The sequence below is a fragment of the Lepisosteus platostomus genome, chromosome 10 (assembly GCF_059453375.1).
Source record: "Lepisosteus platostomus isolate fLepPlt1 chromosome 10, fLepPlt1.hap1, whole genome shotgun sequence".
Lineage (NCBI taxonomy): Eukaryota > Metazoa > Chordata > Actinopteri > Semionotiformes > Lepisosteidae > Lepisosteus > Lepisosteus platostomus.
This window is the reverse complement of record NC_142620.1, coordinates 415008-487096: the sequence shown is the minus strand read 5'-3', so window position 1 is coordinate 487096 and position 72089 is coordinate 415008. Positions and strand designations below refer to the sequence as shown.

The window sequence follows — 72089 nt, the reverse complement described above, 5'->3', positions numbered from 1 at the left end:
ATGCAATATACAGTGAAATAATTATGTAACACAAGTATTTCTCCCTTATTTTAGACAAAAAATCACACTTCTTAGTGTTCTGGTTTCCAAAAGGCTTTATTCTGCAGTTTCACTTTGACAATGTAACTTGTTACTAAAGCATTCCACGATAATGCAAATTTTGAAACTCTAGACAAAAGTACTATATAAATGTTTATTGTTTGAAGTGCTTTGAGGTTATGATACACTGTCTTAAGTAAAATAAATTTGTATGGATAAGCTGTCTGAGTGTTGGGTTTTGAATCCATAGCTGCGGTCATGTAAATGTAAAGTTAAAAGTCACAACACTGGTACTGTGATCCCTGGTCAACATCAAATTTTCAATTAATGCAGTCAGACTTGGTCAAATTGAGTTTTCTTGGATAAAATACCCAGAGCATGACTGGCTTTCCAATATCATCATCCAAATAAGCGGTTACGGATTGTTTCTTAGCTTCATTTTGAAAAAGGATATATTTTTTTAAACCTTTCCATTTCAAATTTTAATTCACAAATATTAAAACATAAATATTCATAACAAATATGAAAACATTTTGTGGATACATCAGCAAAACAGCTTTTTTAACATTATTATTTACAGATAACAATTGCTTATTCAATAATATTTTAATAAAATCACATTTTACCTATATTGCTTATATTTTATTCAGCAATAAAATAAAACAGCCACAAAAACTGTTACTTCACGATTTTGTTATTGAGTATTGGAATGCATGTTTGTATCATATAGTAATCAGACAAAATCATATTGAACCATTTTTAAACAGTATTACCAGAAGAGAGATATTAATATTCATGAACTGTCCATCAGACTAGAATCAGCCTCTGGTCACATTAATGACATTAACAGGTTCAAAAGTCCAACTAAAACTAGTTATAAATCAGAGAACCCTGAAATTATCTTCTCATATTTCAGTATGGTTAACATATTTCTTCCAATCAAATGGGAAGAAATGAATTGCTTTTACTAAACGGTTACAGTAACTAATAATTTAAATATACGTTCACAAATAGTGTGGAACATTCCTTTCCAAAGTTTTTTTTTTTTCAAGGTTGTTGTCATTCTTGAATGCCTCAAGATGCAAGTCATTTAGCTTCAGTGAGCTGCTGACACTTAGACTTGGAAACCGAATTTTGACACAATAATTAGGGGGGAGGCAGGGGCTCAAAAGTATCCTTTTGCATTGCAGAATAAAACACTCATTAAATTAAAATTCTTGCATGAAATCATGAAAATAAACAGTGCGCCTGGGCTGGCATCAACAACTCACAAGGAGGCTTCTGCATTTTCTCAGAGCTGGGCTCCCAACAGAGCCTCAGTAAAGCCCTTCTCTCACACTGCCAGGTGTGAGAGGGTCACCTTTGCTGGAACGCTCCCTTGTGCTTATTTTTGAAATGAGTCCTTTTAATAGCCTTTACAGCTCACACAGTTTGGAGCTATTACACGGTAAGGGATGGGAAACACTCACATACAGAGCCTTATTATACAGTTCAGAGTGTGAGGTTAATAAAACACCTCTTTCTTCTGCATATCTAAGTCAAAGAGGGATTCTGACAACAGCTAGGTTGACTTCCTTTAATGGCAATAATAAGAAATATGTTTGCTTTTCTCATGCACTAGCAATTTAAGCTCTATTCTTGTTACTCATGGAGAAATAGCAGATTTCAGATCATAAGCTTATTAAATCGTGAAATTACTTTTTAATGTATTGCGCAGCACTTTGCTGTTAATGGTACCAAACAAATTTTAAAGGTTATTATACTGACAAATGGCCTTTCACAAACTAATGGAGACTTCAAAAAAGATAAGGAGACAAGTAACAAAGTGACAAAAGTAAATATTGCTATACAATACTTCTATGGGGGACTGTACAACTGATCTGAAAATACTTTTTTCCACAATTTTTAAACTGATCATTTTTTTCAGCCCAATACTCAACACATCTTTTCTAAATGATGAGCTCATAAGTCACAATACAAGCAAAGCTGAAATGTTCCTGTTGCACACTGTTGTGGTCCCTCTAGACTGACCCAGAGAACTGGCATTCTCACTCTGTTTATAGGTATACATTACATACCAAGTGTAAATTAGGTTATTCAGTAATATATACAGAGCAGTGGCTCTGGGGTTTTATCAGGAGTATGAAGTATGCATAACAAAACAGTTACTAAGCTTAATGCATAGTGGTCACTATCAAGAGCGGCCTTGGGTTTTGCAGCCTTGAAATAAATATACCAGGTCTTCATGGAGCATGGAGAAGACTTTAACATTTAGTAAATCGGAGAAAAATAAGCCCTTTGTCAACAGGGTTGCTCTGTATTTGTTGAAGTTGATCACGGTTTGAACATAAGTCATTGTCTGGAAAAACCACAGCCCAAATCACTTAATTAGGTATCTGAAACTCCCGTGAGCCCTGTACACTGTGGCTTAGAAGAGCTGAAATTGTGAGCGAGTTCAGTCTGTTGAGACAGAATAGAAGTGCTTGTGAGTTCTATCATTCTATCATCAGCTGCTGTGGTTTCTGCTTACAATACTGCCTGAGAGCACTGGTGCCCCTAATTAACTTTGATGTATTTTATAAGTATTCTAAAAACAACCAATTATGAGTTAGGCGGGATTACCGTGTCTAGAGCACTTCTTTTGAAAAAAAAAATATCACTGCTACCAATAAAGGCAGCTATTTAAAAATGAGTTTGCTGCCATAAACTAATTTTCTACCCTTCAAATCTGTAATTCAGATTTTGAAAACAAATTAAAATGTGTTTTTGTTGGTATTTTTTATATATATTTCCCGTTAGCTCAAAATAAAACTTTTATTTTCTCTAAAGTGAATAATATACTGTCAGGATAATAGAATGATCTGACCTTTTTAGAATAGCATAGTGTGCCCGTATATAACACTAGGTTTTTATTCCATTCTGTAAACACCAAGCACTACTTTGATTCTTCCAATGTCAGGCACTTTATATGACTAAAAGTAGACTTTTTATAAGTTCCTTTAACCTGAACTCCAACATAAGTGGACCCTTTCAGTAACTAATGCAGCGCCAGTCAGTCCAAAAATTGACTTGTAGTGCATAGTTATGAAACCTTTTTAAATATGTTTAAAAACAAATTCTAATAGGAATACGCATTTACACAACGGATTATTTTTCTTTCAAATGCAATGTATGTGTTCTATAAAATTCGCTTTTAAAATGGTTATGGGGGATATCTGATTGTACAGTATATCCATGTCTGGACTGAAAACAGACACTCAAAATCCAACCCAGGTTTTTCAAATTGCAGCATTTCAATTTACAAATTCAATTAAAAATAAAAAAATAGGAAAGACTTAAAGATCAGATCATCAAGTAGCACAAGATCCCCCACATTCTATAAAAGATTGGGGTATTAAATCTCTGCTTCAAAGAAGCTAATTATGCTAAATCCTGATTTCATGGTTACAGCTGTGATGTATTACCAATCACAGCATCTATACATAGACAGCTGTGGTTCTTTTAAGGACAGGGAGTGTATTCTGTGGCTTATCTTTAAAATATTGATGTCACTGACGCCATACATAAACGCACTGTGCTGAGCACTCCAGGAAAAAAAGAAAAAGCTCTCCAAGACTGACAGATTACAATTTCCAGTCAAGCTGCAGGATAAAAACAAGTTTGCTTCTCCAGTCATTTGTCTTAAATTTCATTACAGCTTCCTGTTGTCTGAGGAGGAATACTGTCACTAATGGCTAGGTATAAAAAAACAAATACATATTCAAGAAAAATGAATGTTGCACCCAATAATCAGCTATTCAGATTATTTAGATGGGCTTTTTCTGGATGTGATTCACAATTCCCTCAGACGGCATGAGTCCTAACCCTTGTGTGGCCGAACTCAGTCATGTGGTTATCCACAACTGGTGGCATGAACCTGATACCCTGCAACACAATGTGAAGTTATCAATTTCTAATTGAAGCAGACACCACAATTACTGCAGTCTAATATTCGAAGCGTTCAACGTATGATTATTTATTTTTTTAATCATGTGCAACATCTGAACGGACTGTATTTAAGAAGGGTAAGAGTAATAGAGTCAATTTTCATTTTATGATTCATAGTTTAAAAACCAACAACAACTGAAATCAATAAGAGCTGATCGTGCTGCAGCAGCTAAGGAATGATAAGCATTACAATATGAGAAAAGGGTTTGTCTTTGTTTTTTCAAGTTTTCAAGTACTTAAAGAGGCTTGTTTTCTCTATCATTTTTTGCTTCAAGTGCTGGATGGCTAAATGAACAAGGCATTTTCCATTTCATCCAGACCTTTCCAAAAGCACAAGCCGGAAGTGTCCTTCCCATCCAGCTTTGGAACTCTGAGTGAATGCACATGCATTTTAGCTGGGGAAAAAAATAGAAATAAAACTAAAAAATCTTTGATAATTCCGTTACAATGCCACTGAAAAGCAGATTGAAAAATGAAAACATGGGTAAATTGATTTATATTCCACTGACCACCTTTTCAAAACATAACTGTAGCCAAGACTCCACTCAGGCCTTTTTGAAATAAGCGCTTGCCACAGGTCGCCATTTAGAGGCTATGAAAACCCCCACTTATACCAGCACCTGACTGCTTCACAGAGAAAACAAACCACAATGCAGCATACAGGCCTGGTATGTAATCATCCATTGGTGTGGTGAATCTCCTTATGAACAGCTCTTGATAATGTCCACTACTCTTGGTTTTAAAGGAGTCAAGTACAAAAAAAGGATAAATTCCCATTTATTTTAAATTTCATATCTCTAAAGACATGCTATGTACTTTTTTTTCCTTTTGAAGGATTAGCTATTTGCCTCTTTCAATGCATTTTCTAAAGTGCTGGGGTATGCAGATTCCTTTATGGTACTGTTAGGCTGTGCAGGACTGCAGCAAATCAGTCAGCGAGCGGACATGCTCTTGGGCAGGAAGGATCATGAAGTCTTGTTTAAACACAAACAAATCCGTTATTCTCGTTTCTTCCCTCTCTGCCACATCTGGACTGAATGAACACAAGATCAACACTTTCTACAGAGCTGACAGCTGTATGGACCAACATGATGTACCTCCACATTACTATTTTTAAATCAAACATGAAAGGAGAAATAAAGCTGGGCTTCTCTTAACCATAAGGCTCTCTTTGGTTTGAGAGACTATAGCATAACTGTACCTTTTATTTTTAATTACCTAGAATACCAAACAAAATGACAGGTTTTGAACAGGATGAACTGAGAATTATTTATTAACAATCTAACCCAGGAGCTTTCAGGCCTTTTCAGGACTTCTTGTTCTGAAGACAAACATCTAACACTGCTGACTCCCCACACCTCCTGTGCTTACAGACCAGTATGGCACACTCCGCCAGGTCTGCTGGTTTGTGTCACTCCTGCAGATGCTGGACACTTTCAGCCTTGAATTACAGCACTTTTACGTTTCACATAATCACATAATTGCAGACTGACATGGCAAAAACAATGAAAACAGCGAAAGGGGGGAAAAGAATCAAAGCTGACGGTGTGAAACTGGTTAAGTGTGATCGGAGTGGGTGGACCTGTCCATCCAGGACTTCAGAGGCAGTCCTGCCAGACTGTGGCGTTCATGTGGGCCACAGCTACAGGCACAGCTGTTTTGCATCATTGGTCAAAAACCCCTCATTGCTTGTGTTTCGATAAGGAAAAACCAAACTGATAATTAATCAAGCTTAAATGGAAATGTCTTTTTTATATAGATACCTGGTATAACAAAAAAGATAAACACATTGACAGCTTTTTACAGCACTAAAGATGATTATCAGAGAAAGGTAGGATACCTTTACTGGATTTACTGACTCAATAGCAAATGTTCTGAGAACACATTCTAATTATTAGAGCACATTTCTCAGACAATCTCATCAGACTTTTCAGGTCACAGATAATTCATTGTACTGCAGAACGTCAACGCCACATATCATATCTTGTCTCATAAAAAGCACTTCCTAGTTTGGAAGAGGCTTCACAATCAAGAATATTTATCTGACACATTTGAAATAAGAAAAATAGCAATCAGTGTAAACATGATCCTTTTCAATATAAAATAATATATTGACAATATTATCCAACATGTCATTATTTTTACATCCTTTTAAAACATACTGCACTAATCCGTAACAGTATTGCTCAGGTTTTTACTTCTTCCTATTAATGAATTACTTAAGTGCAATGCTCCTGTCCCCAGTTGCACAGTAAGGTCCTCCAGGACAATTCCAAAAGTCTGGAGGCTCCTGATTTAAATCTATACCATTTTCCAACAGCATCTGTGCTCTTCTGGTGTCATCTGATTGGCAGATTTCTGCTGTGAGTAAGCAGGTCGTACTTGACGAAGGGACTACATCAATAGATCCTGTCTTTGGCAGAAGTAAACGTTATTCTTAAGAGCTGCAACCTCCCTCACTGCGCATGACCACAGGTGGCACGAGGCACTGGACTGTGGACAGCCCTGGGCTTGGAGGAAGCACCCAGCTCACAAGCATGGGGTGGCTATGGTATTTAGTAGGCAATAGGTGGGTTTCTGTATTGTTTCTGTAAGTTCACAAACTTTAGAATCATAGAACATATTTTTTAAAATTATACAGCATAATTCTCTAAAAATAAAAAAACTAATAATTCATATGGGATTACATTAGCATTTAAGCATCTTTGTTATGTTATTGAGAATTATGCTATAGAGAGGCTTCTTCCTTTTAATAGCATACTAAACATTGTGGTAAAAAACACCAGTCTTTTAATCTTAGGGTTAACATTCATTTAATGAACCACTAAAGCTATGTGAAACACAAGGACTTGAAATTCAAGTGTTTAGCACTTACAACTATTTTCATGTTTCAAAGCACAAAACAGTCACCCACGTATGGACCTTTAACTCCATAAAGATCATCTTTGATTCACCAATCTTCAAAAACTTGATTGCAACAGCTCAAACTATACATGAGAAGCCATTACAAACTATTGTGGTGTCTAATCCATCACATATAGGCATCAAGTCAGACTGATAGAATGTTAGGTAATCCTACCATCATTTGTTTCTACACATGTATTATGCTAAAAGTTTACTTTGAGTCCTACAAAATATAAACATACTTATGAGCACCTTTCAAGACACTCAGAGCTCTGATGTCACAGATATTTGTACAGCAGTTTACCTGTTTGACTTCCACTGAATATCCCATTATTCAAGTCTGGAGCAAAACAAGGTGAAAAGGGCAGCATTTAACTGCTTGCTGATGATTCTTTGACTCCCATTTCTAACACTATGCATTTTAGTCCTTTATTACATTGATTCAACACATATGTATATACTGTTTTTTGGTCCAGCTGAATTCACTCTCAAGTGTAAACTGAAGATTTTAATTGAGTTGCTATTTGAAGGGCACTTTTTCCAATGCTATTAGCACACAGAACATTAAGCAGCATCTACTCAACTTGCTCAACATTATCTCTTACTACTCACCTCCTAAAAGGTGATCAGTTTTTGATGAATAAACTCAAGAGAAGGAATGACAAAATATCAGAGACTTCCACAGTGCACACTTGTTTTGCTTCTTGCATACACCTGAATGCAGACAGTTGTGAAATTCAATATCAATCACAAATCACTACTGACCTTTAAGAGCTGAAAGCGCATTTAAAAATATGCCCCACATAGAAAACTGAACTCAATCAGTTTGTGATTATGTTCTGGGCCGGAGCAAAAACCAGAAAAGGCAGAGTTTCCCCAGGACCATGGCTGGGAATCACTGCTTAACACAAAGCAAGGGCTTCAGAGAAGTCTTGGCCTCCAGGACTTGCCCTGTGAATGCTGCAGGAAAGCACTGAAGAAGGCGATAGAAATTAAAAAAATATAACTAAATGAAATATTAATTGCTTAATTAACCCAGGATTCTCAGATCACTTCAATAATTAAGGATTAGCTGGAGCAAAGACTTAAATTGCATTGGAGCCAGCTATCCTCCCATAATGCTGCCAATGCAAGGAAATAGAAAAATAACATTTCTATGAAACATTAATTTGCACAGATTGCAGTCTATTCCTTATTTATTTCCCCATTTAATTTATTATTAAGAAATATATTGGCAAAGTCTGGATGTCCAGGACGTCTTGATCCTAATTATTTCTTTTTACAGCAGATGCTCTTATAAACATTACAAAATCTGAGGTTCCACACAGTTCACTAATAGAAAAGCTGTTCTTTTCTGAAAATAGGTACAATTTACCATGCCTTCCTGTTTACCTAACTGCTGTGTTTGTGTATATATTTGAACAAACATATATGAAAGCAAAGAATCTGCTGACAAAACAACTAATCATGCAGATGTTAGAACTACTGTGATGAAAAGGTTTGTGCTGCGCTAGGCTTGAAACCAAATTCCCCAGAATCAATCTCAGAGATGCTGTGGTAGAGAGATTTGACACTGCATGAATCCTAATGAAGGCTGAAGTCGGACCATGTGGTTTTAAACTGTGTTTGTGATACACCAGAACCGTCTGTTTCTATCAGAAGAGCAGAGAAGGGCCAGAATGGCCTTGCAGCGTTCCACCTGGTGGGGGGCTCCTAGTTCCCTCCCTGTGGCCAAGCTGTCGTTCTCAGCTCTCTCTAAGTGAGTTCATGTCTTATCTGTGTCTCAAGTTGCTCACTTACTAAAATGCTTATTTCCAGGGTTAGTCCAAAGCTACTGAAAACCACAGAGATGAACATTCATTCCTGTACTGTTGCTGCAACAGTTTAACATGTTTTATGGTGAAAAAGTTTTCCCTGGCTTAGAAGAAGTCCTTATCATGTTTGCTTTTTTCATTGACTTTTTAAAATCAAAATAGTGAGATGAGCAGGAAAAGAGATTTGTTCAATTTCTTGTTTTTACAACATTTTGTTTGCTCCCACTACTACTAGAAATAAAGTACGTGTGAATTTGCACTACTCTGGAACAGCAATGCCCTCAGTTAGATTGCGCCAGGAAAAACCTGCATTGTTTCATTGCCTGCTATCATATTTCAGCCATTTAATGCACAGCACATGATTAAGAATATTATGCTACTGATTTACAGTATTTCTTGGCTTAGGGGTCTCATTTAATCAACTTCTTCACTTGGAAAAAAGTAGTCAACACACAATCTGGGCAACATGCCTAACTGCACAATGTGTCAAGTTGTGCCTCACCACGTTCTGTAATGAGACATTCTGCTGGCTTAAAAATGTTACTCCTGAAACAAAAATATAAAGAATACAAAAACATTTGTATAAAACGAATATTCTCAACTTCCTCTCCAGCCAAAAATTCTAAGATTGTCCAGTGAAGTCCAAACCAAATCTGGCATGAATGATTTGTACCAAATAACAGTGGACTGTGTACATAACCACATCAATAAATAATTTTTTACTAGGGCAGAATCCTGCCCACTAAATGGAACATGTTATAAAGTAAAAACAATCACGAAGTAGTGTTTCCAGGTCTGCACAGCCTCAAGAAGTTTTCAGAACAGAATGACTTTAATGCTTTCAGGTTTGCGTGAAAAAGGTAACAAAAGAACGGAAGGAAAACGAATGGCGCTCTTGTATTCCTTGAGCTGCATCAGTTTCCAAACAAGCAACAAGTAGAGTTTAATAAAGAAGAGCCCTCTTCCCACACTCACCTGAAGAAGGCTCCACAGCTGAAACGTTTTTCTTCTTTTTACTTCTTAGTGTGATTATTTTCTTGTTAATAGATGTACAAATATATGTTAATATACAGTATGTACAGATAATTGACACACCATCACAGGACACAGTTTATACATAGAGATACCAAATTACTTTATGCCATTTGTTAATAGTGAGAACAGCAAGAAGAGCACTACCCAGTTAAGAGTTACTTCCCATAAGTTCACACTTCGCAGGATAACATATAGCTATATAATTTAATGCAACATCAACGCTAAGTATTCAGTGTAAATCTTTTATGTGCTGAGACAGTTAAACTTTTCACACTCCTTGATAAATACACTGAATTAATGATGATATCTGCTAAAGTATGGATAAGTATTTACTTAACTACACAAGTACAGTGTGGTGCAACAGCACTGACAAGGCAGTATGTTGTCACAACAGAGTACAAATATTGTACTATCAGTAATTTTTTAATCTCTGCTTTCCATCTATTGAGGAAAAAAAAATACTTCTCCTGCCTAGACCAGCAGCCAGTATTAAAACCACCTGTACTCTCCTGTTGACTGAATTATTTGATGTCAATCGACATGGGTATCTTAAGCCAATACAAGTCATTAAGTAAAAAGGGCATTATTGCTTTAAACTAAGGTATCTGATAGATGATATGATCAATTAAAATCTTCCCTTTTGATAGAGTGAATTTCCATATTCTGCTCCGTAAGTTATCTAAATAGGCCAAGAGAACTGGATCTAATTACAAGTGAGAAACAGCAGGCCTTACCCTGTGTTGAAAGGCCATCAGTAAGCTGAACCATTAATAACCTGTCTGTGTGCTGTACATTGTAATTGTCAGGCTGCAATTTACTGTAATCCTTGAATGAAAAAAAAAATAAGAACTGAAAAATAGCTCCAGCCGATTTAAAATTCTTACAACTAGTTGAAAGAGAGAAAAACAAGATGCACAGGTCAGGAGGGCAAGTTGTGTAAGCGCAAGTGCTGAGTGACAGACATTTTAGTACTAGCAAGGGACCCAGGCTTGAAAGGTCAGTGAAAAGTTTTGGCAAAGACCGACTGAGAAACAATGAACCTTCTGCATATTTATTCGTCATCTCTTTGTTTTTACAGCAAGGAGAATAAATGACTTAAATGACGTTGGGGCGAGCCTGCACATTGTCAACACAGGTTATAAGTCATTATTAAACCCCCCCTCCCAGCCCCCAACAAATCAGACTAACCTGGTCTAGGCAAGGAGACTAGAAGTTATTTGCATTCCTCTTGTCAAAAGAAATCATATCCCCTTTCCTATGACTTTCCTTCTCTTTTATTAAGTTTAGTCGCAAAGGTATTTTATTGCAGGTTCTCCACTGGCACTGTTAAGTGCAATGGAGCTGCTAGAAACCAATTCCACTAAAATGTCCCAGGTGATTCTCCCTGGGCACTTAATCAGGGAGGAATATTACTTTTAAATAAGATTAGTCTTCAGCTCTCACTGTTTAACTTTAAGCTTTCCCCCTCCCTGCTGATGCCACCCAGTAAATACATCACATTGTTTTAGTGCGAGTTTCCTGCGACTGCCATACATATTGGAACACGCTCTCCTCTCCATACCCAGGGCTCTTGTCCCAGCAATATGTGTGGTGCCACTGATAAGCTCCAGAATATGTAAATTACTCCCTTTTACTTTATGAATAAACATCATTCTATTAAACACTGTCAGAAACCAAAGGTTGCCTGTAAATAGTGACCTGTTGGTTGCAGTACATAAGGAGAAACTTTTAAATCTTGAGGAGTGACATTTCAAAACTTTAATCATTTGCTCCAAATGTTCACCAAGTCTACTAGCATAAAATAGATCTGTGTTTGCTTCTTTATACTAGAAACATGCTGACAATAAATTCAGTTAATGAAATTAGGAACATATCTAAATCATTTAAAAAAGAAAAAAAAGAGATGCACTGTTCCTAAAGGTAAAGTCCCATTTAATTTGACATAAAATATTGTATAAGCATAATTTATTAAATAAGAAAGAGGGCAAAAAAGGGAATCAAAGTTCTAGAACAGTAGAATGCAATACTACTGTCAGACCTGCAGTCATCTGGTGTCCTTATTAGCTTGATTATCACTTGAACAATTTCCAGAGGTCTTCAGCTTTGAGAACTGACAAATCTGTGCTAAATTTTAAGGCTTAACAAAAAATTTTAGACTTAAGAAAAGTAACATTTTTACATTTCTTGTAACGAGACCTGAAAAGGTTTGGCTTCACTAACTCAATCATGGAAGTGTTGTACTTACAAAAAAAATTGAAAAATAAAAGGATTACAAGGCAACAGGTTTCAGTAAATGCTTCAGTCTGAAAAGTGATTTTTTTTTCTTATTACATTGTTACAAAGCTACATATTTAGTAAGAATGTCTAAGAAAAAACATTTCACTACCATCACAAAGGAACTCGTTTCCTAAGAATTCTAATCTGCAGTTTACCTTTATGCTTACGCACAAAACATTGATTAGTTTTAGACTTTTAACATGGAAAATAAGAAAGCTATTAGTCATGTGTAAGTGTAATGTAGGTAAAACACTGGGCATGTTCACTCCCTGGACAGCAGCTCAAGATATTAAGTTAGTACTGACATCATAAACAACAGCCTGATCTTTGATACAGCAGGACAAAAAGAATTTCATTCCTGCTAAACTGTAATTTGATCCTAATCTTATATTTCATGGCATACATGTTTCCAAACCATTAAAACAAGACTTAAAGTGCAGTTAAGGTTTTTAAAATGCATACAAAAACTCAAGTTAAAAATGAAAATACAAAAACACCAATGAACAACCAGACCATTACTTTATTGTAGATATACTCAGCTACAATTACAAAAAATAATAAAAGTATTTGTGATCCATAAGGTGCAGACCGCAAACCTCTGCAGCATGATTACAGTATGAATGAAATATTTAATGTCCCTTACAGACTGCTGCAGAATGTGATGGCCCATTATTCCCCATTTAATTCACTGTACAATGCATTGCATTCTTCAGCTCGCCTCTGAAATCAATTGATTTACAGTACAGTACTCCTGTAGTACTCACAGACTCACATGTGTAAATCTCATATTACTATTTAGTTTGTGACAAAACAGCTTGCTGCTGATATGAGTGCATTTGTTTTCAGGTAACATCTGATATATGGGTTTGATCTTTTAAATTTGTGAGGGTTTGTTTTTTAAAAAAAACCAACAGGATTTCTGTTACATAACTGAAACTTCTGGTAGCTCATGAATCACTTCTGTGCATCTTTTTTATTTAAGTGGAAGAAGTTAAACTGGATTGTTTTTAATTTAGTGGGCGATCTGGAAAGAAACTGCCTTACGAAGCATGATGTAAGTTACACCAGTAATAGTCTGACCATCAAAACAATATAACTGAACACTACTGGGCAAAAAAGTCCCGCACCATCAACATGCATGTGCAGGTTATTTGCAAATGTAAAGTTCTTGAAGAGAAAGGTGCAGGAAAGGTTTCAAGCCATGCATGTTGCCAACTTGAGTTTTAGGGGAATGTTACAGTTTGAAAAGTGAAATACTGTATTAAGGCAGGACATTACTTGATATACAATACAAATGTTTCACCCCAGATTGTACAGATCCCCTAGGTCTGTTCTACAGTGTATTTAACAGATACTATCCTGCAGGCACATTATGTCTTAAAGATTACCCTTAAAAATAAACAAAATAAAATCAGCAATTTAAACAGCAGCAAGGCCAAAACCACATGTTCCTCCTCTAAATATATCGGCAGATTTTTCTTTTTCTTGAAATGAGGTAAAGCGTGGTGCCCAAGTGCAATGCTTATTTGTGCTACATGTACAAAAACAAAACAATTATCTGCCTGTAAGAAAAAGATTTCAAAAGAAGTCTGCAGCATATAAAGGAGGACTACCTTACATCAAACATTTAAAAAGGTAAATAGACTTTTTTAAAAGCGTAAGAGGTTCATGCCAACAAAATTCAGCCTGGTTAATCGTGTTAATTCACTTAAATACAGTCCTTTTATTCAATGAAAAGAATTCACTAAGTGTGGCACCAAAAAGTGATTTCACATTCTTCAAAGTAATCCTCCAAAATATTTTTAAATTAATGTTTATGCCCAGCTTTCTAAGTTTGGGGGGGGGGGGGGGGGGAAGGGTTAAAGTGAAAAAATGCATACAGTGTGAAGTCTAGGATCTTAATGAACCCTTGGTGTTGTGATGCACACTGCAATGAGGTCACGTTAGAGAACATTACACAGCCGTTACAAGCGGCGATAGTGAAATTAAACATGTACACAATAACAGATACTCATTTTAAATACACCAGATTTCATGTAACAATGTATAGGGTCACTTAATTCATCTGCATAAGATAACCAGATTGCACCACATACAGGATAAAAACAAAATTAAACATTGATAATGGCTAAAAGAAATAATAAAACCAATGTTTTGGTATCATTGGCCTTACGATTTGACAACCTGAGGTTAATAGCACAGTTTACTAAGGTTTGTATGAAGAAACAGACTATACTCTCACCAGTACATCAGGGAATGGAAGGAGAAAAAGTGTAAGATCTTTCACGTGTGCACACAGCTGGATTTCCAAACGACAATACAAGATTGCGAACTTACAGTATTGTGTAGTAATTTTTGTTAAGCCAGTTAACCCAATAAAAACTATAAACCCACATGGCACATGGATATTGCAACTTTTTTTATTTAAGATCTATCAAGCTCTTGCAACACATTAGGAAATCAGAATTGCAAGATGTGTAACCGGGAGCTTTATACGTAAGACAAAAAAGGCACTGTTTTCATATCTTCTAGTTTAAAAATATATCAAATTGGTGCAGTTCATGGGAATGTTCATCTAGTGCAAAGTATAAATATGACAAGTTGCAGATTATCACAGTAAACACTGTATTGCATTATAACCATTAATATTTTTCAGGTTAAAGTCTTACTGAGGAATTAAGTATGCACATTTTAAAAGATATATTTGAATAAGACAGTTACTGTCATTGAAAAAAACAGCGCAAAGACGCTTTTGAGGTAGCAGCACGCTAACTTGAACTACTGATGTATCTGCAAAGAATGTACTGGTAGCTCAGTTTTTACATAGCAGATATTTAAGATGATATACTGACAAGTACAAAAATATTCCTTGTTAAGTTTTGATCTTACCCTTCTTGTTCATTGCAATATTACTCACATGCAAATTTAATTATCTAGCTCTGAATGAAAAAAACATGAAGACATTCTTAAAACACAGCTCAGATTAACCCCCATATTAAGATCCTCTAAGAAGGAAAAAAAGAAAAGTGAAAATCACAATGACTTCACACTTGCAAAATACTACATGGCCAGTTTTCTGGAAGCAAACGAGCTGAAATAATGCTGAAAACAAAAAAAAACAGTTCTCATATTGAAATTTAAATTTGCTTAACATAAAATTCAAAAAGCAATATTGCAGATACGGAATGCAATCTGTTTACTTTGACAAAACATTAAGTGACCCTTTTAAATTAGTTACAAAGATCATTTTCAAATTTTATCGCAAGAGAAAAAGCAATACAAACGAGCATCTACCTCAGGTTTATGTGCAGAGAATATACTCTCTCTCAGCCTCCCCTCAAAACTTCAAGCATAAATCAAAAGGGAAATATTAAACAAAATGCAGCTAACCTCTACTGATTTACTGCTGGCAGTAAGGATAACCAATCCAACAGATTTAAAGGTCAATTAAAGAGGTATTATAGTTACAGTGCAAAAAAAAGGAAAATAATTCAAGCTTAATACATAAAACATAGCACCAAAAAAAACAGAAAACAATGCATGCAAATAACTGAGGTATTCAAGTGAAGAGTGCCTAATGCTAGATAACTAAAACAAACATTTGGGCTGTAAGCCAAGAATCATAATCACAAATGATCTTAAACTAAGCAAAGACTGGTTTTCATCCCCTTGATCACAGAGTTATGAAAGTATACCTCACAAATGCAATTCTGTGGCATTGTGACAGTGGTAACTTTGGTAAGTGAAGTACAAATGCAATCTAGGAGAACTACAGTAAGAATCTTGTGTATGCAAAGAATGTAAAGGTGCTCCATTTCTTACAGAAGTGACCAATTTCTTATAAAATCTGCAGCATATTTCCCAGGTGATATGTCTTTTCTATTATTGTTAAATTTATCAAAACTAAACATCAGTCAATGGAGACATCTGATGCTCTCTTTCAGGACCATTCATTTAGAATGTAATTGTTCTTGGTATAAAAAACATTAAATGAAACCTAAGCATACATTTAATTCATCACATTGATATATTTTTCTATGTATATACTGGTAGCTGTATATGCAAATAGAATCCTGCAGGTAGTCTTATAATAAATGGCTACAAAAACAGGCATTCTGGAGTGTGATAAAAACAATTTATATTTCTGTGAACGGGAATGTAAAAATCCTATTTTTTTTATAGCAGAGAAACACACAAAGGTGAATCATTTTCAGGCTGGAGAAGACAAAAAGGTTCCAATCAGTCTTGGGTGTGTGTCTACTCCATATGCACTTCAATTGTCCAGCTGAACCTCAATGAAGTGGACTCTAGCAGTAAGTGCAATCGGGATTAAGAAAGCCATCTCAAGACTGAGATAACAGGGAATGAAGGACTATACTGGCACCCGCTCAAGCTTCTCCCCACCAGCTTGTCCACCACTATATCTTTAACCGCTTTAGAACTGGCACTAGTGCACAGACTGAGGAATTCAGAGTTTCTTTCCTTTCTTGTATATTGTTTTAAACTATATACAGACTAATAATTAAATGTTAAGCACAAGCTTCCTAACCCACTTACACGAAGCAGAGCTTTTTTTAAAAGAAAGTAAAACAGAACAAGACAGACCTGACCTTTTTTCTTTTTCTTAACACTTGCTAACATTATAAAGCACTCTTGTGATTAAACATAGCAGAAAAAAAGAAAAGATTGTGTTTGCGCAAAAAAACCATAATAGTTCCTTTTTTTCTTTACAAATGCTTACAGCTTTTTTTTTTACTTACTCGACTAAGTTATATTTCTACCTCTCAATAAAACCCATCGCCTTTTGCTCGCTTCTATTTTGTTGTTTCAGGAAGTGGGGAACGTTCCTGCTCAGCTGGTCTGAACCTGAGGTTGATTTGCCTTGAGACTCCGCAGGGCTCTCCTGGCAGCTGCTGATTTGGCGATCCTGTAGCTTCGGCCAACTCCTTTAAATTTTCCCTTTCCAACCACTTCCACAGTGACCCGGACTTTCCCATCATATGTCCTCTCAGCAGGGCTACAGAGGAAGCAACAGCAAAGCAAATGGAACACATTTCAAGATTTGTGAAGCAGAAAGAAATCCTTATCAAATTAAACTGGGGATGGGGAATAGAGGATCTGGCAGGTTCGCTTGCATTGATTCACGTCAGGAATAACACACTCAAGCCAAACAACACAATTCGTTATCCAGTAAAATTGTTAATATGAACAATATCACAAACTATCCTAAACTTTTTTTTTAAAAAAGGACAAGTGTTGTAAGAGTTTCCTCAAGAACACCGACATCTGCAGAAGAGATTTAAATGATTTTTTGGAAACACATTTTTGAACTGGAGCCTAGAGCTTGAAGATACTAAGACTGAGATGTATACACGCCCCACAGTATGAAAGTATTTAAATGGACAGCACAGGATTGAGAGTGGTACACTTGCATTATACCTCGGAAAGAAAATGTCCTTTCAAATGGCAGAAACACATTTAAGAACATCAAGGTTGCAAAAGAGAGGAGGCCACACGGCCCAACCTGCCCACCAGATAACAATTAGCTTATTGAACCCTGTATCTCATCCAGCCATTTCCTGAAGGAAGCCAAGCTCTATGTGTACACTTCAACCACATGGCGGGGCAGCTTGTTACACACTCCCCCTATGCATAGGGATATTTACTGGTAAGAAAATAAAGCTCTTCTTGACAGATCACAGCAACTATATCTATGTACCTTCTGTTGTTTTGAAGAAGAAAGCATTATCAGACAGAACAGAAAATATGTAAAATGTTAAAATAATTTTACGTTATGCTTAAAAAAAATAGATCAATATGATCTCTTGGGAACACATAACCAAAGATCTTGAGGCCCTACTTGGCTGATTATAAGCCAATTGTGATTGCTATCTCAAGGTGGTTGTAAGTTAAAAAGTGCCTTTTCTGTTTGCAGAGATGGAATAAGTACTGATTAAAATCTATGGATCACAATTTTATGGATCTATGGATCACACATTTTAGATTTATTTATATTCTGATTTATTACTCTGTTTGCTTTTGTTTATAAAACACTGCAGCTATTGAGTGCCAAAATTTTGCTGATTACTTAAACCCAACAGAAAACCTACCATACAGGATCATTAGCACTAACGAGAAGTACAATTTCAGAAACACCTGTGAATATCTCAGAATATTTCCTACATCTTTACTGCATCATTCTTCCAGATGGCCTGATTTAACTATGTTTTAAACTTGTGCCTTTTGTATCAGAATATCCACATAAATGAATGACCGTGGCACGAGAACTTAAGATAAACCACACATTTATTTGCCCTTAAAGTTATATGAGATAATCCTATTTATGAAATAATCAAATGTTCAAATTATAAGCACATTCTGTTTACATCAAGGGCCATAAAGTGCACTCTTATTTGATCTAGAGCACCCACCTGAATTTGGCAGTCTCCGGCTCCATTTCTAACAACTCACGCACAGGAGAACGAGGAACATTTGCTGAGAATTTTTCTAAAGACAAAAACATTTCACTTTAAAAAAAATGGGTTACTGAGGTACAAAAACACAATATTCAGAATATGATGTTTGATGTTTTATTACAGGTACACAGTTACTCAATATGACATTTTCTATTAATGGTGAATTGTAGCTTTCTGAAGACTGCTTGTCTAATGAACAGTGCGATTTCGTTCTTAACATCATCAAGTTTAATTGGGTTTAGTTTCTTACCTATCAGGGGCCTCATCATTGGATAGTACACTTGCCAAACTGTCTCCAAAGACATCCCACTATCCATGTAAATGGCACCAGCAAGTGACTCAAAGATATCACCCATTGCTTTTGGAACTTCAATGTCCTCTTCTTTTTCCTCATCTTCTTCAGATCGTCTGAGCTAAAGTTTGGAAAATGCAAAATGTAAACATCACATTTTGAAAAACTGCCTCCAACACGTCTACAGGGACATCAAGAAAAAACACTATTTACAGATTTTTACCATTTATTTTTAGTAGTCTCAAATGGTGTCCCTTAGGCATAACAAAAATTTGCTAGTAAAAAAAAAGAAGGTTCATTGCCAAGATAACAATTTCAAACAAATTAAATCCAACTGTATTTTACAACACTTGAAATCACAAAAATACAAAACAGATTTTATAATAACTGAATATCCTGCATTGAAGACACAGCTGTATGTTAATAAGAAGAAAAATCCATGAACACACTGTTTAATGAGATACATACACACAACTGAATTACCTATACCTGGAAGCCACTAAAAGACAAGCCCAAGATATTAAAATGCAAAAGTCTTGTTTCTAAGTTCTAAACTACAGTCACATGTTTGACGAAGCTGCCTATGCAGGACAAACCACTAACCTCAGAATCCATCCCTTGCATTTCATTTTTTTCAAGTTGAAACTGCACAAAGTCATCAATCACGTGGAACAGCTCTGGCGAGACGGCTTTGAAGTACTTATGGTAGTCGTACTTGACCGCCAGGGAAGCGAAGATGGTGTTGTTGACAAGGGCAGATCGCAGGTCAGTCAGCACTCCAGGAGAGTGCTGCCGCGGATCTTCATAAAGGTGCTTTGTAATGAGGTAGTCCAAAATTGCATCCCCAAGGAACTCCAGCCGCTGGTAACAATCTTTCAGACCAAGGACAAAATGGTAACTATCATTCAATGGCCTGAGAACAGTAGCAGTCACATAAAGAAATGTACTGGGTTTCTACATAGGACATTGCAGTCCTTCTATGAGAGCAACAGTTAAATTCCATCTTAAGCTTTCCCCCCCAATATTTAATACTTTTCTACCACTAGATGTCAGCACAGTCCAAAACAAAGACACCAGTTGCAAATAGTAAATCCTAACAATTAAAGGTAATAAGGAACAAGTAAAGGTTTATTCCATGCTGGAAAGAGAATAAACACAAGGTTGTGTTTCTTTTCTTCTCTTTTCAGCATGGAATAAACCTTTACTTGTTCCTTTGCAGCCTAACCATGCTGAGGCAGCTACCTAATTGAACTAATTAAAGGTGATGCCCATTTTAAAGAAATACGGCTTACACAGCACAACCTACAATGAAGTGGATGATGCCAACAGAGTAGAACAGAAGCAGCAGCCGTGTTTACCTGTGATGGTGTTGTAGTGGTAAGAAGCATGAGTGAAGGCTTGTAGAAGGTAGGCCTTGTTGTGAAAGGTGTAGTTGATCTTCTCTTCAAAGTTTTCAAAACCTGAAATCAGGTGGTTGAGGGTTCGTTCAGCATCTGGATGGTCAAACATGCATCTGGGTGGGATTTTCAGCCAACCATACTCCACGTCTTTAGTGTGATCCTTGCCAAGCTCAGCCTGAAGGCTGGTGTTGCTGATGTCTCTGCAAGCCTTCTTCTCCACAGGCAGTACTTTTAAACCTAGGGAGCACAGGAACAGCTGGGCGGCTCTCTCACCACAGCTGGTGAGATAGCAGCCCAGCAGGGCCTCCACACAGTCAGCGATGCTCTTGTCCGCGATGCACTGCTCAGTGTGCAGGTCGTAGGAGATGGATTGCTTGCCGGTGTCCACCCCACAGTTCTCTTCAGATGGATTCCAAAATCCCACCACAAAGTCATCCTCATCGCCGGCCTTGCTGGGGTCGAGGTAGCACATGGCATCCCATGAGCTGTAATCAAACTCATCTATATCGGAAGAGAACTGCACGTTTGCCAGAGAAGTCTTTTTGGGTGCTTTCCATTCATAGTTGGGCTCTGCAGGTGGGAAAGATGCAAGAGATATCTTCTTTCCAAAGGCTCCGGAACCAATCAGCATGTTATCAATGAATTTTATGTGCTCCTGGTAATATTCCAGATCATCCTCAACATTGACCTCATCTTTTGGCTCCTTCCACATCAGGTCATCATCATCTTCATCAACATCGTCAACACCCTCCTCCTCATCATCATAGTCTTCCTCAGACCTTCCGTTGGCTAATGGATTCTCTTTGTTCTAAAAAATAATTTTCGCAAGTTAAATCTGTAAAAATCTTTAACGCACATAAACAGAAGAGATTAAACTAGATTAATTATAAAGAGCGTGAACTGGACACATCCATGCTGCAATGATTTGGTTTAGCTTTCTAACACAATAAATAGGAGAGCTACATAACAGCTGTTCATAAAACTGCATAAATTACTACCACTGAAATAGGAATACAAAGCCCTTCCAAAGGAATTTATTCCAAAGGAATTTATTCCAAAGGAATAAAGCAATGCCCTCTTGTGGTAAAGGTTTGAAAATGCAAAATAAGGCAGTATTAACTTTTATAAAACACTTATGATGAAAACAAAATCTAGAAACTGCAATACAAGACTGAAGTCTGGAAATAATCGGTCATGGTATAAAATACTACTAAAAAAGGCTCTTAATTTTGTAATGTCACAGTTGTAAAATTCACTGTGGTTTAACACAAGTTTGCACTTCTATACACAGTTATATACTGTAAGTGCTTTCCTCTAATATAGACAAGCAATGCATCTGCTGTGTTATGAGTGTATATTCATTCTTCATCACAGACACTAACAGATATAAATTAATGGAAACACTCTAGTCTAATTGTAACATAACGGACTTAGTGTTTAGCTTTATTGTGAGCTTTAGCTCTGCCTACCTCTTCTGAATCCCACTTGTCTGTACTGCTTTTGTCTTGATTCACCACATATCCAGGAGGAAGCCAGTTCACAGGTGGATCAAAAATTGAAACCACCATTCGACTAGGGAGGCCCTTCTTCTTCCCAAGGCGGTACAGATTGCAATTACTAACCTGAAAAAACACACAAAAAAGTTGTGTATATAAGTTGTAATTTACACTCACAGGTATTTTAAACAACTATGCTCATCTTTCCAACACCTATTCTAGCTTATTCCACATCAAAAGAGGAATCAAAGCCAACAAACAAGTGTGAGATACTAAAAATTTCACCAGTTGTTGGCAACGCACCTCTGCTGCTTATAAATGTAAAGAACCCACACGATCGAATTACAGCACCTTACTTCTTAACTGAACTGTACTTCTCTTTCAGTGCAAAAAACTTTAGTGACCCAGAAACAGCATCAGGTTCTTTAACAGATAGACAGCAATGTATTTTTCAGTGGTTTTCCTGAACAGCATTAACCTGGAACATTTACTTAAAGCACTTGGCCAAAGATATCCAGCATTCCCAAATCTATTTAAACCCCTGGTTTATAAGATATGATATATATGAGGTGCCTCAGGAGAAGGACTGCTCTTAATGGCAGTCACCAACCCTGGAAGTAAGCTTGCAGACAGAAGCTGAATCACCACTCTACCATCAGTAAAGGAGTTTAATACAGATAGAGTACACAAGGGACAACTACTATTGATCTGGAAATCCAATATCCAAATTGATTTTCAGCACAATTAAATCAAAAGCGGTACATTTATTTAGATTTGACCGGCAGACCTTATCCTGCAAAACCTTGACAAGTTCAGAATGAGAAGTCGTTGAATTTGGCTCTTAATTCTGTTTCAGTTAAGCTCAGCCACAACTTGACTTTTTTAAAATGACAACCTGAATATCTGCCACAGCACTACAAAACAGTTAAAAGTCTTCCTGTCAAGGAAGAAGACAACAGTCTGAAATTTCCCTGTCATGACACAATTCTGTTGCACATAATTTATATGCTAACATGTTTAATAAGTATTTAATTACCAGTGAAACCTGCTGCCTGTCTTTTGAGAGATACTGTTCCGCTTTTGTTTCTAAGGCAGAGAGGTTCAGCACTGTACCTCACCTTTTTGCTTCTCATGTAGGAAAGACGGCCTTCATGAGCGTCAGGATAGGTACAAAACAAGTAGGTGGTAATTGCATGCTTAAGGAAGGAGTCTCCTAGCATCTCCAGCCGCTCCAGATTGAACCCATCGCTGGCGTTCGAAAGGGTCAAGGCCTGTAAAATGAGACCAGGGTTTGGGCCAAGGGTTTTGGGGGAGTCGCTGCAGACAGGGCTGGTAGCAAGTTTTGAAACGTGTGAAGCATCTGATAAAGGTGCTGCTGAGGAACTGGCTGTTGCAGTCACTGCCACTGCCAGGCAACCGTCTGAGGTAGATTTTATAGCATGTCCATCAAATTTATTACTCCCTGGAGTACATTCAACGCTGGGCATGGGCTGGTTCTCAATGCTCCGTGAGTTCGGCATGGGAACTGAGGTAGTTGATTGCAAAGGTATGTCACTCTTGCAGGAGTTCAGTGGATGACATTGGCAATTGCTGCCTCCACTAAGGTCATTAGCAGTGCCATTCATGAGGTTCTCAGCACAAAGACAGTTCCTGCTAGCTCTGCTCCTTTGTGAGGGGTTGGGTGCATGTAGCTTATCAGGTGACTTCTCAACAGGTGTGGTGCAGTTCACAGACGGCTGAGTCCCCCTCGGTGGTGAGGAGTCTTCTAGTTTAGCACCTTGATGTGCAGCATTTTCAGGGGCTACAGTTCTGCTGTGCTTACAGTAATTTTCACTTTCTTCTATGCAAGAGCTGGGACTTGAGATGAAAGCCTTGCTGTCTATAGATTTCTTCCATCCAAAATCCAAGTTAGGGTACCTGAGACAAATTAAACACAAACACGTTACTGCTATTCAGAGACTGAAGTTAAGGACAAGCTGATTTTGCTTTAGCAGTTTAGATAACACAGCATGGCTGGAAAACCAAAGGAAGCTGCAGACCTAAACTCTGGAGGCAGAGCTTTGACCCCAACACCTGCATCACTGGCTGTCTGGGCTCGGAGCTCCTCTGCAGTTAGAAGGCAGTGTAGACGATAGAGGATGCTGGGCAGACAGACTGCTTTTCTCCACAAGGAAGCTGGAATGGGGTGAATGGCGCAAAGCTCAGGAACTAAAATCTGAAAAATGTGCAAAAGAATATGTCCATTTCACGTTTTATCTGAAGTTAAAAAACATACATATAAGGATCTACATGCAATTCTCGGCAGCAAATTTAATAACTGTGATGATCAGTTGAATGAAACGTCCCAATGGCAGACTACCCACCTGTTTATTTTGCAGGCTTTCCCATTTTGCTTTTCTCTTCTCAGCACTGCTCAAAGGAAGGGCTTTACCTTTTTGATTAAGGTGTCGTGGGGTTAAAAGGTTCAATCTAAAGAGAAAGGATAGCAAAAGATATCGTGCATTTAAATTTCTGTTCTATTTAAATAAACAAGAAAATCCAAAAGCCTTCATGCAACCATTTCTACATCAAAGTTTTCCTTTTCTTTAACTGCATACCTTGAGGATGTATGATCTACATCCAGAAGAGGCTGGTTTAAGTTGGACAGATCAAGGTTGTACTTGGTTTTGTAGTACTCGGCAAAAGTTTCATACTCCGGAGATGGAAATTTACTCAAGGGTGTAAGATCAGTGTAGACATCTGCTACATAGAAACGATGAGGCTGGTCAAAATTGCGATACCTGATAGCAGGAAAAGAGAGAAAACATGCATATGATTCTTTTATTAAATTTAGACACCCAATGGCACTTGGTTTTAAAACAAGACCAATTTGCTTCATTACTCTACTCTCCTCCCTGCTTTACTAAAAATTTCACCAGTGCCATTGACACCCAATGGCACTTGGTTTTAAAACAAGATCAATTTGCTTCATTACTCTACTCTCCTGCTGCTTATAAATGTAAAGAACCCACAAGATATGCTGATATGTGGTGAGTGTTCTGGTGCACTATGGCTGCTGTCGTATCATCCAGGTGGATGCTGCATATTGGTGGTGGTGGAGGGGAGTCCCCATTACCTGTAAAGCACTTTGAGTGGAGTGTCCAGAAAAGCACTATATACTGTAAGTGAAAGCAATTATTATTATTTGTTTAAGTTAAATACAATACAGAGAAAGAAGGTTCAAACAGGCCCTTTGACATGGGAAGTAATTCCCCACAATGATGGTATTTATTTTGAGTCACCAAATGTGTCTAGGTTGAATGGCTACGAACACCACAACCATGCATGGGGAACAAGGATGAGTCTGCCTTCACTTCCATAGACTAGCCCACCTTCAAGCCACTTGTCTTCTGACACGTAAGAGGAAACACAGCCCCATGCAGTAAATTCAGCTCAGGTGCATCCCTCACCACCCTAATCCCACGCTGCCCCGCTGGGAATCCTGGTCCCAGGCTGCAAGCAAGGCAACCCTCGAAGCCTGGATCACAGAGCTCAGCCTCCAGTTGGCAAAGCAAATTTACCAGCTGAGCCACTCCCACTGACCTCAGGGGCCTTGTATTCTCCCGTGAAGGGAGGCTAGCTTTTGATGTAGAGCAACTCGCAGCTGTCTGAGGAAGCTCTGTATGGCTCAGCTGGAAAGTGCCAGCCTGATCCCAGCAGGGCATAGGCAGTTTGCCTTCTCAAACAGAGGAGAACTTCGCTATACCTAAAAACCAGAGAAATCAAGGCCATCGGGGTTCCTGGGCAATTGCAACACTAAACGTCATTTTCATGGACTGAATAAGCCAAACTGGAAAAAACAGATTTTCTATACATTCGGCCTACCTTGGAATGATAACTGCGTCTTGGTAGTCCTCCAGTCTGAAAGTGAAAGGGTTCTGCTTTGTGTACTGTGTGCTAGGAATGCCAATACGTGCTTCAGAGTTTTCAATATCTTCCATGAACTTGAAGTCCAAGTCCAAAGTGTTAGAGTCATCAACTGATGGAAAAAACACAAAATTCAAAACTTACTAAAAATGTGCATCAGGTAACCAGCTAATATATACCATTCTCTCAACAGTCTGTTATTCAGATCTAGAAAAAAAAAGAAAAAGCTGTTTCACAAGTATCTGTTATGCTCGAACATTATTTTCCGTCTCCTAAAAAGCATTCTATAATGTCAAAATGCAAGACGGATATCTGACTGAACCTCGGAGCTTATTCAGACACTCACAGGGACATAGGGAAACAGACCCGTTATCTCCAAGGAAGAGGATAGGCTCCACTTTATTTTATTCCAAGCACTTACCAACATTAAGAGGTAGAACACAATAGGCTGAATCAGCTTCTGTAGGTTTAAACTCTAGTGCAGGTTTCTCAAGACGAAGAATGTGGGAGAAAATGTACTGGTGGAGCCTGGTAATGAGCTGCAGCTGCTGGGCACTGAGGGTGAAGCCAGACTTCTGCAGCTCAATGGATATGGTGACTTCTCCTGAACGAGTGTAGACTGGGAAGTGAGGGATCTGAACAGGACAACAACAACACACTTTGAGGATTCTCCTACGAACAACAATCTCAAGTAAAGACGTAGGCTTAAGTGATCCTTTTACCACAGTAATGTCTCCACTTAAAAAAAACAATACAAGGGTAATTTGAAGCCATCTGTGAATCAAGTGGAGAAAACATAGAAGGTATTCATCATCCTATAACTTTAAAAACTGTTGTCTATATTGTTTAAGTAACCTCTGCAACTTTGAAAGATTCTCACATTCAGAAATCTAAAGTTAGAATGGACTGAAAAGCTGCCATGTTTCCTATAATGATACGACCCTTCATATGTTTATCTGTTTCTTTGGGTCATGTTACACAATATTGTATTTAGACAGTTATGCAGCCTGTCATTTATGTTTAATTTTGTGCATTGTTCCACTCTGCTGTATTCTTGGTCATTGACAACAGATTAAAGTACGGCAGAAATGCGTCATTTAGATACACATTACACTTCTTGGAAAATTCAATTTCCGATACATGGAAGGGAGAAGTTTCCTTTTTGGAAGGAATAAAAATCAGAACTTGTGAAGGCCCACATCAGCTGAGTAGGAATGTTATGCTGAAACATTAGAAGGTACTGACAGATGCTGACTGTAGAACTGCAGCTAAACCAGGCAAGCCTGTCCCTGGAAAATAGGTTTTCAGAAGTGGTGCGTGAAGGATTTAAAATGTGCTAAACTAATCCAACGTCAGCTCCAGAAGAAGAAAAACATTTCATTCAATAGCAACTGCTAACCTATTTAAATCACTACACACACAAAACACTAATGAGCCTTAAAGTTTTTTCAGTACTTAAACAGAAGCTAAAAATGCTGAAGACTGAACCACCTAATCAGTGCTTGTTAAACTACTCCACTGGAGTACTACGAGTCCTGGAGTGGCAGGTTCGTACCAGTGTTAGAGACAAGTTTCAATTAGCAGCTGACTAACACAGAACACTGGTGCTCACTTCGTATTCACTTTAGTAGTTTAATTACGTTATTAACATATAAGGTGTCTACTGAAAACCAGAAACAAATATGTCTCCTTTGCACCAGACTTGGACTGTCTTGGACTAACATTTAAAAGTATAACTGAATTCTGTGATTTAAGCTACAAGGTATAATGTAATAGTAATAATAAAATGAAATGTTATAGTTACCCGAGGTATTGGTTTGGCTGTTAATATTCCGAAACACCTGGTGGTGTCTTCTGGAGGATAGAGCTTCCTCCTACGGAAGTTGAGCTCATCAGGAAGAGGAGTGGTGAGAACCATCCCTATCACATACAGGTAGCAGGGCTGCTCAGGAACTGGATAACTGGCTCTCAGACACTCTGGAATCTGTTTGGACGGTAGGGGAGAAAAGGTTACAAGCAATATTTCTTAAGACGCTGAAAAATAAATTGGATACACAAACAAGCCAATCAGTTTCTAGCCATTTCGTTAATTTAAAGTTTTAACAACAACAAATTCCTGCCAAAGCTTGAAGCCCCAGGTAGTATGAAGTAATCATGAGAAGCTTGAAAATGTGCAGAAATCCAGCTAACTATACTAACAGCTTTCGGATAACACTGCCTCCTCTTGGTGGATCCTGGCCTCCCTGGAACACTTGTCTCCTCCTCATCGTGTAAATCCAGCTCTTCCTCGTACTTCACAGTCTCCTTCCCCACCGGCATCAGATGGTCATCCAGCTCACCTTGTGCAAAAGAGAGGCACATGGATATACTCAGTGACTCCGCCAAACAAGAGTTACTCATGGCAGTGCAGTCACAGGGAATGGTTATTCTTGCATTACCCCAAAGGAGTCCGATGGAGTTTTGCACTTTTAAAGCTGAGATCACACAGTGCAAGACTCAAACCCAATGCTACTGTTTGAACAATGGAATACTATACATTTATAAAACAGCTATTGAAAAGTTCTTTCTTGCTACCTGATAAAAGCACATAGCCCAGGATTAACCGTGCTAAACAGGTCTGAAGGCTCACAAACTGTTCCTGGTCATCTCAGAAGACAACTGCAATACATTACTCTTCTGTTAGGGATATTAGCAAAGCGAAATTAGGAGAGGAACTCTAAAAGCCTTTTTATGCTTGTACTGTCTTCATTCACAACAGATATAAAGCCACTGTTTATTTCAGTATATGTTGATGGAAATGTAATATCAAAATAGGCACCATTCGCTACTTTGCTAAATAGGTACTGCACATTTCTTAAATAGGTAATAAAGTTTTTAGTGAATATAAGTCTGTATCTGGACAATACTAAGGAACATCACTCATTTACTTTTAATCAAATCTGGTCTTTCGCAGATTCATATAATTGACATTTTTGCATAATCATTTATACAAGTTAAAAATATATGAATCATCATTACCAACAATTAATACTCCCAGATGTCTGTTTACCTATTTTGTGTAATTTTTCACAGCAGACAAGGGCAACTGCTTTCTCAGCTAGTCTTGCACAATTCATTTTGGGCCCCTAGGAAGAAAATATCAGCAGTTGAAACACAGGTATTCCTCTACTGCATACAGAATTACACCAACGAAAAGATATTTAAAGATATAAGTTTATATAAACTATCAACAAAGATACTGACAGTTTAAGTTTCAAGAGTCAGACTTAGATATTAAGTGGGAAGTTCAAACACTTGGAAAACCTTTTAAAAAGGTAAAAGTATAATGTTTAAGTAATGAACTAGAAAGCTACTGAGATTTTTTAAAAGAATTTGCACAACCTCAGTTAATGCATCAGTGAATGGCAGCCTGCAGCTCAGTTCCCTCACCAGGCATCGGGCAATAGTCATTGTTAATTTCATACCTGATAGTTTAAAGGCTATGGAAATAGATTTAAAACAAATCCTACTAAAGTATTGTATTCCACTTCTAAAAACTGTTAAGGCAGGGACAGGTTGCATACAGTAATTTGTGAAGTTTGGCACTCACAGCAACTGGAACTCTGAGAGGAGAGTTGATGGGAAGGTAAAGAGTAGACTGATACATCCCATCCTGTAGCTCCACTGTTTTACACTTTGGTGCCAGGTGAGTGAATGGATCACTAGGTAACCTGGCACAGTACCTATTAAAGAAAAGAACAGAAGCACATCAGTTCAGTTACTGTTGATAATCACATGCACAAACTCCTTACACAATTTAACTGTAAAGGGCAAACAGCAGAATCACTACACAGTCTATTTCAATATGATGGAACTACTCAGTATGTGAGTTTGAGCAAAATGTTTGCTTGTTTGAGCAAGGCAGAGCTGCCCCCAGAGTTGTCTGGCAGTTACATACACTTTAATCACAGCTTTTAAAACACATGTCCACATTAATTATTTTAAGTAGTGAACTGTTTAGATTGAGGAAAACAAATGGGAAAAAGATTGAAAGACTGAAAAAGATCAAGACTGAAGGTCCACTTATAACATATTTACAGAGAAATTCTAAAGCCATTTAAAATAGATGGGCAGAGGGTAGAAACTTGAGTAAATGTGCATGAGAGATACATCAGGAGTAGAGTCAAAAAGAGAACCCCAGGGAAAACAAAGTATCAAAGAACCTGATATTAAGTGCTTATATCTAAAACCAATAAGTATTTAGGAAACAATCAAGCTAATCAAGCAATTAAAAGCTACTACTTTAACAGGAGATTACAATGTAATTGGAAACATAAAAACCTGACAAAAAGAGAGAAAGGATATCGAATACATTTTTTTTTCTTCTCGCACTGCTTGTCTGATTTGTATTTTTTAAGTTCTATATTGTTTTGGAGTTTCCTTAATGTCTGTTTCGGAGCATACATGCAAATAAGCATTTCACTGCACTTGTGCACATGACAAATACACTGAAGAACACACAAGGGCACAAAGCATTGATTTTGCAGTTTCAAACAACTAACAGAGTGAGGAAAGAACGGACGAAATTTTACAGGTAGAGTCAAAAGAAAAGTTTACAATTTCAGGAATGCAGACCATGAATAAGTGTGGAACAGAGGCTTAGTCAAAGGAAAGACAAAAACAATGTTTGGCTGGAAGCTTCCTCGCACCTGAAGAGGCTTTACAGCCAAAATGTTTTCTTGAGCAAAGACAAAGGTCAATGTTAAATTATATTAGCATTGAAGAGGCAGAAGTGTTACACAGAATAGAAGCACTTCAGATAAACAAATCTCCAACACTCTTAGGTGTTTATCTTGACATCTTCATCTTTAAACATCTTTAAAAACTATACAAAACAGTAAATGGAAGAGTATGTTATATAGTTAAAAGCAAAAAACTTTAACTGGTGAATGCAATATTAAGATTTTCTTATGGCACTCAACGCTGGTCACCATGTTAATAAAAAATGCTGCACTAGAATCCATGAAAAGAGAAGTACAGCAACAACAGCATAGCAGTCTTTGAACTGAGAAGACTATCAGGATACCCAATTCAATTATTCAGCATCCTCAATGGCACTGACAAAGTCAATCCTGTGGTCTTCATTAGGAACAGTGGAAGACAAAACAGAGGTCAAAAGTGAAAGCTAAGGGGAGGTAAAGAGGTGTCTGGAAGCCAAAAATTTCAAGAAACTGCTAAATGAGATCCTTAGATCAGTTGTTTTCCATCTTCAAGTTTGCTTATATCCTTAAACATCAAATTTAGTCTTTGTTCATGGTATAGATGAGAACAATTTAAACAAATCTGACATTATAGTATAACATGTAACTAAGGTGAATAGCTGAATATTTACTACGATGAATTCATTTTATTGTTTACCACAGTGCCGACACTGTATAATATTTTTAGCATATAATTGTCAATGTGATCATTTTAAAAATTAAAAACAACGTTTAATCATTTTCTGCTTTCAATCTGTAGATACACATCTATGGTTACAAATATTTCTGTTTGGTTTCTGAATGATGTTAGAAGGAATAATTTGAATATTACCTGTTGATGTGACCAATGGCTGTGTTAATAGTAACTCTTGGGCCTCCATCTTCAGATCTCAGCACATAAGGGGGTAAAATGTTATCATCATCCAGGACAGGTTCCATTTCAAACTCGCTGCAATCTGCTGACTTTGAGCACTTATTCCTCAGAATCTGAGAATTGGAAACAGGCATTTTACACTCACGTTCTATGTGCAAACCAGAATTCACTCTCCCCTGCAAGTCAAATTAACCTCCTTAAGAACAACAGTAATCTCGGGCACTTTTTACCTTTTCTATAGCTTTGTAGGTTTTGAGATCCTCTTCAAATGTTTCCGTTTTCTCGGTGTCTGCCAACATTATGTAGTTGGAGACAGGAGCCCTCGCTCTGCCTTTAGACTGCACATAGGAGCGGTACTCTGTTGGCAAGTCAAAGCGAACCACCAAATTGCACTTCGGAATATCAACACCCTCCTCCACAATACTGGTTGCAATAAGCAAGTTGGTCTCATGAGCGCGAAATTTCCGAAGAACCTAATAAAACAACAAAGAATTGGGTAAACTGGATCATCCAGTTACGATAAGCATATTTCTGGATCAGCATGCCTATTGGGCACAGCCTTCTTACCTCTTCTTGCTTTCTGAACTCCACCTCCATCTGTTTATTTCGAGGTTGGTTCTTGCCAATGCTGTGCCCAGTTATGAAATTGCTGCTGATGTAGGCAAGCTCTGGATCCTGCTTGCCAGCTTCCTTTATGAGCCTGGAAAGAAGAAAACAGCAATCCACATCTCACTGCCACAAAGGACTCGTGCGTAACACAAACTTGCTATAAGGACCTGAAAAAAAGATTCTGATGACAGGAACATTACAAGAGTAACCAAAGCAGCAGGTCACATTTAAAACCCAGAAGAACATTATCAGAAGTTAGATCTGTATTCATCCATGTGTTGTTACTTGGTGTAAATACCATAAGCATATACAGCAAAACAGTTTTTTCAACCATTTTTCAAACAGTCTCACCTGTTTAAGACAACCGCAGTGTAGCGCCTTTCTACAAAAATGATCCCACAGAGAATGTTGGTGAAAGGGGAAGGAAAATTGGCCTCAGGTTTCTCTTTATCTTCAATCTCATCATCCTCATCCTCATCTTCAGAATCGCTCCAGGAAACATAGTTGTCCTGGTTCCTGTTGTTGTACCACTCGACGCTCTCAAACTGCTGCCGCTCGAAGGGCTTGTACTCATGCAAGATTTCAAGCAGCTTAATTACTTTTGGGGTCACAAACTTCAGGTCAAGTGAGGCAGGTGAGAAATGCTCTTCGCAGAGTGCATGGATTTTCCGCAAAATAGTGTCTGTAAACAATAAGAATTTCCGGTTCAAGTCCTCTTGCTCGTGCTTAATGTATTTCTGGAGCTCCCGCACCATGATCCCAGCTGCTTTATCTGCACACCACGGCCCCAAAACCGTCAGCACTGCTCGACAGTCACTCAACACCTGGACACAGACACAACGGCACAAAGGGCACCCATGAATAAAACACCCCAGGCGATGGAAAGACAGATTATTTTGACTATAACCTCTCATATATAAGGGCAGGACAGAAATTTTCATGTGCATAGCAAATTGTTCCACTTTTCCATAATTATAGTACTTTATTTTAGGATCATATCACAAGTCACCTAATATGAACATTATTAAAGATTAAGGAAATCATTAAATGTGCAGAAAAAAAAGAATTGTTATTGTGCTAAAACTAACTTACAGAGAACCAAAATTAAGGGGAATCTGACCTGTTTTGAAATGAAGGTTGGATCTCGGTCTTCACGATGCACAGATATGTTGCAATCGTTAAGAAAATTAAGTGCTTCATCCAATTCATTCAAGAGTTTCTCACACAGCCCACTTTTGTCCACATATGGTCCACAATCCAATACAACTTCACGAGGTTGAGACGAGTATCTAAAAGGGGAACAAACAGGTGAAAAACCAGTTGCTGTGCATTTGCAGAAAAAGCACTGGGTGACTCTTTCACACATTTGGGTAGTTAGTTGCACCTTCAAATGAGTTTCCTACAGCACATATAATTTAAGAGGATAAAGAATAATTACAACGTTTTTGTACTACGATACATTTCCTGAAGTATTTATTATCTCAGGTATGCTTGTACTTACTGCACTTTTCTGTAATTCTACCAAGCTACAACAAAATAAAACTTCAGAGCTTATTATGTATTCCCTGTACAATTTAAAACAGCAATCAAATAGCAGTCCACCTACCTGTCTAAGACAACCAGGTCCGTAGCAGTTTCTGCACTGCTTTTCAAGATCCTTTCCAGATTCTGAATCTTCTCCTCCAGTTCAGACGGATCACACTTGCCATTTAAGATGGAGGCAGTGAGACCCAGGATTCGAGGACATGATGGGCAGTTCTCACACATCTGCAGTGTAAAAAACAGAAATGGTAATTGTATTTACACAAAACTACTACAGAACAGCTGTCAAGGGAAAAAGTGGGTTCAATTTAGTTTGAAGACACCATCTTCCTAGCACAAGAGATTTATTAAAGCAGACTTAAATTAATCTTAAGGGTGGCCTTGTAGCACAGTGGTTAGCATTGCCGCCTCACAGCCCTGGGTTCAAACACTATCTGCGTGGAGTCTGTGTGTGGTCTGTGGTTTCCGCCGAGTGCTCCGATTTCCTCCCACAGTCCAAAGACATTCTGGCAGGTTAATTGGCTTCTGGAAGAACTGGCCCTGGTGTGAGAGCGTGTGCGTCTGTGTTTATGTCTGTGTGCCATGCGATGGATTCGTGTGCCATCCAGCGTGCATCCTGCATTGCACCCACTGCTTGCTGGGATAGGCTCCGGAGCACCCGCAACCCTTCATAGGGTAAAGCAGTTAGAAAATTAAAGGATAAAAGTTAATCTTATCGCAATATAATTTCTTTCAAAACACAAAGTCAAACCTTTGTGCTAAACACACACTTCCCTTGGTTTATTAGTTGTTTTAAATTTAGAGCTAGCAGGAATAACCCCCATGGTGAGATTCAGGAAGTGCAGAGCCACAGCTGGAAGTAGCAGGAAGGGGTTATTTTGTTGGGAACCCAGTGAGCCCTACCTGACCAATCTCAACCTCGGCCCTGGCAACGCTAAGGCTAATCTGCAACAACGCATGGGGAATCCCAGCCACAAGCTTTCAACATCCAGAGCAGTACCGGCGGTGCCACTTCAAAAGCACATTTACAGACTTGTTAATGATGTATTCTTCCTTTCATTTTATCATCTCAAAAGGCGACACCTTGAACTCACCCTCATGATCTCCCGATAGGGATGGTCCATAATTGCAAGATGACACTCATCAAACACCAGCAGGTTGATTTTAGATAGTGGCAAGAATCCATTTCTCAAAACATGCAGAAAGACGTGGCAAGTCATAACAAGCACCTGCCAAAAAAAACTTGCTTGTAAACCTTGCTATATAAACCAGGTCAAAGAAAAATAATGCAATGACAAGCAGGAATTATCTCTATGAAGAAAGCAGTCTTCCCCAAAGACTTTCTTTAATGGACAAAAGGGCAATTTCTGCAAAGGTGAACCTATAAGAGAAAAACACTTTAATCTTACCTGGTTTTCAGTCATTTCTTGATTCCACTTCTCTTCTGTCCATGGCAAAGTGTCTTCGAGACTGCTGTACTCTCCAACGTGAAGATCTGAATGTGTTCGAACTGTGGCTGCTTGCTGAATCACATATGAGGCTTTGAAAAGAGAAACATACATGCTCTACAGATGTATGGTGCTCATGACAGCCCTGGCAGCACCCTAATTGGGTAAAACGTACTATAATCCAGACTCGGCAAAAGGAAGCAATACTAAAGCGCACTCTTCTTGTGTAGAAAGTCACTACAGTGTCAATATAGCATCTAAATTCCACCTTGAGCCTATGAGCCACATGGGACAGATGACACTTTGCTTGATGGCAGCATTTTATGTTCCAAAGCTTCTTACATCTGCAGGATACCTACTAACAAGTACTGAGTTCATGATGCTTGGGTTTCACTTCTATTTGTAACACATTTAGCTGCATGCCTAAAACATATAGTACTTCATACAGCGACTATGAGCATATTTCACGCACACCTAACTATGTATTTACTTTAGATTTATTTTGTATTACTGTGCGTATTTTTATTTTTCGTCTATTCTGATGTCTGTTTTTGCTTGTCTTGGGCTGGGCTGCTGTAACACATCAATTTCCCTTCGGGATCAATAAAGTCTTATCTTATATGGTACTACTACAAGATAAACAAGGCTCATTTACAGTCTTACCTGCATTAACTAAGAAAATTGTTCTCTTCCCACATTTTCTGAAGTCACCCCGGATTTGATGGGAGAGTTCCTTTGTTAGAAGTACTGCAATAAATGTCTTCCCTGAGCCAGTATTTAAGCAGACGATAGTATTGTGTTCAAGAGCTGCTTCAAGAAGTTCAACCTACCAAATTAAAATTCATAATTAACTCTAAACAAAACAATATTTACAAACATACAAGTCCCGCCTTATACTCAAGGTATGCCAGGACAGAGTACAGGTTCCCGCCACAGGAACCAAACACCTTTGGATGGATAAACTAAACTCTAGGATTGTGCCCTGGTCACACATTAAAAACTGATCACTAAGGAAGAAAAACTAAAAACCTCAGGGCTGTGTAAAAATACTATAAAGTCTTTGGAAAAGAAACCCACCCATAAAGCAATACAGATAGGCAATAAAACAGGAGCACATGGCATGATATATTTATATTTAGGCTTCCAGTAAGCTTTTGATAAGGTCTCTTATAAAAGGCTGCTTCTCAGATTAAAAATAATCTACTCAAATTCTGATTTAATTAGCAAATAAATTAAAACTGATGATAAAAAATAGTGGGAGTGGCAAACAGAAAAAATAGTGACAAAGAAAATGCAGAATGAAGGAGTGAACAGACAAATGGAAAATTAAATTCAGCAGAGATGCAATATGATATACACTGGTACTAAAACATTCGGTACAGATATTACATGAGCAATTCGACGTGATGGTTTGTCTTCCTTGTTGCAAAAGGCAGGCTTTCCAACCACCAAAACCACAACTTTTAAACAGCATGTTTCATACATATTTGCAATATACAACACAAAAACGATACAGGATTAAACTTTCTTATACACTACTTAAATATCATGCAAGCACAAAATGCCTATGGAAATGAAAGCCGATCTTATCCTTAAAACGGGAAACCAAAAAGCAGACAAATACTGGTTTTCTGTGCTGGTTCCAGAAAACAGAAAACAACAATTTTTCCATATGCTTTTCCAATCAATGTACAGGTACCTGATATTTCCTTGGTGTATAAATGTTATCATGGATTGCTTCTTGTTGCCATGGGAGTCCGAAGAAGGGACCCATTGGCGATGAAGCAGGGGTCACCAGCTGTAGTCCCGCCATGCTTAGGAATTGCAAAGCAAGGGCTTCTACTCTCCAGTGTTTATCTCATTCCGTTCTGTCCTCATGAAGCTTACTGGAAAGAAATAACACAAAGATATAGGCCACTTGCACACTTTCTTAAAAACACAACTACAGTAACAGGCCCACAATGGAGAAAGATAAAAAATATTTTTTTACAATACAGAAACTAGAAATGTATAATCATTCATATGTAAAGTTATGATTAAAATGGGTTTTTATTTATCGGAATTTTAAATTACACTCACATGACTGTAATTAAAACATCTATATTAATTTACTTTCAGATACGTTGTTGGTTTGAACGATATTCAGAGTAACTGTTTACTTACAGTTTCTGTTTTAGAGACTTCAATATGCGACCAGTTAGTGAGAATTTTTGGCTTCATGTTCAGCTGCTTCAAGTCAGCTCATATTAATCTTCAATATTATATTAGCCTCCTGAAAGATTCACAGGAAGTAAATACCAAAACAAGAAAATGAATAATAAATGAAACTACTTGAAACTGCAGTTAGTCTGTAAAGGTGGGACTCACTGAACTGTTTACAACATCCGAAGTTAATATTTTAAATCAGAGAACAAAACAGAAGTGTGTGTTTGAAGTTCAGGGACTTCCTGGGGAACTCCAAACAGCTGTGAGAAATGAGAAGACCACCAGAACAAATACAACATATCAGGAAAAGGTGCAAGAAAACCATTCTTACCTTTTAATCTCTTGTTCCACACTGGTCCAGCCTGAGAAGTTGGTACACTTTTCTTGCACTGCAGAGAAGCAGTAGAAAAGAATCAGCACAGCAGAGAATCAAACACATTCAGTAGTAAAGTTTCCATCAAGCAACTTTTTACTGCTGAAACACAGCAGCCTTTGTTTTTGCTTTAGCTAATGTTAATCATTAAAAGCCTGGGCAGTTGTGATACAGTTCATAACTTGCAAAAACACAGCCTAAACAGCAACCATTTATTCCACTTTGCTCTGGAATTGCCTAATCATGTTTTCCCTGCCTTGTATGTTAATTAAAAGAAGATTTTAAACAAGTTATTTTAATAGAATGACTATATACAAGAAAATAAATATTAGACTTCTCCCTTTACAGCTGTTGGTTCTTTACATGTAAAACAAACTACTCATTTTGTGATCAGAAATGCATACATATGCAGTACAAAAACACTTCATGCACTCTGCCAAATGTGATGATTAAAACTAATTTAACTAATGAACTGGAAAACCCCTTCCGGATCACTTCTTTTTTTTCTCCTTTTATCTCAGCAATGTAAAAAAAAAATTCATATTCTGCAATGTCCTGGCATTTAATAGGTAATTTACAACCTTGTTACAGGCAGATAGAATACACAGAAAATTGAATTGGGCTAGAAAAAAAGATGTACAAAATTCTGTTACACAGGACAATGACAACAGATTTAAACACTGCTGTTCAACACAAAATGTAAACTTCACCGAGATCTCCCTAAATATTCTAAATATTCTGAATTCTGGATGGAAGGTTAAGATTTTAAGCGAATTTTGATCTTAACCTCTGAAGTCTGTAATGGAGCAGAAAGCTGTGCATGACTACTGTCACCAGAGCTTTCTGCAGAGAACAGCAGCCATTGTTGTGCCACACTCCTACATCTGTAAGGAGAAAGTGCATCGACATGTATATGCAGTGAGAGATCACAATCATCGACCATACAAAAAAATGGAAAAATAAATAACGTGTCTCTTTTTTAATGAAAAAAAAAATCACTAAATTTTTTACACCTAAAGTCTTGTGTCCACAAGCTCCATTTTGCTTTTCACACAACTAATTGCAATCACTAGAAGTATTCTGGGCCGTTTAAATCCTGAGGATAACTTTTAGCCAGATAGGCCACATACCACAGACCCAGTCAAGTTCTACAACAAAACAGCGAGTTTAACCGGGTTAAACCCACATTTGCATTTCAATTGTTCCAAGCAAGACATCGGACAAAGGCTCTCCAGTGCAGACAGGCGACTTTCAGTGTCTGGAGGCCAAAGCCAGCTGAGATTTTGCTGCCTGCTTCTTGCTCCACGACGGTGCTGACAGGGAACAGCTACTGCAGCACTGAACATGACCCTGTGCAGCCATTTCTGTTGTCAACTACGGCAAGGCCAGCCTCACGCACAGACACACAAACAGAAAATAACACTCTGCCAAGGGCAAAGAATGCACACAGGGCTGGGAGAGAGCGAGGCAGGAAGGTGGAAACGATGAGGAGGAATTATTCATGCAATCACTTCCGAGCTGCACGATGCTCCACATATGCTCCACACCAGGAATCTGAATGCAATTGAATCTGAATGCAAGCAAGAATGCACGAAGAAAACACGAAAAGCAACAATTTTGTCTGGCTTATGTATCCTCAAACCATTTTCAGCTCCTTTTTTGCATGAGGTGTGGAAAGTAAAGCACTACATCCACCACACTGCTACCAGCCCCAGCTAGAAGACGAGGATGCAGATGGAATCATACACAAGACGACAGAGGAAAGCTTTTGTTTTCAGCAGTGAAAATGGTGGCGGAGAAAACACCTTCCGCCTCTCTCTCCTTGTCCACACATTCACCACAACTGCACAGCTTCTCACTAGTCAGACATTTCTACATCTACACACCACAGCTCAAAAACAAATTCTAGAAACACCATCTCACAACAGGCTTAAATCAGAATCAGCTACAGGAAAACAAAAAATCTGAGACAGACTGAGCTCTGACACTAAAGCATTTTATTTCTATCTCAAGATCAGCTAAGGGAAAAATCACTTCAAATAACCCTGACGGCTAGAAGCACATTCAGCTGCAGCAGAGACGTACTACTAAAAAAGCAACAGACAGATTTTGTAAACTTCTGAGCTGTACTAGTAGTCATTTTTCCCCAGTCTAAATCCCTAGCTTCCAAAGGAATAGATATATTCAGGAAAAATACATCACACCTGCTCAGCCCATCTGCCAGACAGGTTAGTCTTTACTGACTTCCACACTTTTTCCATTGCTGATTTTTCCAGTGTTGCATTAAACTTAAGTGTATTTGAATAGTCATTTTGAGCTAGAGCTTGACTAGTAAGTATATGTAAATTTCCACTCATTTCCAGTTATGATGTTCATCCAACCTTGATACAAATGTGCCATTTTTAAAGTCCACTTAATATACAGCACTTCTAATGCAAAACAAATCTACACATATACAATGGTTGTATATATTTACTTAAAATAGGGTAGTTTAATTGCTGCATAATTCCCCAAAAATCAAATTAATGTAAATGTCTGCAAAATTCAGGATTTCATCAAATCAATTTATGAAGAAAATAACATTTTGTAGGAAAGATTATTAGCTCAGTAAATGATACTCACAAACACACAGCTAAAGGAAAACAGTGTGGTGCAGGGGTCAGGGTTCTGGTTATGGTGACAGTGTTGTTCAGCCTTAAGCAAGGTAATTGTTCTAGTAAAACACCCAACTGTTTAAATGAGCACAAATGTAAGATGCCATGGATAAAAACATCAGCTAATGAAAATTATAAAAATTATGAGATGGAGCACCACCTTCTTTAAAGAAAAATCATTTCCTACTCATAAATTCAACAAGTTTAACACCTAAATATACTTAGGTGTGAACATGTCTTAGAGTGCCTGATCTCTTAATAAAGCTCAATGCTTAAATGGTCACCAGTAAGCACAGACTGGCTGTCAGTAGGTGTAACAATGCACACGTTTCCAATTATGTTCATCAATACAGTGAGCTGCTGCTAATATAGCCTCTCAGGAAGGAAGAAAATGTTGCAGAGCTTCCTCCACAACCCAGCTCTCCAGCTCTTCAACAGCAACACCCACAGCAGAAGACGCCAGTGTCAGTTTCTTTTCTGGTATTATAATGACATTTTTATCAGGAATGTGCAGATTTCAATGACCACTATTACAGCCTCACTGGGGTTTCAGATGGGTAAAGAATTTCTAAGCAATTCTAGTAATGTAAAGGGGTTAACCAGCACTTCTTAAAATAACTCAGGTGGGTAGCTGTGTCAGCATGCCTAGGCTGCAAAGGAACAAGTAATAGGTTTATTCCATGCTGAAAAAAGAAGAAAGAAAACAACGTTTCGGCTGTGGAGCCTTCTTCAGGTCTGAAGCCTTCTTCAGAAACCTGAAGAGGGCTCCACGGCCGAAAAATTGTGTTTTCTTTCTTCTTTTTCAGCATGGAATAAACATATTACTTGTTCCTTTGCTTCTTATAATAACTTTCAGTTCAGATGCAAACAACAATTTGGTCAGGTTGGACTTCCATTCAGTTAGGGAATCGTGATTAAAGTACTTGTCTGAGTAGATTATTTTACATCATATCGCTCCTTTCTGGGCAAAAGTATTTAAAAAAAAGAATGAAAAAGAAAGAAAATGAAAAAAAATAACCTTTCCTTTTTTTCTCTGTGGAAAAAAGGGCTTACTTGCACTATGTAGAACACATATACACATCTAAGTTATTCCAATAAATATTTTAATGTCAGGAATAAAATAGCTCCACTGAACTCAGCAACATTTGCTTGACATATGTTTCCTTTCACCCTCCATACCAGCACTCTTTTGATTAAACTGACAGCTGTTCATGAAACCAACAGAAATAATTACAAATGACTGAGTAATGTTTTAATTACACAAAGTCAAATATCATTAGCTCAAGCTTTAAAATGCGTACTGCATTTGCTGATTTCATCTGAATGATATTAAAGACATTTCTAAAGGCACTTTCATTTCTAGGAAAAATATTAAGGTCAACTACAACTATGATATACTGTGGTAAGCTAGCTCCACAGAGTCAAATGCCAGATAGGACAAGAAAGAGCACATGCTTTACAAGTGTAACTAACACTTGCAGTACTCATTCAGCTAAGTACTTTTACCTCTAAGCAGGTGCTTTTTTTTTTGCACAAAAGAAAAAGACTTGATTCTTTTATATCCTGAATGTTTATGAAAAGTTTACAATCCAAGTTAGACATTTACCCATCTCTAGCAGAAAAGGTAAATCCAGGCAAGATGCAATTCCACATTTTAAAGGGCTTTATGGGGACAAATTACAATGCTACTTAAATGTTTATAGCGCTTATTGTAATTTAATACTGAGATTTGTAACATTCTTGTTTGTAGAACAATATTTAGAAGTGCAGCTGCAAAGACTATGTCTTGCCAGAAGACCACTGGAGTTAGTTACCAGAATGGCGAGAGGAGTAGTGGATACAGAACGAGTAAGAAAACAGCTGTGCTATACTACTTGCTTGTATTTTGCTTTTATATTAACTGTGTATTTTTATGATTGAGAAAATAAATAACATCTTCTTTTTGGAACACTACATTGTGCAAGATACCTTTTTTATAATGCTTTCATCTATCTTAGATAGATAGATACTTTATTGATCCCGTGAGGGAAATTGCAGTATATATCAGTTGCAGTAATATCTTAATAACTACTTTGACCATATTACCATACTGTAATCCAGACACCACTCAGAGTCTAAGTGTCACTGGGGAGTGAACTTTTTCTGGCTGTTTATGTACTTTTGTCCCCAGTGGAGCACACCCACAACAAACTTGCCCTGCAAAGTGTTACAAAACCAGGGTGACTGTGCTTGGAATCACTTCTTAATGAAGCATGGCAGATGCAATGCCACCTGTGTTGTGGGGTAAAAAGAACCTAAACAAGATCTCAGCCAAAAACATCCAAGTAAGTAAATCCAGATCAAAGCATGAGATGCAGAGCCTAATCCACAAAACAGGGTTGTCAAAATCTGTTTCATTTTAAGCCTGCAATTGGCTGACTGTGTGTTTATCTGAACAGAAAATGTCTTTGTTTCGGGTCTGGTGAAGCTCATCATAACAGACACTCCTGATTCCAGACACACCACTGTACCTGGAAAACATTTCTGAGGGGGTAATGTAACCCATCTCAAGTTTCTCAGCAGGGAGGAAAAGTCGAAGTCACTTAGCTCCTGAAGACATGAGCTAGAAATCTGATCATCATTCTTTTTTAACAAAGAATGTTAACGCACATGGCTCCATACAACATACAGTACTCTCCTCACTAAGAAAAAAACAGCCAAAGAAATAAACTACTTCCATATCCAGATAACCGAGAAACGCACATGGTTTCGTGAATACCTGTGGAGAAGGTAAGGACCAGCATTCTGATTTTTTCCACAACTGATTGCACTCTACACACCACAAGGTAAACACAAACTGTCAAAAATATAACAACTATTTCAACGTTACCTGTTAAAAGAGCCGGGGGGCAGCATGAAAATTTTGAGCGAGCATTGGTACAAAGCACTGTATAAACATTCATGAGTACATTATGCTTCCCAACACGTCTGGAAGCAATACAGTAAAAACGTCCAAGCTCCATTTACTACGACGTCTATCCGGTTTTGTTATGGACATACATAGCTTGACAAACTATTTGAAAAATCGGCTTTGAGGGACTCCCTACATTAAAAACGGAGAAAAGCCTCTTTAAAACAAAGTTCCATTAACGTGGCTTGAAAGTGCAGAGGAAAAACAGAAAATGCCCTTATCACCAACCAGTGAAAAAGCGATTAGGGACCGACCCTCCACATTCATACCGTTGGGTGATAGTTAAATATCTGACACAGCAGATCGGTTGCGTTATCATCCAGAAAAAGAAATACAAAAAATACACAGAAATGGTAAAGCAGACTAGGCCTCAACGCGACCTTGGCCTTTTAAAACAAAGTATATCACTATTTTAAACCGATTTAATAAAAAAAACTGTTATAGACTTGGGAACACAGGCTTCCTATTGTAAAAGAATCTTGGTCTTTAAAAATAAAATATATAAATATTATTTTTAAAGTCTGTTACCCTGAAGACATGAACACAATAACGCCATGTGTTGAAGGAAAGAAAGCTGGCCTGATCAGTCTGTGGTCCCCGGGAGGCGGTCTGGAGATTATAACTGCATGTTTGCGTTGATGGGACGACCTAGTCCCACAAATAAAGTGCTAAGAGACAGACGTGCAAAACGAGCAAGGAGTCCAGACCACCTCGACGTGTGTTTACGCTCTGTTTTTACAGGCACGACTGCATTCTGATTCTTTGTGTGTGCGAGCAAACATTTCACCTTTCCGTGCAAACGACGCAAAAACACTCGAAACAGCACTCAAACCCAATCCCCTTTCCAGAAATACTCTCTTGCTTACCTAATGAAACGCCCTTAGTTCAGCGCCTTGCAGAAAAACGTCTGTTGTGTGTTTACTCTTTTCGCCATTCCCTCCTGCCGCTGTCAGATTAATCCACGATACTCCCATTCACCTGGGCCCGAGACTGCACTGACAACCACTACGCACATTACGTTAACTGCCCCCATTTCCACAGCGCATCAGTGCCACCCGGACATTGCGCACAAGAAGTTACGAATACGAAATCTAGCTTTGTCGCCGAGGAAGAAACACATGAAACGAGACATTCGATTGGTGATTTTACCGGGGGCAAAGGTTATACATGGCATACTGCCCAATCAGAGCGCGCCTTGTACACTGCGTCCCCTTCGCTCATCTGTGCGTGTTAAATTCCCTGCAGAACGTTGCCCGCGTCATTTTTTTCCAGAAACCGTCTGGCGACACGCCCCGATTGGGCTGCCGAGGGGGCGAGCGGGTGTGGTCTCAGCAGAGAGTGCGCGGTGATTGGATACGGCCTGAGAGGCGGGGAGTCTGCCGTGCTTAGGGAACGCCCCGTCTGTGACGTGTGTCGGCTATGCGAGGGAGGGACTGGGACTTGGAGAGTCCAAGAGGAGAAACTGTATATGCTCAACATATTTAGAAGGTCAGAATTTTAGACGGTAACACAGCTAACACCTCGTTTAGAATATTGTGCACATATCTGGTCACCAAAATACGAAAAAAAAGATATAACTGCCCCGGAATCAGTGCCGGAAAGAGCAATCATATACACATTTAGCTCAAAGCTGGAAAAATTAACCTTTTAGGCTTGAGCAGAGAAGACAGCAAGGGGACCAGCTTCAGGTATAACACAATCCTCAAAGGCTCCGACAAAATCAACCCAGTTGACTTCTTCAGAAGCAACAATGAGAACAGGAGAACTTCACACGGGGCTGTGGGTGTGTGGGACAAGCTAATCTGCCATGGTGCTGAGGACGATGCTCTGTAAAGAAATAGCTGGATGAAATACTCGGATCAGTTAGTTTCTGATCAAAACACATGCTCCAGATCGGTCGGATGTCCTCTCATTTGTAACCGTGGTTGGGTTAGAAACGAATTTATTCCAGAATCACGAATAAAGTTAAATTAATAGGAATACATACTTAACTCAATAAAAAACCCTGCAGCATTCGTAACTATGAGTTAAAGAGACGTTTGATTAGTTACAGCTCAATAACGTTCTCATCCTAGTCACAGTAGCACACCAATATGACCATTTACAAACATCTCACACGCCCACGTACTCGGTGTTAGGCAATATATTAAGCATTTATCATCAGACTTTCACCTCCTCGTCAGAGCTGAAGGAGCCGAGACAGGTGATGTGTAGTGAGCTCGTTAGCAGTGGTTTGCTGATGGAAACCTACTACAACTCTCTTCCTGAGATCACTGGACACAAAATGGTTTTCTTTTGTGACAGTAAGTGTGCTGAAGATTAATCACGCCAACTTGAATCTTCTGTTTAACTGATCAATAGTATGCAGTGGAAATCTCATGTATTTCACGCCTGCACTAAAGACAGACTGTTTTCATTTTGATTTCCCTTCGTAGTGGGACCACAGTAATTACATATTTTCTAGTACTGGCGACGGAAGATCAAAAACCGTACATTTTCCGTTAGAAAAACTGGAAAAATTATGGGTAAAATAAAGTATTACCCGTTTGCCTCAGCGTATATCCACTAGATGCCACTGTACACAAAAATTACGGTTTTTCTTTATTCCACATTGCAATTTGTTCGATTTTGTTTTAAGCCTTCACATTTGCTTAAAAGTGACAACTTTCAGTCAGCAATGTATGTTAGAAGATGTACTAGTTTGGAAATAACTTTGTTATAATTTTGTCATTATGAAATAATTTAGTTACACTATCAAAATGTGTGGTGTCACATAACGAGGATGACATCAGAGGTTTCTGCTCATTCTGTGCCTGGCGGAGCTGGGACAGTAGGGATGAGCTGAGGGTGGACTGGAAGTATTCAGGGTGGCGACTAGGCAATGACAGAGCTTTGATGGCCTGAATCTGCCTTTTGACTAGCCATTGTTTGCTGTGTGTGCATGGAATCAGATGTGCAGCTTGTATTGCTCCCAGCATAGGCCACACATGCTACTAGCCCCCTGAGCTGATCAGCCAAGATGATGACAAATATTAATCAGCATAATGAATCTACTGATCTGATCAATAAAATATCTGTGTCTGTGCTAGAAAAGATTGTCACTTTCCTAATAATTTTGTACGTTAATATATTAACATACTACTGTACTAGAATGTACTATATTAATTATGTGACTAATTATAATTAATCCACACTTTATACATCTCCCTTTTAGCTTTCAAATTTGAATCAGGATATTGGCATGTTATTTAAAAAATAATTTGGCAAAATCACTGTGACGTTTTCGATTTACACCCCTGGAGGATCCTTCGGCATAGAAAATCGTGCAACATATGAAACCACAGCTTCCTGTCCTTCAGTGTGTGTGCTGTATTACAATGAACTCCACTGTGTATATGACGTGAGGAGAATTAACAGCCATTATGGCACTAAGTATTGTCTCATAATTACCGATATCCAGGAGAGTCCAAAGAATCAGATGCTTTCTCATAAAATCACAGAAAGAATCACATTATGATGTTGAACTCAAAAAATAAAAAACACTACATTCGGCATAGGACATTTACATAATTTATTGCACTTGACTTGAGTGATACAAGTGGAGCAGCCTGTCACTTCCTATACAAAAGCATGATGCAGGTATTTGCAATTACTAGGTCTCTCCTTTTGGAATTAGACCGATTGTATTACATGTGTAAAACAAACCATATAACGTGAATGTCTGACTTCAATAAAACCTCAACTTTTATATTTAAAAAATTATATATACGTGTTAAAATTGTAATAACAGTGACAGTAAAAATACAGTCAGGTTACTGAATAATGCAAAAGCTAAACAGTACTTACACCTAAATAATAATAATGTTCACTATAAACAAGTAAATTTCTCTACAAACCCATAGCTTAAAAATTAATCATTCGGGTAACAGTAAAAAATCTACCATTTTATACAGTTTAATTAGAACTCATTCGTATGAAAATTTAGTTTTTTTCAGATTACTTGTAAAGCACTATATTGAAACCTTTTAACATCCTTTAACAAAAGAAATACAATTAATACATGATCCATTATAAAACCTTTAAAGTTCTGTAGTTCCATTCTCATTAATATAAATTGTACAAAAACAATTTTAAAGCCTGACTATTTTTTAAATATTACCAATGTAATTATACGTAAATAAGTGCATTTTTAGATCTTTAAATATCCCAAGAATTCTGAAATCAAGAATTTATAAACCTTATGACCAAAGAAACAATAAAAATAGAAATGAATACAGTATTCATTCTATACATTTACATTTTATGTAAAATTATTTGTGACACAAAAAGTTCCATTATTTTCTTCATGTTTGGCAATAAAGCAATTATAAATTAAACACTCTCTCACACTAAAACTTGCTTGCCTAATTTAAAATGCAAAAGAATGCACAGACCAAGACTGTATTTACTTTGTAAGCAAAGCAAAAGAAGAGGCCCAGCCTTTCTCCACTCTAAATACTGTACTGTATCTTTGGCAGTTTCTGTCTATAGAAAATGTAAGCAGCACAAGTATAGGAACACAGAGACTGATGTGGAGTCCATGGACTAATGCTTTAAAGTGGCACAAGGTGACATAACACCTTGCATATTTCAAAACCGAAACTACTGCTGCAATATCCACTGGTGAAAAAAACTGTACCATCCTTCCACTTAGAATGACTGGCTCTTTTACAAGCAATAATAATTATTTATAAACTACAGCACACTGGAATAAAAGACTTTCTAAACGCAGTAAACCGTGTGCAGCGCTGTTACTGTACCATCTAGTGACTCCTTGCAGTCTAGTGTCCTTTCAGATTCCAGTCGGGCTACGAAGTCAGTAATAAGTTATAAAGTAAAAATAAAACAAAAATGCATATGTACAAACATGAGTAGATTAACATTCTGTGCTCTTGATTGTCCTCTGTCGATTGTGACCTTCCGTGAAGCCTGTAACATGTAACAGAGCTCCTCATTTCTTCAGTGCAAGGAGAGCGTGTGGCAGAGCTTCAAGGTCCAGCTGGGGGATGAGAAAAAGGCAATAGAGGAGGATCCACAGGAAGAGCAGCAGCTGCATGCAGTCCTCCGAAGAGCTGACAGGCGTCTCTGGCGAGCTCTCTGAACCGCTGTACTCCTCTCTGCAAGATAAGAGAGCTGCCATTCAGGCAATGTCCAGGGGTTCATTCACCCTGTGATGAAGGAGGTGATGAGCCTCTGACTCAAGCATGGTGATTGCAACACCATGAGGCAGTGCAGACCTCTGTATCCGAGATCCTCCAGCAGCACGGTGAGAACTTTAACTTACAAGTGGTTGTCATGGGAAAAAACGAAAGCAGACAACACCTGGTAATATCTCATTTGATGAGTGTACAATATTAACACACACAGAAAGCTTGTGGAACAGAACAAAAGGCTCACTGAATGTGAGCACTAGGTGAGTAACGATGATTTCTTCAGGCTCTAAGAGCTACTTCCAGATCCAGGACACCTGTAAGTGTACGAGTCACATTTTTCAATACAGAATTGCAGAATTCACTTACCGAGTTAAGAGTACTGGATTTGTTGAGACTCTCTGAACTGTTAATACCACAGAGCCTATTGTGTCATTCTGTATTCATTCTGACCTGCTACATGACACTGCGTGCTGCTGGAAGACTGTCTTTCTGTGCTCCCACTACAAGGGGCACAACCAGCCTCTTAGGCTTCTTTGGTGAACCCTGTGCTCTCTAGCTTTGCCTTAATCCTTAACTGTGACTGACTCGACCTTTCTAGCCTCTACTGTTGGAAAAAGATACAGATAAACTGTTCATCTTCTTACTATATCCTTCAAGGTCCAATTTGTTTTGTACTCCAAACTAGTTCCATGCATGACCAAGCCTGTAAAACTGAGTATTTGAATGAAAGTGTCATAGACCCGCATGTTATATTGTTAATGTGTAAAGCGCTCTGTGACAAACTATTGCAAAGGCAATTAAAGCAAATAAAAGATTGACTGATTAATTAATACAGCAGCCATTTTGCACTTCTGGATCTGAACATTAAGGTGGCATCTAGATAAGTTAATAATTTAAAGTAAGATGAAATATTTAATAAAATGTATAAATTATGTGAAAAGCCTTAAAATAATCATAAATCAATCAATAATCACGATGTAATTGTAATATTTGTCTAATGATTTTTAGTATTTGTTTCAGCAACAGTCTACAACAGGCGGAGCAGTGGTTCTGTGGCTAAGGATCTGTGCCAGTGGCTGGAAGGTTGCCAGTTCAAATCCCGTGGCCGCCAGAGGAAATCTTCTCTGTTAGGCCCCTGAGCAAGGCCCTTTACCCCAACTGCTCCAGGGGCGCTGTACAATGGCTGACCCTGCGCTCTGACCCCAAGCTTCTCTCCCTGTCTGTGTGTCTGTGTCTCATGGAGAGCAACCTGGGGTATGCGAGAAGATGAATTCCTAATGCAAGACAATTGTAAGTGGCTAATAAAGTGAGGTGATGTGATACAGTATATAATGATCAACACATGTGGGCAGAATTACAGTACAATGTTTAGGCGTCTTCATATAAAATACCTGATATCAGAACTAACTGTCTGAATCGTCTCATACCCTTTTGCCTTGATCTTCATGCTTGTCTCCTGTTAATAAGATAAAAAAAAACACTTGTTCATTTCCTGTTGTCATACCTTTGCATGCTTCGTGTTAAATGGAGACAACTTGGCACAGATGTGTCGAGTTTTTCCAAGTCTGAAACTGTAGAGGTAGATAAAACAACTGCAATATGTTCTAGATTTAATCTCCACACAAGCCAATGAAATGGTGAACCTTTCTAAAAAACTAATTTCTACATGCATCTCTACATTTAGCTAATGGAGAAGTAAAATCTTCCAAAAAAGTTAAAGGTTTCTTCATCACACATTGCTTAAATTGCACATTATAGGGAGATATTTTAAAATGACTGAATTCTTTCTTTACGGCTGGGTTTCTTATTAACTTACCTTAATGTCCTCACTGTCATCAAGCTTCCTCAGGTACAGCATGTGAGAAAGGTGGCTTTCTCTCAGTGAATCATCACACGGTGCCGCTGTGCTGCTCAGAGAGAATGAATGTATTTAATGTTTTCCACCACTTTACTGAACTACTCTTTCATTTTTACTGAAGGGGGGAATGGGAGCAAATGCTGCTTTTGACAAAAGGCTAAAAAAAGTATCCTGTTGACTGTGACTGATTCCGGTAAAATCCCTGACATGAATATCAACAGACCGCAGCAGCTGTCACACCGCATGAGCCAAAGGCGCAGAGCAGTAGAGTAACACCTGCTGGTGTGTCCAGCATGCACACTCCTTCCTTTTGACCAGGATACTGCAGATTAAGGCCATGAGCTCGTGTGGCACAGACCAAATTTTCAGTTCCAAGTAGACCATTAAGTTCAAAGTATCTTAATAACTAAATGTCATTTTAAGGCACAGCTAATATATTTAAATATTACCTTATCTTTATATTCATCAATCACCAGTGAGACAACATTTCTTATTTATACCATGTAGGAGAATACTATGTGTTACATCAGATAACTGTGGTACCTCGGTAAGTCTGTGCTTTCTCCAGCAGCAATATGTCCTTTTGTGGCAGTAATAAATTCACAGCTGCTCTCAGACACATCTGACTCTACATCTTCTAAATCCCAGAAGTCCTCTTTCTGTTGCTCCTTCTTATCACAATCCACACCTCCTGGCATTTTATTCTCAATCTGTTCTCCTGCATCCTGGCCAGGAATAAAGAGAGAGCAATCACAGCCTGCAAGGACTCAGCCAGAGGGGAAGGACATTAAGTTAGGTAAAGAAGGGAAACAGCACAGGTGTCACACAGGCTACATAATCGAACTGACATACCTCAACACTGAAGCTTCAGGAACATCAGTTTAAATTTACAATGCATGTTGTGATGAATTATTAGCTACCAAAAAGCTTTACCACCACTTTCAGTACATTTCAGCAGTATAAAAGGTTAGTTGGTGATAGTCAGGAATTCATACAGTATTATTAAATAAATAGTACAACCCTTCTAGTTTTATAACAGCCTGCTTAAGAGAATACAACTTCCATATAATACCAGTCTTGTTCCCCACTAAAGGAAAGATACATATGAATGAAAATGTGTAAAAATTCAAAGATACATTTAAAAATATTTAACTTAACTAAGTAAACTAAGGCATCTGTTACTCATTTATTACAATACATTCATCCTTTGAATATTCCCCTAAATAAGTGAGCTTAACAGGTAGCTGATTAATAATAAATCATTTTTGAATAAAAAGTCAGACAAATCTTTAAAACAAGATGCAGCACATTAACAACATGTAATCCTATTCCCTATTTCAATAATAATATATACTTAATTCCAAATCTCTGCATACCTGATACTGACTGGAGCCTTGGCTTTGCTCTGCAAGACAATCTCTGTTAGAGTCTGACAGCCTGTCTGTGGATGCTTCCCCGTCAGTACTGACCACATACTCACAGTGGTCCTCTGTCCCCCTGTCTTGCTGTGCAGTCATGGACCCATGACAAGTCCTTTCTGTGACTCTGTTAAGGTGCTCCAGATCAGCATGAAGTTCTGTTTCTAGCAAGTCTGGGTGATTCCCTGTGCAGGCTTCTGTGTTTCTATGGTGATCGGACTGTGCTGGAGGACTGTCAGAACCTAAAGATGGACCAGATAGAAGCTGCTTTCTTTCAGTGACCGGCTTTGAAAATGCTCCAGAAACATTTGATACGGCTTCTTCATAGCAAGGGTAGTACACCATGTCCACAGGTAAAATACTATTTTGTCTAGCATTATATACCACACTTCCATTCATTTCACCAGGTTCATTGATGCAAAGCAGCTGGGTGGTGCATTGAGTTTCAGGTCTGGTGCATGCATCTAGTTTCAGCCCTTCCTGATTCCTTTCTTTGTCCTGCTCTGAAGGGACAGTATTCCCACACAAGTCAGCGCTGGACGAAGCCATAAATGAGGGGACTATCTCCTCTAAACTGTGATGCAACAGGCAATTCTGCTTTAGCGCAGTCTCCAGTCTGTCCTGGGCTTCACTGGGTGTGCTAATCTCCTCTTGACCACTACAGCACTCTGACTGACTTGCATTTTCAGCATCATTCAAATCCAAGATGTATCTGTATGCATCTTCTTCCTCAGACAGAAGCTTGGATTTCATGTGAAAGCTATCCACAGAACTTTGTGAGAAAGTGCCTTCATCGATAAAAAGGTCAGAAAAAATGTTGTCTTCTGCAGCATTGTCTTCTAGTGGAGTTTCCGTGCCCTGGATGTAATCTTTCTTTACAGTTTTTATTGACTTCTCAGGGGAGCACTTGCCATTGGGATCAAAAGGAGGATCGCTTTCATTGAGGGAGCTGCTGCTTCTGCTGTCGGAAGACTGTCCTTCTCCATCCAGCGGCATGGACTCACTCGCAATCTCACTCAGCGAGTCCGGAGAGTCAAGCACTGAGTCCACGAAGGAGGGTTGCGGGGAGCTCGAGCTGGACACTAGGAAGGACATCTCAGAGCACAGCTCCAGGGGCAGTTTTCCATTCCCGGCAGATACTGCGGAGCTGGAGGTGGACTCCGAGGAGTCGTCTCCGTGGGCCCAGGGCTGACAGTGCCCACCTCTGTCGGGAGATGTGTGTTCTGGATCATCTGATGCAGAGGAGATGAATATCTTTGGTGGGAGCTGGACCCAATCAGTTCTCGCGACACAGGAGCGCTTCCCACTCTTGACTCCATTTATTCTCTCTTCCTTCAGCGCAGAGCTGTCTGTTGCAGCGGAAACCGATATTTCAACCAATTCAGAAACCTCCTCCTGTGAAAAGAATAAATACATTTTTAAAATTATTTTTAAAAAAAATCACATTATGCCTTTGACAAGAAGACACTCAGACATGTCGAATTGAAACCATTTGCAAAGAAACAGTTTAAAAGCTTTAACAAGAAATATTGTGGATGGCAGAAAAAATAAAACTGCTCTTTACTATAATGTTTATAGTAAATTTCCAAACAATTAATTATCTTTTATGTGAAACTACAATTATGGTATTTTTCTCAATCATTATGAAATTTAAAGCAAAAGTTTATGTACAAAAGGTTAAAGACTTTAAGTATATTGTCTATACTCTTCCTTAAATTTGTCTGTTATAGTCAGGATTACTCACATCTTCATGCTCTGGAAAATGTTCAAGGAACTGAGAGACATATGTCATAATGGACTGTTCATCTGGTGAATTAACTGTAACATCTGTAAAGAAAGACAAAAGTTTTTTTTTACATGCTGTTTAATGAATAACTTCCATGATAAATCTGCCTTGTGTTTTTTTAAATCAAAAACATATCAAGTAAGAGAGATATCTATAACAAGTTTTTTCAAAAAATGTAAAAAAATACAATAAAATAATTTCAAAATCCCACAATAATGTTCAACAGCATGTTGTATAATAGTTCAGGCTGCAGCATAATTGTGCAGTTTCACCTTCTGGGTCCAGTAGTCTGGGAATGCCCAGGCTGTAGTGTGCTATTCTGAAGGCATCTTCAACGTTCTGTCTCTGAGACTTCTCCAGAGCTCTCCTCATGTCCACCAAGCTGGGGTCAATTGCCTTGATAATGGCAAGAAAGGCAAGGCCACTTGTCCAGCTCTTTCCAAAGTCCTGAACAGCCACACCATACCTAGCAAAGACAAGATCAGTGGAACTCTACAGCAGCTACAAACGTCTGATGAAAAGATCAGTACAGCAGGCTTTAAAGATGAACCGCAAGACATCTAAAAGAGGAGCATATTAATTGCAAAATGATTCTGTATCATCAAAATAATTTGGAAGGTTTCCCTATTTCATACATCTGGCCTAAATAAAGGAGCACACTTAAAACAGATTAGTTTCCATGTGCTCTTTCTGTTCTTGTCCAGAATTCAATTACAAGTTCTAAAACTCACAGTTTTTAACAGTTTGGCTCATGCGGTGTGACTAACTAAGGATTTAGCTTTTTAATTTCTTGTGCTTTAATGAATTATTGTTCTCTAGAAAATTAATTTATTAAAATATTGACATACACTAAAACAAAAAAATATATAATTCTCAGTAGTTTAGTGTGTTTTTCAAAGAAAATGAAAATGCAAAAGCAAAAGGCTGGATAATTACACACTGAAATGAGAAGGTATTTGGCCTCTTCATAGCCATAGAGGAAAGTCAGAAACAGGCAGGAGGAGACCAAATTTTCTTTGCACATATTTTTGCTCTCTCTTCCACATGCCTGAAGAGGCTCTACAGCCCAAACATTGTGTTTCAACTGCCTTTTGAGAGAGGAATTAACTACCACTTTTTGTTTTTGTGGCCCACATACTGACAGAATTGACAGCTGTTTCACAGTTAGCAAAGCAAAACACACTAAATTTCAAACTTTCATCTTTAAATTGCAGTTCTTGTTAACTAAGGACCTTAAATAAACCATGTTTCGTATGTTCACACCATTATATTTTAAGCAAATGTAAAGTCTTGTAGTGATATAACTGAAGTACCAGGGTGTTGCCATCAATTATATTGAATATTATTACAAGCATAGTACAGTACATGCATATCTTAAGAGTCATCCACTAGGAATCAGAACCTCCTAATTAAGACATGAAACTAGGAAAACAGTCATTCATTTTAACGTTACTGTTTCTGCCAGATAAAAAAAATTGTTTTGAATTGTAGTATTGTATCAATTAATAATAATAATTGCTTACACTTATATAGCGCTTTTCTGGCCACTCCAATCAAAGCGCTTTACAGGTATCGGGGACTCCCCTCCACCACCACCAATTGTGCAGCATCCACCTGGATGATGCGACGGCAGCCATAGTGCGCCAGAACGCTCACCACACATCAGCTCTCAGTGGGGAGGAGAGCAGAGTAATTAAGCCAATTCATACTTATTAGGGGATTATTAGGAAGCCATGATTGGTAAGGGCCAATGGACGCCAGGGTTACACCCCTACTCTTTTCGAGAAACACCCTGGGATTTTTAATAACCACAGAGAGTCAGGACCTCGCTTTTACATCTCATTCAAAGTACGGCACCTGTTTACAGTATAGTGTCCCCGTCACTATACTGGGGCATTAGAACCCACATGGACTGCAGGGTGAGCGGCCCCTGCTGGCCCCACTAACACCTCTTAAAGCAGCAACCTTAGTTTTTCCCAGGAGGTCTCCCATCCAGGTACTGACCAGGCTCACACCTGCTTAGCTTCAGTGGGTTGCCTGTTGTGAGTTGAAGTGTGATATGGCTGCTGGCCGTTTCTCAAACATATTTATTTTGTAGTTTTGCATTATTAGCCATAACTTCCCAAAGGCTTTAAGGCACTGTGCTTTCACAATGGAAATACCCCAGTGCACTTTTCCAAGCGTGCTTTCATACCCTGATGCACAACAGATTGAGCTCCTGCAGCTACAGCAGGCACACCAGGCATCTTACTTCCGTGTCCGTCGCTGCACCCAGTGCAGGAGTGTTTTGATAGCTCTCCCATGGTCCTTCGGGGTCTTGGGCAGGCGCTGCTCCTCACAGGGCGTGCTGAGGTGTGAGGTGTCTGAATCAGTGCTGTTGGGCAGAGAGGACAGGCTAGAGGAGGAAGGAAACCTGTTCTTGATATTTCCTGTTAGTTCTTTGATCTGTAAAAGTAGGAGACAAAGGTACTGTGTGTTAGATGATCAAGTCTCCGGAACAGGCTTTGCTCACTGGACCATCTTTGTTTTACTCTCCTGTATTGTGGGTTTAATAGCGAGTTTTAAAAGACATAATTATTGTTGAATGGCCATTCATAAAGATATGGGATCATTAATGCAACAAAATTGAAACAAAAATAGGCTCACAATTCAAATTATATGTGGACCTATGCAGAGTATTTTTGTGGTCTTGTTCATTCATCCACTGGTTTCATTTTCACATCAAATGGCCTGTTTTAGTGAAAACCTCTTTCGCAACAGTGCCACAAGGACCACATCCCAGCAGGGACAAAGCGGCTCACATCCAGATTGGAATCATGCTGGATTGTATTTCTCTGCTACTTCTGTAGGTTCTGTTTTTTTTAAACACATTTGAATCTTTCAGCACATAAGCCCAAGAAAGTTCTACACTGTAGTTCAAACTCACACTAACTGAGGGCAACAAAGATTTATTTTTTCTCTCATCTGAAGGAGAATGTATCCTGCAGACAAGACTGGATGCAGAAAATAACTAATGGCAGCAAGAGCTACTGAGGTTATGTAAATATTTTACCTGGAAAAACAGAATTATGTTCCATATCAGTCCAAGGACAATGGAAGAATTGCCATCTGCAATATCAGCAGCATCAATGCTGACCAACTTCACCTGAATTTCATAGAAATAAGCAAATTATTGCAAAACAAGAGTAGTAGATGATTATAATCCAGTTCTCAGTGTATACAGTATATACTGTATATAAGTGGAAAGCTCATAGAAGACTTTAACTGCACCTGAATTGAAGTTTAGAATGCTTACATTTCTTTCCTCCAAGAAAGTCAAGACCTTTGCTATATTGTTCAGCCTGAATATGCGATGTGTTGATGGTTTAAATCCATGAAGCTGGAAGACATAAGAAGCTATTAAAAATTGGTGGTGAACTAACATTTAGAATAACAGTACTATAAGTTAACAAAGGACTGAATTATATAGACATTAAGTATGCTTAACTTAATTTAAAACCTAACCATTAAAGAAAGATACTGCAAATAAACATGTATTAAAGTATAACAGTAACAAAATATGCGGGAGCTCACCAATTTACAGCCCGAGAGTTCTTCTAAAAGAGCCATCAAGATCCGCCCATCCTGAATGTCTGTAAATAAATCGCTCACTTCCAATGGTGGTTTGCACTGTTATAAGTAAATTAGTTTAATTAGAGTTAGTCGTTAAAGTTCTTTAGCCATTGTATAAAAACTTTAAAGAGAAGATAAAAATACGAGGTGTTCTGCTGTCCTGCTCAGTTTTAATCATAGAAGGATTTAGAGCTTTTTAGTGTGAACAATTCTTATCAAGTCAATTTTTAAATGCAAATTGCTGTACTCATTAAGACTAGCATCATTCAGGTCTGGATCAAGAAAAACCTTGATCCAGAATAGAATTTCTAAGTTCTAAAACTGAAAGCAATTAATGAAAAAAACTAAGCACTAGATGTTTACTGAATGTTAATTGCTAATTATGTGTAATCCTATTATCAATTTGAGAAAAGTAACAAACTATTTACTTTTAAAAGCTGTCTTTAATAATCTAGTAAAAACTAATCCAATTCCCTAGTTTAACCGACATCTGCGTCAAATCATATCTGCTCTTAGTGTATTCAGTCACAGGACCTATGGACATGACCAGATCGACACAGAAGGCGATATTATAAAGCAATTAAATTTGAAATGTAAAAAAAAAGTTTTAAAAATAAGTAAAAGTACTTATACATTTATTATTGACTATTTTATTATTAGGCTCCATTTAAGTAATTACCACCTACATATAGTTTTATCGATTATTGATTTCACCCACGGAGAAATTCCCAAATCATGTTCTGTCTGAATTTTAACTAGTCCAAAGTCATTTTGAACTATCGGTTTCTTTGGCTGCTTTAGAATAAAACCTGAATCTAAGAAATAAATAGTTACAAATTTTAAGAAATAAACATAGCACATTGCACAGAGGATAGATTCAAATATCTACAGTAAGTTAAAAAGCTACAATCTGCTATCCATAACTGCATATTTGATCAGTTTTGAGGAAAATAAATGTTGCCCTTTAAAAAAACTTCTATAAACACTATTTTCCCTTTTACTTGGATTCAAAATAGAATAAAAAAACAAAGTGAAATCTGTAATTATAGCTGTGCATTCCTAAACGTTAAAAAATATAAAATGTATCTCTGACATGCACCATTAAACTGCGCTTAATATGAAACAGAAGTAACTGATATTTTCATTAACAGCAAAACTATTTTCCCTTCTAAATAGGTGCTATTGCAATAGGCAGTCTCTAAATTGAAACTTATTCAGGGCATAACATATAATAGTTGCTCATGAAACAAATATATCTATTAATTTTTATTGATTTCCAACAATTCTGACTGATTCAGGTGCTGTAGTTATTTATGACTTATTTTGTAACAGAGTTGGGGTTATTCAAACTGAGGTGTGCATCACTTTCACTCTTGTATTTAAAATGTTGAACAATTTCCTTTATAAGAGTCTGATAGTCACCTTCTCTAAATGCAAATTCATCCACCTAGTAAATGTTCTCTTCTGAACAACTTCTCTTTCAACTGTAAGAAAAAAATAAAATGTAAAGTGCTGAATAATGCATGGTATTATGAACCAATCTACTGACATGTTATGAACAACAGTAACCCCCTCTTACCATTGACCAAGCTTAGCCTTCAGCAGCGATGCACAGTTAGAACAATAAAATATTTCAATGGAGTAGCTAGGAAAGCGGCTGGTGCACAAACACCAATTAAAGCATACAGCACATACGAGTTACAGTCAAGGCTTCACAGAAACCAGCACTTTCCTTAATCCTAATTAGCATTCACAGCCACTCCAACCACTCAGATGTACAATGGTAGAGTCTGCACATTCACCCACCAGGTATAATAATATGCATTATATTTGCGACGATGGCGAAGGCATTGTAATGTATTAAACAATGAATAAAATTGCCTGCAATTACATTTAGAGGTCGCTGATTTTTGTTTAACTTGGCTAATGTTCAATCAGCAGCAAGTCAGCTTTAGTGGGACTCCTCTCAGGGACAAAGTCCGCTTGTTTCTGAAATGGGGGCAATGCGAGACCCTCATTCAGAGCAAAACAGGCCACACAAGCACCACCTCACTGACTGAGGTGAGATTATGCTGTTCTATTCCCACACAGATAGTGCCTTCAGTTCCTTGTGTCTTTTTGGCAGTGTATCATACAGTCTTACAGCTGACATCCAAATTCATCCCAAAGATGTTCATTCTCAATGACATGTGGCATCCAGGCTGGCGAGAGAAATATTGTTGTTCAGATGCTGGCACAGACTGGAGTGTCAGGAGAAGCTGCACTGTTACTGGGAGATCTGATGTTATCTCTTCTACAAATCAGGCTGCTGGTATAAGAGATGGAGGTGGACGATGATCAGACTCAGCGCTGTGTGTAGGAGTGTCAGATGAGAAACACTGACTAGGTAGGTACAGTAGGTACTTTATTAATCCCATGCAGGAAACTCAAGTGCTACAGCAACCAGGCACAATCAACACAGTACAGTAGAAATGTAGAAATACAATACAATAAATGCTGATATCCACAGCAAAAAAAAAGTAAGAACCTTGTCAAGGAAGCACTCATGACAATCCTTTTCAATTTTTTATAATTCACTCTATACTCCCCTGTGCCATTTATTCAATCCTATTACATTTCACCTCTTCTACAGATAAAGAGCCACACTACACCAAAGGGCTTTTAGCTGCCATAAGGGATAAGTCTACTTAATGAGAATACTTTTTTTCAGCAAAGAAACACATGATACGAGTGGCCACAGAGAAACAAAGAGACTAGCCCGTGCAGTGGGACCCTTTTAAGCACTCTTGTATGATGAGGCAATACTCTGGCCTAATGAGTTTGTTAAGAGCAGAAAGCGAAGGCAGAATTTGTTTATGCCCCTGGGAGAGTTTGTTTTATTTAAAGCCATTATTTTTTAACATTTCATATATCCTTTATTTTGTTTCATCAGGGAACAAGATTTCTATCATTGTGTAATACCTAACCTTATACAAACACTGCATTCCACTGTTACAAATCATACTGTGCAAAGGCCATGCAAAGGAAATGTTATACACTGTATTTGTAAAAAAAAATATTGGGCAGCTGGAGCGATCTTCCTCCACATCCTCGTTCTTCCCTGTGAACATTACATAACTGGCTATTAAAAATTGAGTTGGTACAACATAAATAACTGACCATTCCATTTGCACATCAGCTCAGCAACAATATGTGTTCCTGAACAGAACAGAAATTTAACGATGGCTCCACAAACCTCTTGCTGGACCTGTCACAGTGGCTCTGGCTTCAGGCCTGCAGCTTCTTTATGCACATTGCAAGCCTCTTGGTCTGTCCTCTAACAATAGTTTAATATAGAATGTGGGGATCCTATGCTAAATGATGTTTGTATCTGAGTTATCAGATACAGATCAATAACATTGATTGCTTGTTGGCATTATCTAATAGACCACTGAAGAGTCATTAAAAAAAATTACAAGTCAATAATAAAGGCCATTTGAATTTTAAAAAAGGACTGCCTGTACAAAGTGGTTTAATTTTCCTACAACAGAAGGTAGAGGCTACCAACAAGCCTGACATGCTGAATTGCATTCAACACAAACATTGAGCACAGTTCAGCCAAACAGGCAGCTTTTGTTAAATAATCTGAGATGTGACCCTACAAACAGTTTATCCATCAAGCATTCATAAAATGAATAGACATAGCAGAACCCCTGACTGTTCAATAGAAAAGCAAAAAAGCTAAATGACACTTAACGGTCACTTAACAGAATACAAATTCTAATCAATTGCCTGTTTTAGCGATCTTTGTGCCCTGTTTAGCTCCATTGGATTTCCAACACACAAGGCCATTAGGATAAAAAATATCTGAAAGAATCTTTTCATGGTGGAATTCTCAAGTAAAAGCTATAATTGTTCAAAATACATGTTAACAAGAATCGTGAGTCAAGAGTTATCATCATTTTCATTTTTTCCTGTTTGGTCTGAATCATTGTTTTTGATAGGTTGTTTCAGGAGTCAGCTGCCGAGAGGCTGGATGCCTGTCATGTGATATTTATTTGCTTGACATGCAAAGAGCAGCAAAGCCTGCAGAAGAAAGTGACCTGCCCCGAAGCAGAAATATTCCAGGCAGGACCAAACCAGGGGTTATCAGCACTGGAAAAAATTACTTTAATATTTAAAAGTGCTGTTTCCCATATTATCAACAAACATTTTTGCTTTTTCAGAAGTATCAAATAAATAAAATACCTCCATGCTTTGTACCAGATCTATTCCAATTGAACAGCTGCTCCAGTTTTACAAGAGTGTCGTCTTTTTATTTGCTAACTTGTGGGAAATTATATGAGCTACTTGTCCTGGAACGAAATGCAAAACAGAAGCAACAGGCCCTTACAAACATGAAACTGCTGGCTGTTTTCACAGCAACAAACTGTTGCCTAATTTCTGAATTGAGATGACTCAGTCATTATGGCAAAAACATCCCCCAAGATTGCTCAGAATCAGGGTACACTCAAAGCTAGTGGAGAACTGCAGAGAAGTCTGCACTTGTTATATAAATGGACAGAAAGTTAAACATTTTCTACATACAAATACCCTATGACAACTCCCCAGTTAACTAGCCATGATTCGTTTTGCCTATATCTGGCAAATATGTTTTGGCTATATCTGTACAAAGCTGAAACCACACAACTGCCAAGACAAGGTCTTCTCTTGCCAAGAATTTGAGCTCAAAATAAAAAAAATGCAGAAAAGGTAAAGATTGAGGCCTTACTTCTGCGAATGTCAGTTCAGTATTCGAAACCCTCCTGATAAAGTCAACACAATGGACTTCTTCAGAAACAGCGAAACACAAACCAGATGACACAACACAAGCAGAAACTACTTGTGCTTGAAACCATGAACAGGAGGTAATTTTTTAAAAACATTTGTTGGAGTTTAGAATAATTTGTAGTATCTACAAGATCTTTGGATTTATTACCTACTGAAAACCTAAAAGAGGCAAATTCCAAACTATTGGAAGAATATCAATTGCCATAGAAACAGATTTCTATGGAGATAATTTTCATTAGAAGGAAAATTTTAAAGAAAGAAAGAAAGAAGGACAAAAATTTAAAACACCATCATAGCAAATAAAAAAATAACATCAAATTAGTGCATTACAGGCAAGGTCACAACAACATTGTAGTTATTACTAAATTATGAAAATATCACTTTCCAGAGCACAGAATATTACCTTTGGTTTCCAATAATTTAGAATAAAAGTAAATCAATTTAAAAGGAAAGAACAAAGTTAAAAGCTCAACCAATTATTTGCAAGAAAAACTTGCAAATTGTTAGCACAGCCTTTTTGTCTTTAACATTACTTTAAGAATCTAATAGGTTAGCCATCTGAGATGGGTGCAGACCTGTAAATCATTAAACTACGTACAGTTTGTTTGCCCTCATGTTTCACCACATAATGAGTTTACTGAATGAACCCAACACTGAAACTATTAAATTACCCACTTATGCTTTCAGAGCAGGAAAGACTGTGTAGTACTGTCATTCTGAGAATTATTAAAGTCTTCCAAAACAATTTAAACTATTTCTGAAGAGACTGGGATGATTAACTTAACATTCAAAAAGAGAAAAAAAAAAACAATTACTCAAACTAACAGACATGCTGTTCATCTACTAATAATTATCAAACTACAAATACCATAGAAACCAAATGAAACCCTTTTCTGAGTAACTCCTTTATAGGTTAGGTCATTGTAATACCAAGTCCCACCTACTGCTGAAATTTAGAGCACACTGTAATGGACCCAGATCAAGTACATGGATCATATACACCGGCCTCCAAATAACTGTACACCATAAGTAAAAACACAGACTAAAATCTCTTCACTCTAAATTATTTTGGGTACATCACTTTTGTTCACTAAAAAATAAAAATGAAAGACAGTGATTTAAATAATATTTATGAACATAGAGGAAGGCAGTATTTAGTATAAAAAATTGTGACAAAATTATATTTGTATTTTGTTTTTTTATTGAATCACAAAATGGAAATGGTACTACAGGCGACAAAGAGGCACTCAAATCTCATAAGTATTGATGGCATTTAACTATTTACAGTTACTACAGATGTAATGGCATATTGACAGTGTGTAAGTTAATAAATGAGAGAGTAAGGGAGGGAGTAAATTGTTTGCAGTATTTCACAAAACTGCAACTCCAGTGTCTCTGCCAGTGAACACAAATAAAAACATTATCAATGCAGCTCCACCACAGCAGCAGTACTGCATACTTCATTTCCACATCCAACGTGAACAAACACCAGGATGGGTTTGCAGGTTTAATAAATGACTAAGAACAGAGGTAAAGATTTTTCTACATAAACAGCAGCACAATTCTAGTCAAGAAACAGGTAACAGATCAAGGTTACTCCAAGGCACAGAGCCTCAGAAAACAAATCATATTCAGCTTTCAGGAGTGACATGCTGCATATGTAATTGAGAAGGGAGCGTAAATGTAGTGTACAATCTAGTCAATGAGTAGTGATGGCAGGGTTCCCTGCCATCACTATTAAACCACAGCCTATTTTTAGTTTTTGCCGGTACAAGCAATGCATGATAGGCAGCTCCATGTCTTCAATAAAGCGAGTGCCTTTTTTACTATTAAATGGTTTCTTCAAGTACGAGGATTTTTGCAGTTTACTTGTATGCATTTGTATATATTATATAGGTTCCTTAATCCATCCATTTTCTAACCGCTTCAACCATTTCAGGGTCGCGGGGCACCCGGAGCCTCTCCCAGCTAGCAGCATACACCCTGGACACCAGTCCATTGCAGTGACCCCATCATGTCATGGATATTTCTATGCATAGAATATCCTCATAAATGTTCCTACCAGTGCATAGACAAAAACTTTAAAAACTGATCATGACACTTCCAGGAATTGGGTACTATACGGACTACACTAAGTGCTGTCCAACTGTTTCTGTAGAAACACAGTTCTAGTGCAGAAAGAGAGGGCTGTAGTATTCCATCATCAAATAGCTGCATAAATTTAATTTGTTGGGGGCGGATTAATTTGTGCTTTTTTCACTAGAGCTAAAATCTCCCCAGCAGTTAACAATTACAATGCTCCTTTAAAACATGCTTTACTCTGAAGGAAAATACATTTTAAATTAAAATGTACTTTACCCAATTTTCTGGAATTTGCTCTGAGGCTGCCCTACTAACCCAGAATGTCAACAACCCTTCTGCATTTGAAATTGATAAAGTTCAGAATTTTAATGCATTACCATACAAGATAATTTTGCTGCTGTGATTTCTTTTCATTAAAAATGCAAGCAAAATTTTCCTTTAAATTCTATTTGTACTTACCTGTCAACCTTCTAAAAGAAAGTGTCAAAAAGATCATCTAATTTAAAAAATCAAAGTTATAGGTATATTCTCACAGAAATTTAGTCATGTGTTTTAACATCTGGTCTAATGGCCACTTTGTTTAAATGAAATGTTCTCTCTTGATGGTGATTATAAATACTCTCACAGAAGACATTTTGTTTGCATAATCCACTCAGGCTTCTTCCTGCACTCTTCCCAGCTCGTAGGTGAAACTGACCTACACTGGGACTGTCAGCTGAACATGCCTCCTTCAAATCATGTTGTGTACATACATGTATACATCAACAAATAGGTTTAAAAAATGAAGAGCATCATAACAACTACAATCCTTGCAAATTGAAGTGCACTCTTTACAAAGCTTGTTTCCAGTAGCAGCACACATCTCACACTCCAGGTACATCACTGTCTGCATAATGTCTCATAATGGACAATCTCAGAGCAGAGAGCTCGTGACTGAATGCAGCACAACTACATGTGTAGAACCTACTGAGACAAATTAGATGGCTGAGCTTTTAAACCTATATTGATGTTTTATCCACAGGACCATTATTAAGAAATGGGTATCAGAGAAGGAAGGTGGGCTTTCCACAACCTCAGGAAACTAAGATTCTCTGCATGGCAGTATTTTTAAAGTGGAAATTAAAAATCAAACACTACCAACAACCTAACTCGTAAAATAACCCTACCATCTGTTACTTCCACATTGACCGACGTAGGCACAAATGATCTAAAGAAAGGTTAGTCCTACGCAAAGAAGTAGGAGTCATGCAAATCATTGCAGATTGATGCTGGAATTGCTAAGTAGTTGTGACTCCAAACTGAAATATAGGGTTTCTTTGTGCTTTCTCTGAAAACATTCTTGTTAATAATGTGAAACTCCACTGAGAAAGGCTGCTCAAATATCAAAATATCTATAAAAATATCAAATATGTTTTATAATTTATCAAATATAAATATCTATAAAAAATGTAAATAAAATATATATAATATAAAAATCAGAAAATGTTACTTTATTTTCAGAAAATATACTCTGTACATGCCTTCTCTCTATTACAAATCCTACTTGTTCTTACACTGTAATATTATAGAATATTGTTACGCTACCCATACATGAGCTCCGGAGTGAATGAATGAAGGATAGACAAATAAAAAGACAAAAAAATACAGTCACAGAGAAATTGTAGCTTATTAAAAATTATAATACATTTCTGCTTTTATTAAAAAAAATTATAAAGCAACTTCCTGAATAAGCACATTTGGCAAAGGAACATAAACAGTGGAGAGTTTGAGCTGAAAGGCAGGGCCACACTTGCTCATTGTTCCGTGTTACTGGCACACAGTCAACTAGGAGAAAATGAACAGTACCTCCAAACACACTGGAGCAGCTTACAGTGCTTGGTTTCTCAATCCACACATTCTTAAAAGGCCCTGTGATACACAATACTAGATTTTTTGTTTGTAAGAACTAGTTAACTGGACAGAAGCCATTGTTAGCCAGTCCAACATATATCACACTACAAACAATCCTAACACTGACGTCCTTTAACTTGAAGATCTTGTAGCCTTACTTGTCCAAGTGCTGTGTAAATATTGTTAGTTCTGGTCCATGTTTTCCCTTTGAACCGGCAGCCTAATCACACTCTGAGTTTCTGTTCTCAGGCAACAGACACACATTACATGAAGCTGTCTGGCAGTGTCTGAAAGGGCAGATAAGTCGTAGACAATTCTTAGTATTAGGAACAAAATACAAGAGATGGAAACTGCAGCAGTAGCATGCAACTATGATGGAATTAGAATCACTGAAGTGTAAGAGAGAATAGTGGTGACAAACGCAAGATTACTGAATACACAACTTAAAACTGTAAAAAAAGGTTTTCAGGCTTTTGATAAGGTTTCTAAGAAAGATTAACCGTCAAATTGCAGGTGGTAAGCATTCATTCAGATGTACTGTATGTGTCTGGAGTAAGAACTGGTTATCAGGTAGAAAAAAAATCAGTAAGGATAAGGGAATGTGAATATTCAAATTATGATGATGTAATTAGCAGATCTTTTGCAGACCAGTTTACAAATGACATCAAAACAGAAGGTATTAACTAACACACTAGAAGGAGATTCAAAGATTCTAGACAGAAATTGCCAAAACACGGGGATAAGTGGAGATTGACACATGCAGATTGCAAAGAGCAAAAACAAATAAGAAGCAAAAGATGGGAAACATTGACCTCGTAGAAACTCTGTTTCCATCTTCTAATCTAGACAATGTAGGGAAGCAAAAATGGAAAACTAAATGTATATAAAGTTAAAAGTGGATTTTAAATTAATGGAATGTATGTTAAAATTGTACTATGCACTAGTTAGGTCTCACTTATGTTCAGTTATAGTGGCAATGTTGGGGAAAAAAAATATTGCTGCTCTGGAATCAGTCCTGAGAAGACAGATCAGACACATTCCTGGGCTTGAAGACATGTCCTATCTGAATCTTTTTAGTTTTAAACAGAGAGGATCCAGTCTAGCACATTTCAGGTTTCTGCAAACTCCGACTACGCAGCAGAAAATGGCAGCCAACCTGCTAGTAGACAGATCTGCACGCACTGTGCTTCTTTATCTTTCCTACACAGCATTTGTAGTACTGCCTCAGGATTTGTATCATTAGAATTAGTGTATAAGAACAGGAGGAGGGTATCTGGCCTGTCTCACTCATTTGGTTGCCAGTAGGTTTATGATCTACAAAGTTAGGTATTTAAAGGTATTTTCTCAAAGGGTCATACAGCAACACCTTCAACCATGTGGCTAGAAAGCTGATTCCAGGCTCCCACAACCCTGTGTGTAAAGTAGTGTCTCCATTTGCTGCTCTGAATTGTCCTAAACCTCATTTGCCTTAACTTCCACCTGTGCGCTCAGGCAGGACTTGCTGTTGGTGCCGATTCTGAAAAAGTCCCCAGTACCTGAATCAAGTCCTCACACAAACTTCTGCATTTGAAATGCATGATTGAATGGCTTATATAACAAAGAAAATAAGCCTTTTTTTATGGGTCATTTTTCCAGATTAAAAATGTAGTCAAACATTAAGTTACACTGCCAGTGGAATGGAAGTTTTAATTAAAGGATATTTGATAGAAAGAAATTTTAATAAAAACCTAAACTGGCACAAAGTGATAATTCTGCAGAATCAGGAAGAGTGCAACCTAACTTTCACCTATCTTTGTCCTTTTCAAGAGCATGAAACGCGTGGGAATTTATGGGAATGAAGTTGCTGTGTCTAATACCGAAGGGTATGTATTATTGCTTCACTGATAAGGTGATGCATTTTTCTTTAGGCCTGCAGAGACCTGTTTTCTACAGTAGGGCTCAGTGCACATATCTGCCACAAGTCAAGGTACAAGTACCAGAAAGAAATACATAGCTTATGGCAGCATTTATATGGAACCTAAATCTCTTTTTCTCAGTGGTCTGATTATAGTTTATTGCCATATTTCATTGAGGCACTGGTAGCTGTTACCTTCACTTACACTTCAATACTTACTATCATGGTAAATTCATGTGTTTAATCCTACATTTCAGTAATTACTTCAACAGACTTTCTATTGAAACATTTTTTTCAAAACCACAAACTTAATATTTTGTAACACTGTGCCTGCCATACATATGTCAACAACAATTGTTACAATTGTTTTGGATATTGCAACAAGCACTAATGAAAAACACCTTTACTTCCATTCTACTTGACTGAACCCACACATATTACACACAGTAGCTACAGCTATCCAATTTTTTTGTTTATTGTAAACATGTCACAAAAAGGAACTATTATTCATTGTTATTTGTTTTGGCAACACTTTGTGTCCTTGGTCATACCAGTGAAGCACTCTGAATTCCAAAAAAATACAGTGTTTGGTTACGTCTTGCTCTGTATTCTGTCATAATACTTGTTCTGTCAAATCTAAGTTTCCAGTACCGCAGTTCGTCTCGACTGATGCAAAAACTCAAAACATGATCAAGAGAATTACCTGTTGCTCCTAGCTTTTATTAGCCCAAGCGAGCTCTCATCTTTTCAGTCTGAAACAAGCATAGATAATTAATTTGTATTTTTAAGCCATGACCATGGCAGCTGTAATTTGCAACGCCGCGTTATTAATGAGGACTGTCATAACTTACATATTGCCTCATATCCTAGGTCGCTAGAACATTATTTGTATGTTGCATTTTGTATGAGAGATTTAGGAAAATATTTGCAATCAGTCCTCTTAAATATTTCTTCTGTACCATGGATGCTCGTCGTCTGCAAACGGGATAAATCACCTCCTCTCAAAACCTGTAATATTCTGAAGGAAGAGGCACTCATTCGCCAATCACCTGAATGCTGAATACGGGCTCATTTTTTACTTTAATTTTCCGACCATTAACGAAACAAGTCTAATAATCTAGACCACCACCGTGTTTACGCGTTACGTCTTCACGAAGACCTTAAACTTCTTGTTATTCAAGAATCAGAGTAGGGGAGTAACGGGAGGTTGAACTTTCTGTGCCCCCATCCACCAAAGAGCCTGGATACACAGTTAATGGACATGAACGAAACATAATAGCAGCAGCCCCTCCGTCCACATGGCAGGCAGCTCGCGCCTTACCTTGCAGATTCTGCACTCTGATGTCGCTGATCTGTCCGATCAGCTCCTCGCGTTCAAACCAGTCGTCCCATTCGTGTCCTGCCATTTAGACCCCTTTAAAAGTTGCGATGTCGAAACTCGCGTTGAACCGGCACACTTTCTCCTAAAACCTTTGCAGTTTCCTTAGTAGCTGTAGTACGGGTTGAAAGGCACAGACGAGAGAGAAAAGCAATCTCCTCAGCGCTTTCCTGGTGGAGAGGCTGGACTGTTGCTGTGCATTGTGATCGTGAAGTTGAGTTTTCCCTGTGACGCAGCCAGCAGGCACAACAGGCTCACCGGGGGAGAGGCAGATTGAGAGGGAAGAGGAAGAAAGGGCACCTGGTTAATATTTATAGGAAAAGCCAGCACACGCCCATTTAACAGCCACCTTACCGATACAGTAACGAGGAGTGAAGGAGGTTGGCGATCATTATCCAGAAACTGCAGAGGCGGGGAAGGGCGAGATCCTGGGTTCAGTATAGTGATGGGTTCCATTTGCGTGCATTTGGCACTACTTCCACATGCAAAACGCCGAGATTTGTCACTTCAGCTTCAGGATGTTTTAACTATCTCTATCCCAGGGCGTGTGCAAGCGATGCTAATTCATGATTCTCAAGACCTGTGATAAAAGGTCTTTTGACCAACCACAGAAGTCCCGTTTGAAACCTAATATCTACAGTGCCTTGCGAAAGTATTCGGCCCCCTTGAACTTTTCAACCTTTTGCCACATTTCAGGCTTCAAACATAAAGATATAAATTTTTTATTTTATGTGAAGAATCACCAACAAGTGGGACACAATTGTGAAGTGGAACGAAATCTATTGGATTTTTGAAACTTTTTTAACTAATAAAAAAATGAAAAGTGGGGCGTGCAAAATTATTCGGCCCCCTTGCGTTAATACTTTGTAGAGCCACCTTTTGCTGCGATTACAGCTGCAAGTCGCTTGGGGTATGTCTCTATCAGTTTTGCACATCGAGAGACTGAAATTCCTGCCCATTCTTCCTTGCAAAACAGCTCGAGCTCAGTGAGGTTGGATGGAGAGCGTTTGTGAACAGCAGTTTTCAGCTCTTTCCACAGATTCTCGATTGGATTCAGGTCTGGACTTTGACTTGGCCATTCAAACACCTGGATACGTTTATTTGTGAACCATTCCTTTGTAGATTTTGCTGTATGTTTGGGATCATTGTCTTGTTGGAAGATAAATCTCCGTCCCAGTTTCAGGTCTTTTGCAGACTCCAACAGGTTTTCATCCAGAATGGTCCTGTATTTGGCTGCATCCATCTTCCCCTCAATTTTAACCATCTTCCCTGTCCCTGCTGAAGAAAAGCAGGCCCAAACCATGATGCTGCCACCACCATGTTTGACAGTGGGGATGGTGTGTTGAGGGTGATGAGCTGTGTTGCTTTTACGCCAAACATATCGTTTTGCATTGTGGCCAAAAAGTTCGATTTTGGTTTCATCTGACCAGAGCACCTTCTTCCACATGTTTGGGGTGTCTCCCAGGTGGCTTGTGGCAAACTTTAGACGAGACTTTTTATGGATATCTTTGAGAAATGGCTTTCTTCTTGCCACTCTTCCATAAAGGCCAGATTTGTGCAGTGTAAGACTGATTGTTGTCCTATGGACAGACTCTCCCACCTCAGCTGTAGTTCTCTGCAGTTCATCCAGAGTGATCATGGGCCTCTTGGCTGCATCTCTGATCAGTCTTCTCCTTGTCTGAGCTGAAAGTTTAGAGGGACGGCCAGGTCTTGGTAGATTTGCAGTGGTCTGATACTCCTTCCATTTCAAGATGATCGCTTGCACAGTGCTCCTTGGGATGTTTGAAGCTTGGGAAATCTTTTTGTATCCAAATCCGGCTTTAAACTTCTCCACAACAGTATTACGGACCTGCCTGGTGTGTTCCTTGGTCTTCATGATGCTCTCTGCGCTTTCAACAGAACCTTGAGACTATCACAGAGCAGGTGCATTTATACAGAGACTTGATTACACACAGGTGGATTCTATTTATCACCATCAGTCATTTAGGACAACATTGGATCATTCAGAGATCCTCGCTGAACTTCTGGAGTGAGTTTGCTGCACTGAAAGTAAAGGGGCCGAATAATTTTGCACGCCCCACTTTTCATTTTTTTATTAGTTAAAAAAGTTTAAAAAATCCAATAGATTTCGTTCCACTTCACAATTGTGTCCCACGTGTTGGTGATTCTTCACATAAAATAAAAAAATTATATCTTTATGTTTGAAGCCTGAAATGTGGCAAAAGGTTGAAAAGTTCAAGGGGGCCGAATACTTTCGCAAGGCACTGTATTTTATTATTGTATGTAGCATATCTCCAAACTTAAAGTCTTGTAAATTAATTTAATAATATCAATTATAAAAATTGAAACAGATCACGGAAGCAAAAATAATCTGAACGTTTAGTTAAGTGCTCTTTTATGGTGCTGTGTGCCTATATTGTTTAATTTTTATGCCATTTTTTGGATTAGATTGTGCTTTAATGATTTCTATTTCTCCATCTCCATCATCTTTTTGAAGACAGTGGTAGCAGGGTCTACCGCTCTCTCTGGTCTACTTGCCCACCAGCCCTCTAACGTCTGTGAGCTTCCCACCTCGCTCCCGACTTCTGGGGGATTTCTAAATTGCCCTTTGTCTTTATGTATTTTAGAAAAGATCCATCTTTTTCTGACAATGCACCCATTGCTCTCTGCTTTCATCCTTCTCTTTAGCATTCAACTCTGCCAAATATTCAGATTTTCAATCTATCTTTTTCAAAATCTCTAACATTTTCTACATAAGAATATAAAGATACATGAGAAGTTACAAACAAGAGGAGGCCATTCTGCCCAGCCTGCTCATTTGGCTGATAGTAGTTTGATTATCTGATCTGTGGATCTCGTCTCTTCCAATCGCTTCTTGATTCTGAATTCTACTTTATCTGCCCCCTCACCCACCCTCAGCCTGTTCACTTTTCTGAACTCCTCCCACGTGTTTCCTTTCTCTGGTTCAGACATCTCCACCTTGATCAGAAACCTACCACTTGAACTCAGGACACTCCTCAGGACTCACCTCTTGCAGGTTTCTGGTCCTGATTTCCTTCAGAATTGTCTTGTTAACACCTCTAGTTTTAAACAGTCTTACACTTGTCCTAAAAAACACACCGCCGATCCTTCTTTCAGAGCTGCCATCCT

The 72089-nt window shown here is 38.1% G+C and overlaps 2 protein-coding genes across 6 annotated transcripts; both read right to left on the bottom strand.

Annotated features, from left to right (window-relative positions):
- Positions 1 to 12556: 12556 nt before the first annotated feature.
- dicer1 (dicer 1, ribonuclease type III) lies at positions 12557 to 44087 on the bottom strand. Of its 4 annotated transcripts, none has more exons than XM_088647383.1 (29): positions 43887 to 44087; positions 37375 to 37432; positions 37002 to 37110; positions 36538 to 36724; positions 35502 to 35664; positions 34800 to 34930; positions 34485 to 34619; positions 33455 to 33615; positions 32969 to 33137; positions 32200 to 32672; positions 31807 to 31939; positions 31470 to 31712; positions 31198 to 31352; positions 29216 to 29348; positions 28676 to 28751; positions 27826 to 27965; positions 27431 to 27610; positions 26048 to 26261; positions 25585 to 25738; positions 24318 to 24500; positions 24084 to 24189; positions 23760 to 23935; positions 22839 to 23637; positions 21694 to 21846; positions 20183 to 21032; positions 19428 to 19696; positions 18783 to 18945; positions 18488 to 18563; positions 12557 to 17073 (listed from the first exon to the last, which is right to left on the bottom strand). In XM_088647383.1, exons 4-29 carry the CDS (start codon positions 36649 to 36651, stop codon positions 16908 to 16910), a joined length of 5715 nt encoding a protein of 1904 aa, XP_088503509.1. In that variant the 5' UTR covers positions 36652 to 36724; positions 37002 to 37110; positions 37375 to 37432; positions 43887 to 44087; the 3' UTR covers positions 12557 to 16907. The 4 variants fall into 4 exon arrangements, with proteins under 4 accessions (XP_088503509.1, XP_088503510.1, XP_088503511.1 ...); XM_088647384.1 differs by lacking the exon at positions 43887 to 44087 and adding an exon at positions 38603 to 38807; XM_088647385.1 differs by lacking the exon at positions 37002 to 37110.
- Positions 44088 to 46574: 2487 nt separating this feature from the next.
- On the bottom strand, positions 46575 to 69459 carry LOC148652980 (uncharacterized). 2 transcript variants are annotated; one of them, XM_088647381.1, is made up of 14 exons: positions 68883 to 69459; positions 61114 to 61220; positions 58309 to 58370; positions 56848 to 56943; positions 56570 to 56653; positions 56327 to 56419; positions 55526 to 55719; positions 53547 to 53740; positions 53233 to 53315; positions 51447 to 52883; positions 50614 to 50795; positions 50029 to 50119; positions 49604 to 49668; positions 46575 to 48176 (listed from the first exon to the last, which is right to left on the bottom strand). In XM_088647381.1, the coding sequence occupies exons 3-14, from the start codon at positions 58327 to 58329 to the stop codon at positions 48011 to 48013; spliced, it is 2706 nt and encodes a 901-aa protein (XP_088503507.1). In that variant the 5' UTR covers positions 58330 to 58370; positions 61114 to 61220; positions 68883 to 69459; the 3' UTR covers positions 46575 to 48010. The 2 variants fall into 2 exon arrangements, with proteins under 2 accessions (XP_088503507.1, XP_088503506.1); XM_088647380.1 differs by lacking the exon at positions 61114 to 61220.
- Positions 69460 to 72089: the final 2630 nt, after the last annotated feature.

What these genes read in the sequence shown, in the direction of transcription:
- dicer1 (XM_088647383.1), bottom strand. Translation starts at nt 36,651, where the DNA reads ATGGCGGGACTACAGCTGGTGACCCCTGCTTCATCGCCAATGGGTCCC. An exon ending in GACCTGGTTGTCTTAGACAG is followed by an intron (nt 33,138 to 33,454) that starts GTAGGTGGACTG and finishes TTCCCCTTTTAG; the next exon opens with ATACTCGTCTCAACCTCGTG. An exon ending in GACGCAGTTATCATTCCAAG is followed by an intron (nt 24,501 to 25,584) that starts GTAGGCCGAATG and finishes TCCTGCTATCAG; the next exon opens with GTATCGCAATTTTGACCAGC.
- LOC148652980 (XM_088647380.1), bottom strand. Translation starts at nt 68,967, where the DNA reads ATGGCAGGACACGAATGGGACGACTGGTTTGAACGCGAGGAGCTGATC. An exon ending in CAGACTACTGGACCCAGAAG is followed by an intron (nt 53,316 to 53,546) that starts GTGAAACTGCAC and finishes CTTTCTTTACAG; the next exon opens with ATGTTACAGTTAATTCACCA. An exon ending in ACAGTTAGTTCTGATATCAG is followed by an intron (nt 48,177 to 49,603) that starts GTATTTTATATG and finishes CTTATCTTGCAG; the next exon opens with AGAGGAGTACAGCGGTTCAG.